The sequence below is a fragment of the Carettochelys insculpta genome, chromosome 2 (genome assembly GCF_033958435.1).
Source record: "Carettochelys insculpta isolate YL-2023 chromosome 2, ASM3395843v1, whole genome shotgun sequence".
In the NCBI taxonomy this organism is placed as follows: Eukaryota; Metazoa; Chordata; order Testudines; family Carettochelyidae; genus Carettochelys; species Carettochelys insculpta.
Genome location: NC_134138.1, coordinates 175,349,035 through 175,421,123, shown reverse-complemented (window position 1 = coordinate 175,421,123; position 72,089 = coordinate 175,349,035).

Below are 72,089 nucleotides of genomic sequence, written 5' to 3'. Positions count from 1 at the left end.
CCGGACCACAGTGGAGGCCGATACCTCAACCGGAAGGGCTACCATTCAGTCATCCTGCAGGCCTTGGTGGACAGCCGGGGACGGTTCCAGGACATTTACGTGGGCTGGCCTGGCAGCACCCACGACGCCCGGGTGTTCTGCAACTCGGGCCTGTGCCGCCGGCTGGAGGCTGGGACCTACATCCCCCAGCGGGACATCCCTCTGGGGGACACCACCATGCCCTTCTGCATCATCGCGGATGCGGCCTACCCCCTCCGGCTGTGGCTCATGCGCCCCTACACGGGCCACCTCTCCGCCAGCCAGGAGCGCTTCAACGGGCGCCTGAACCGTGCGCGCCAGGTGGTGGAGCGCTCATTTGGCCGCCTCAAGGGACGATGGCGATGTCTCCTCACCCGCCTGGATGCCAGCCCCAACAACATCCCCCAGATTGTGGGTGCCTGCTGCGCCCTGCACAACCTCGTGGAGAGCGAGGGGGAGAGCTTTCTTCAGGGCTGGGCCGCCGAGGCCGGCAGGGCACACCTCCAGCCACCTGCTGCCCCCAGTCGGCAGGTGTACCCAGAGGGGACCCGGGTCCGGGAGGCCCTGCGGGCCCACTTTGACAACCAGGCCGCGGGGTGAACTGTGCCCAGGCCCCCTACTGCCCACCCCTTCCTCCCCCACACTCCTGCCCCAACACCCACACCATGGAGCACCCCACCGCCCCCCCACCCACTTGTCCAGGAGAAATGACAGCACGAACTTGTGGGTGAACATAAATGTTTTTTTTGTCCTCACGAATTTTTTTTTTTTTTTAAATAAAAAAATATATATATGTGAGACAGAAACCAAAAAGGAGGGACAAACATTCAACAAAACCAAGATGGGCACAAATAAAACTATGTACAACAATAAAAATGAAAGCACTGTGCACCATCAAAAGAAAAACAAAAAGCAGGGAGGAGAACGGGGAGAACTATGTACGGGGGGACGGGGCAAACAGGGGAAACACCCACACCACCCACCCAGTCCCCAAAGTCTGTCCAACAAGAGGGGGGGGCCACGTCCCGGGCCCCTCGCCCCTACAGCCCAGCAGTGGGCGTGCCCGGCCGGGAGCTCCGCCGGGCCTGCAGTCTGGTGTGCGGCTGGGTGGGAGCGGGCTCCACCTGAAGGTAGCGGCGCCGGCGAGTCGCGGGTGGCTCCCGGAGTCCCTCGGCGCGGTGGCCCTCACGGGAAGGTGGTGGGGCAACGGCGGACGGCCCGGCGATGGCTGGAGCAGCCGGTGGTGGGGCTGCAGGAGCGGGCATGGCGGGCGGTGGCGCGGCCGGCGCAGCACGGGGGGCCAGGGAATCAATCAGCCGATTGATGGTATCCAGAAAGGCCCCCCATGCCTCTCTGCGCCAGGCCAGCGCCTGCTCCTGCAGCCGGAGGTGCTGCTCCGAGACCTCCAGCTGCCGGCGGTGGATGGCCAGCAGCTGGGGGTCTGTGGCCGCCGCCGGTAGCAGGCGCGGGGTCCGCCGTCTGGCCTTCCGCGGGGCCGGTCGTTCCTCGGCCGAGGGGCTGGCCTGGAGCGAGGGTCCCGGAGGGGTCTCCGGGACGACCGATGCCTCGCCGGCGCTCTCTTCCGGTCCTTCGGATGGTGCAGGTGCAGGTGCAGGACACAGGAGAGGAGGGGGGAAAGAAGAATGGAGACAGGCGTTAGTGTGGGCCCCGAGTCGTGGCCTTTGTCCCCCACACCCTGTGCTGCAGGTTCCCCATCCCCGTCCCCGGGAGATGCTGCTGTGATGGATGGGGTTCAGGGGTCCCCCTGCCCTGCAGCCCGTCCCCTGGTGGGAGCGACTCTCACTTCACCCCGCAGGGTCTGAGAGCTGGAGAGGTTTCTTAGGCCACAGATGGCCACTTTCTGCCAGGAGTGACAGCACCAGCTGTCGGAAGAGACAGTCCTTCCAACCCGTCGTGGGGAGAAGACCCCAAGGGGGGCCCCTCTGGGATGCAGCTTTCCCCCTCCTCTGGCTGGCTGCCTTCCAGCTCTCCCTTCCCCTAGCCTCTACCTGTGGCCCCCGCCCTCATCCCCCAATTCCAAGCCAGCTCGGCTCCTCCCTCCTGTTTGTTCAGGGCAGAGGTGTCACCTGCCAGCTGTAGCGCCAGGATCCTCCTTTGGCCCTGGGAGCTCCTCGGCTCGGGTGGCTCATATGTAGCCTGAGTCTCCCTTTGGCACTCCCCCCACTCCATCGCATGCTGCTGCTGCGGGGTGTCCAACCCCCTCCGCCCGGGGGCCCCTTGAGGTTCCGCTCCCCCCTGGCCCGGGGATGAGGCATGGCACTGTCATGCAGGGTGGCAGGGGGCAGGGGCTGATGGCTGCAGTGCTGTGAGGGCCATGGCCCTGGTGTCCTTGGGGCCATGGCCATGTGAGCGTGTGGGGGGCCCTGGACACATCTCTGTTCCCCCCGCCCCTCAAGCCCCGGGGTGTCCACCAGAGAGGGGTACCTACCTGTGGGTCCGCTCCCACAGTCCGGAGATCCCCGGGGGTCGGAGGCCCTGCTGCTGCTCCGGGATGGCAGGAGGAGGATCTGCAGGCTGGAATCGGTGGAGGAGGAGCCCCCCTCCTCCTCCTCCTCCTCCTCCTGCCGCGATGTCCCGGGGATGGCCTCCGGGGGGGGCCTCCGGGGTGCGGGGCTTACCTCCGGGGCGGAGCCCGGCTGCAGGGCCTGCTCGGGCTCGTCAGCCGAGGTGTCAAGGGTGGCCGGAGGGGAGGAGGTGTGCCGGGAGCCCAGGATGTCCCTGAGCTCCCTGTAAAAGGGGCAAGTGACGGGGGCGGCCCCAGATCGGCTGGCCGCATCCCGGGCCCGGGCATAACCCTGCCGCAGCTCCTTCACCTTACTCCGGACATGGTCCGGAGTGCGGGCAGGGTGACCCCGGGCAGCCAGACCATCGGCCAGCCGAGCGAACGCATCCGCATTCCGCCTCTTGCTCCCCATTACCTGGAGCACCTCCTCCTCGCTCCAGAGCCCCAGCAGGTCCCGCATCTCGGCCTCCGTCCAAGAGGGGCCCCGCTGCCGCTTCCCAGACTGCGTGGCCCTCTGGCTGCCCTGGCTGCTGTGGCTCCTCTTGGGGGGGGTCCCCTGGGGGCGCTGGGGGGGCTGCTGGGCAGCCATGGCTGCTGTCAGGGGCTGAGGGCTGTGCAGGCTCGCCGCCGCGTGTGCAGGCAGGAGCCTGCACGTTGCCTCAGCCTCCTGCAGTCAGGGCGGGGGAGGGGACCTTTAAGGGGCCGCTCCACGCGGCCACCAGTGAGCTGAGGGGCTGGAGAGAGCGTCTCTCAACCCCCCAGCTGATGGCCGCCATGGAGGACCCGTCAATTTCGACGTTGCGGGACGCGGCTCGTCTACACTGTCCCTACTTCGACGTTGAACGTCAAAGTAGGGCGCTATTCCTATCTCCTCATGAGGTTAGCGACTTCGACGTCTCGCCGCCTAACGTCGAAGTTAAGTTCGAAATAGCGCCCGACGCGTGTAGACGTGACGGGCGCTATTTCGAAGTTAGTGCCGCTACTTCGAAGTAGCGTGCACGTGTAGACGCAGCTCTAAGGTGTTTAGCCAGCATTTTCACGTGGAGTCTTTCAAGCATAAATTGCCTGTGCACAGATACATCCAGTGCCCCAGGTGCTGCCTCAGAAGACAGCTGAAACAGCAGTGTTGGAGAAGCTGTGTGTGTTGGTGTTGAAGCATGAGTACTGGGAAGGCTCCCCAAGGTATTGCTGATTTCACAAAAGGGCACAGGGAAACAGAAGAATGCAGAGCTGCACCCTGTCTAGGTTTCTTACACAACTCAACCTGCCTACTTCAGGCTCCATCCTTATACCAGCTTCCCCAACCTCTTGCATATCCCTGCCACCAAGTTCTCCACACTCCCATCTGCAACACATACACTCCTCATGTTCCCAGTGCCCAGCTCAACCCTTCATGCCCTCGTCTATGGCTGCCTCCTTGTATCCCTATTTTCCCTCTTAACCTGCCTTGAATGTCTCTATATATCCCTCACTTGCCAGAAATGCATGAAGAATAGAGTTAGTGAGTCAGTGATACAAATGGCTGGAAAATTTCAAACAAAATGAGATTTCTTTTAAAAAAGAAATGTAAACATAACATTTCCCTAATTCTCCCCATCCTGCTCAGTAATATACACAATTAAGGCTGGTTAAAAAAAAATCCATCAAAACTGTTTTGACAGAAATTTGGGCTTTCAACTAAATTAATTTTTTTAATGAAAAGTATCTGTTTTCCACTGAAATCATCCTCCATGAGGCACCATTTTCCAGTAAGACTCTATGGCCATGGTTCATCATGGGAGACATATTTTGTCACTTGGATTAGAACTCCCTCAAGACACAACAGTGTCATTTTGAATCAAAATATTTTGATTTTTGGTCAGCTAAAATGTAAACAATTTCTGCAGAAAAAAAATCTTATTTTCTGACCAGCTCTGTACATAATTTTCTAAACAGATATTGAGCAGGCTGGAAAAATATAGACAACCCAGAAAAACACATTTTCAGTAATGCGGCTCTCTGTTTTTCTTTGGGTGCAAAAGGAAATCCAACATTTGAGCTGCTCTTTGCATAGCTCAAAGAACAACTCTTTAATTTTAAAAAATGGTCTTTACTCAAGAGAACTGTGTGGTACAGCTGCCTGTCTATCTTCTAGTGATTAAGCTTTTCTTTGAATGGTATTTGCTCTTTCATCTCCTGTCCACCTGTGATGCTTCCCAATGGTGGGGAGGAAGGATGTTCAGGGTTGTAAAATACCTCATGATCACCTGCCTTTAGTGGGAGAAAACCTTGCCTGTGTCTTAGGTCCCTGACTCCACCAGCCATCAACAACATGAACATCCCCTTATGAGAGTATGCATGTTCTGTTGCTCTTCTACATATAATCAGTAAACACACTCCAACCTCTGAACCCTCTGAGCATTTGCCATATCATTTAATCACCTCCTCCCTTTTATTCCTTCTCTCCCAAAGTGTTGTAGATAACTTCTGATGTTCTTAAGTTACTCCCTTCTAAACCCTTGCTTTTATCTATTGGGCTGTGTCTACACTAGCTCCGCACTTTGAAATGGCCATGAAAATGGCCATTTCGAAGTTTACTAATGAAGCGCTGAAATACATATTCAGTGCTTCATTAACATGCGGGCGGCCGCAGCACTTCGAAATTGACACGCCTCGCAGCCGCGCGGCTTATCCCAACAGGGCTCCTTTTCGAAAGGACCCCGCCTACTTCGAAGTCCCCTTATTCCCATGAGCAGATGGGAATAAGGGGACCTTGAAGCAGGCAGGGTCCTTTCGAAAAGGAGCCCCTTTGGGATGAGCTGCGCGGAGGCAAGGCTCCGCAATTTCGAAGTGCCGCGTCCGCCCGCATGCTAATGAAGCGCTGAATATGTATTTCAGCGCTTCATTAGTAAACTTTGAAATGGCCATTTGCATGGCAATTTCGAAGTTTGGGGCTAGTGTAGACACAGCCTTGGACTCCCAGGCTGGCTCACAGATGAGTTGTACCGGCAGGTACTGGAAAAGGTTTTTTATGTTAGATGACATGCCACCAATACTTTATCATAAAGTTTGCTTTTAGAATTACACAAGCTAGTCAAATTTGGCACATGTCAGAGTTTTATTAAACTCAGGGTTGAATCCAGATTTTAAATCTGACCAGAAAGCATCATGTATACTGGTATACAGAGCATGCTCATCCTGCAGCAGTTTTTCCTGTTATAACATCTGCTTGCAAAACCTCCACAAGATCCAGGCAGGAACCTAAAATAGAAACTAAAATAGAAACTAAAATAGAAACATGTGAGAGAGCAACCAATCAAAGGACATAAGCATTTCAAAGAAGAGATGGCAGCTTCTCGAATGGAACTTCTGTGTGGTTTAATTGCTAAGAATGTGCCTTTCTTCCTGGCTACGTCTAGGCTGCAGGCAAGAAGTTTTGTCGACAGAGCATGCATTCAGACTGCAGATCTCTTGGAAGAGATCTGCTGGTTGGGAGCATTTTGTCAGCATCCCTGTACACCTTGTTTCATGAGGAAAAAGGGATGTCTCGACAGAGAGGGTTTTTTTCTGACATTTGGCCCCACGTGGATGGGCCAAATGTTGGAAAAGCCTCTCTTGGAAACACTGTTGGCAAAAGATACACAAATGTTTTGCACAATTTGCATATCTTTTGCCAACCGTTCTTGGCAGTCTAGACATGGACCCTATTTGCATAAAAGAAATCTAAAGCAAAATTAGTTAGTTATATTGCAACAATACAGTTACAACATTGCATTTTGTCAGATGACTGACAAGATAGACAATGATGTTATGTGCAATAAGGCGGCCTTTCTTGTGTCCTCCCTGCTGCAAAGATATAAAGTTCTACTTCCCTCAAATATAAAACACTGATAGGTATTCCAATGGCAAATTGGAGGAAAGATTAGAAAACATTCTGGTTCTATTCTTTCATTCCCTGCACATCATGCTCATGGCAAATGTATCATTATTCTAGGCAATAAAATCAGCTGATGCTTCCCAAGTTGCTAGCAATCTGAAGCTGGAATTTAAGCATCCAAACATTTTGTGGATGTTCTTATTTCGAGCAAACCTGATGAATAGCTTGTAAATGAAGAAGTGGTTCTGAAATAATGCTTTAATTCGTGTAGCCAAAACGAAAGCCTCAGTTTATTATGCAAAGTCATATAACTGTACAGTAAACCCTTGAGTTATGCAGGAGTTGTGTTCTTGCAGCTTTCCTGCACAACTTTGAATTTCTGCACATGTTGGGGGAGATGGGAGTCAGGCTTCAGCCTGGTTCTCAGCTGCCCTGGGCTTGCAGAAACTGGGAAATTGACCAGCCCACCAGGGCTCATCAGTTTCCTGGCTCCCTGCCTCTGGTGACATGCCTGTGAAATACCACTAACTTTACAAATTGCTCCCAATTTAGCTTAACAAACCTGCAGATAAGCCTTCTCCACAAATGCCTCTTAAAGTACTCCTCACTTGATTAACACTGGATGCTGCTGCTCAGTTGGGGAAAGCTGCTTTTCTCCTAATAACAAAAACACAGCATTACAGGAGTCTCCTTGGCACTTCCAGAACAGCAGGGCTGTGTCTACACGTGCACGCTACTTCGAAGTAGCGGCACTAACTTCGAAATAGCACCCGTTGCGGCTACACGCGTCGGGCGCTATTTCAAAGTTAACTTCGACGTTAGGCGGCGAGACGTCGAAGTCGCTAACCTCATGAGGGGATCGGAATAGCGCCCTACTTCAACGTTCAACGTCGAAGTAGGGACCGTGTAGACGATCCGCGTCCCGCAATGTCGAAATTGTGGGGTCCTCCATGGCAGCCATCAGCTGGGGGGTTGAGAGACGCTGTCTCTCCAGCCCGTGCGGGGCTCTATGGTCACCGTGGGCAGCAGCCTTTAGCCCAGGGCTTCTGGCTGCTGCTGCTGCAGCGGGGGATTCATGCTGCACGCACAGGGTCTGCAACTCGTTGTCGGCTCTGTGTATCTTGTGCTGTTTAGTGCAAGTGTGTCTGGGAGGGGCCCTTTAAGGGAGCGTCTGGCTGTTGAGTCCGCCCTGTGACCCTGTCTGCAGCTGTGCCTGGCACCCTTATTTCGATGTGTGCTACTGTGGCGTGTAGACGTTCCCTCGCTGCGTCTATTTTGATGTGGTGCTGCGCAACGTCGATGTTGAACATCGACGTTGCCAGCCCTGGAGGACGTGTAGACGTTATTCATCGAAATAGGCTACTTCGATGTAGGCTTCACGTGTAGACGTAGCCCAGGAGTGTCAAGGTTTGTTCTGCCACTGTCTGATGCCTGGGACCACAGTGGAATTTCTCACCTGGATTTTGCCATTCTTAGATCGACTGTGCACCCAGATACCCCCCTGAGTTACAGGCTGTAGCCCATCTCTTTTTTACCCAGTCCCTTGTCTCAAACAACACCAACCAATGTGGTCTAATATACCAGGGCTACATCCACACTACAAAATGGCTTCGAAAGGGTGGCTTTTGAAAATGCACTTTGAAAGACAGCCTTTCGAAAAGGAGCATCCACACAGCCAAACAGGGATCGAAAGGTCCAACCTGCTCTTTCAAAAGGCCCAACTACTCTTTTGAAAGAGAACATCCACATGTCCCAGGGCACCCTTTCAAAGTAAATGGCTGGGAAACACCACAGGCAGGGTAGCATGGTGGGCAAGCCCTTCTGGGGCTGTCACCCACCTCTCCTTTAAAGGGCCCCCTCTTCAGGACACTTGGCCTGCACACACTGAGGGCCAGCAAGCCATCCACAGGCAAGCAGAGGGTAACTGTGCAGAAAAGGAACTACGGAGCACGCCATGAACTATGAGCAGGTCCCCTCCCCTGCCACCCATCCAGACTGTGGCCAGTGTGCTGGCCACTGTGCTGGCTGCAGTCCTGAAGTGGCTTTGCGTGGCCACCCTGCTAGCCACCATCTGGGATGCTGTCCTCAGGGCGCAATGCCCTCAGCCAGTCCCCTGGGCCATCCACTGCTTGTGGGACTGCCCCAAAAGCAGGAACTAGTGGGACTGGCTGGTGCTGAAGGACTGGGGTGATGACTGGTGGCTGCAGAGCTTCAGGGTGACCAAGGGGACATTCCTGGAGCTGTGCAAGTGGCTCACCCCAATGCTCCAGCACCATGACACCCACATGAGGCCAGTGCTCCCCCTGCAGAAGAGGGTGACCATTGCCCTATGGAAACCGGCCACCCTGGACAGCCACCAATCCATCAGCCAGCAGTTCAGGGTGGGCAGGGCCACCATCAGGGCCATTCTTAATGAGGTAAGCCATGCTCATGTCACACTCCCACCACAAGCAGGGGGGCAGGGGAAAGGGGTCCCCATCAAGGGGCACCATTGGGAAATGTGGAGGTGGCCCCTGGCATGGATGGAGGAGGGAACGAGGCACCCACAGAGGGCAGGGGGAAGGTGTCCCAGGGAGGAATACCTTGTAGGGGATGGGAGCAGGGACAGGGCAGCAAGGACAGGGATGGGCAGGCATGCAGTTCCCCAAACCCAAATCACGAGTTTGTTCTCCTCTCATTCCCTGCAGGTCATCCAGGCCATCGACAAAGTCCTTCTCTGGCAGCTGATACACCTTGGGGACCTTGATGAAGGCCTCAGGGGGTTCAACGAGTTGGGCTTTCCCAATTGCTTTGGGGTACTAGACAGCATCCACTTCACCATCCGGGCTCTGGAGCATAGCAGCAGGGCCTACATAAACCGCAAGGGCTACCAATCCATGGTGCTGCAGGTGATTGTTGAATGCCAAGGGCCAGTTCATGGACAGACATGTGGGCTGGTCCTGCTGTGCCCAGGACACCAGGGTGTTTTGGAACTCTGGGCTGGGCCACCAGATTTGTGACAGGACCTGCATTCCCCCAGCAGGAGCTCCCTGGTGGGGACACCTTAAGGCCTCCCTGCATCATGCCCATGTGAACCCCTCCACCATGTCCAGGGGCCCTGTCAGATCTAGGCTGGGGCTGGGAGCATGGGAAGATAGGGGTTGGGCAGGGCTGCAGCAATCACTGCCTCGCTGGGGTTGGCATGGGGGGTGGGGGCCGGGGGCCTGCCTTCACACAGCCAGCCCTGGCCAGGAGCATGTGTGCCAGCTGGAGGAGGTTGGCTGTGGGGAGGTTGATTGGGATCAGGGCAGTGAGGTCAGGCTCATGGGGGGGACAGCTGTTTTGTGGGGGATGTTGGAAGAGGACCGGGTGATGGGGGAACAGGTGATGGGGGGGGCAGGTGTTGGAGTGGCTTGCGAGGGGGCAGCAGAAGAGGCCAGATGAATGGTCACAGCCTGGGTCATGGCATCCAAGTTGGATGCCACTCTGTTTCAGGCCTGCTGCTCATCACGAGCCACTCCCACAGCATGCTCATGAGGTCCCTCAGTGCCGTGGTGTGTGCAGGGTCCCCCGCACCCTCCTCCCTACCCTGGTAGTACCAGAATACAACTCAGCAGTGGCCCCCTGCTATCCCCGGTTGCAGTACAGGCTGCTCCCCACCAGGTGGTGGGGCTCCCTGGCCTGTGGATGGTGCTTGGCTGGCTACCAGGTGCTGGAGCTGTGGATACAGAAGGGGACAGAAGAACAGGCCATTATGCATGTGCAATGGCCCCTGTGTCTCTGGGCCTCCCTTCTCCATCCTGGCAGCCCTGAGATGTCCAGATTCTGGGGTTCCCCACATGGGTGGCATGGGTGCAGGCTTCCCTCTCCCTGCACCCCATTCTCTCCATGGCTGTACGCCCATTGTGCTGTCTAGGCTGGCTGGTGCTGATTGCCATTCACTGGCCCCTCCAGGTCCTGGGGAGCATGGCCAGTAAGGTTGCACCTGAACCAAGGCTGGTGGCTGGGTGTGTGGGCTGTGGCCACACTGGCACTGAGGGACCTCATGAGCATGCTGTGGGAGTGGCTCATGATGAGCAGCAGGCCTGAAACAGAGTCCCAGGGAACCGGCATGTATGACACCTATTTGAGGGCCCCTTCAGGAACTCGGGTGAGGCACGGATGGAGGGGGCCCAGCTAGATGGCTTGGACAGGATGTCTATGACAAGGGCCTCTTCACTTGAGCCCTCTTCACCACTGATGGTCTCCAAGCACCAGACTATCCACTGGGGCTTGGTGGTGGCTGCCTGTCCTGAGTGGTCCTCACCTTCTGTCCCCAGCCCTGGCTCAGTCTCTGTCTCTGTCTCAACTGTGTCCAGGATGACGGCCAGGGGTGCCGCCTCCTTGGGGCCAAGGAGGTGGTCCAGTTCTTTAAAGCTGGTGAACACTGCCCCTGACCATCTGACCACATCTTGGGCTTTGAAATACCCCAACCAGAGCTCCTTGACCTTCAAACTCACCCGGGCCAGGGTGCAGGTGGTTGGCTTCAGCTGGTGAGGGCCTTTCATAGGTGCTTGAAGGTGGCCTCATTTCTGTGCTGGACCCCTGTCTGGTGCAGGACATCCTCGTCTTCCCAGAGGGATAGGAGGTCCCAGAGTTTGGCCTCAATCGAGGAGGGAGCCTCTCTCTTTGGGGCCTGGCTCGGTGGGGGCTCTCTGCTGTCCTTAGGTGGACCCTAGGGTGATCAGGGCCTGGGGTGCTGACCATGGATCCAGGGAGCATGGCAAGTTACCTAGGGTGTCGCTGGATGCAGAATGCTGGTGAGCAGTGTGGTCTCCCTGCTACCAGCACACTCTCAGCTTCCTGCCTAGGGGTTTGTGGGAGCCTGCATCTTTAAATGTGGGTGGAAGCAGGAGCCATAGAGCTCCACTTGCTCTGTGAGCAGCATTTCCATCCTCCAGCTAATTGGTGCCATGGAGGACTCCCTCTCTCAAAATAGCTGTCCGTGGAGCATCTACACATGCTCTCTTTCAAAAGAGTCTTTTGAAAAGGATCGTTCTTCCCACCACGGGAATGAGGACCGACTTAGACAGAATGGCCCTGTTCTTTCAAAGTTAATTTCAAAAGGACGCGGTGTATGTGTACATGCTCAATGGGGAATTTCAAAAGAAGGGCTTCTTTTGAAGTTAATTTCAAATGTACTTGTTAGTGTAGACATGGCCAAGGAGATTTCTCATCTCCTGGTATGAGAAGAAGAAAGATTCTCAAAGTTATGCTCTATCTTCTTTATCTTTGAGAAGCATGCTGACACTGAACATCCTGCAGGTGCCTGGCTTTATTGTCAATATCAAAAAAGCCCTTGAATCAACGCACCAAATAACTCACTTGGAAGTGGGCAGCTGCCTTGATAGCAAGGATAGATCCATCTCTAGAGAGGTTCCAGAACGATTAGAACCTCCGTGTATTGTTTTGGAACTGCAAGAGGCCTGCTGTTGCACTGAGACTCCAGTGACTAGGCCTCCTAGGATTGTGCATAAAGATCACTTTATGTGATTAACTATGCATGAGGTATCTTTAAGGCTTTATCATAAACGTATGGGAATGCAATTTTGAATAAATGAAGGATCAAATGTGGGTCCCAGTGCAAGTGATCAACTCTTAAAATAGTGATCAGCCCAGAGCAATAACTGCATGTTCTAATGCCTTCCAGAAGCCCTGATCCTCTCAGCTGATGCTAGCCTGGAGCACAGGGAACACACCTAGGCTACGTCTACACGTGAACGCTACATCGAAATAGGCTATTTCGATGAATAACGTCTACACGTCAGGGCTGACAACGTCGATGTTCAACATCGACGTTGCGCAGCATCACATCGAAATAGGCGCTGCGAGGGAACGTCTACACGCCACAGTAGCACACATCGAAATAGGGGTGCCAGGCACAGCTGCAGACAGGGTCACAGGGCGGATTCAACAGCAAACCACTCCCTTACAGGGCCCCTCCCAGACACAGTTGCACTAAACAACACAAGATCCACAGAGCCAACAACTGGTTGCAGACCCTGTGCATGCAGCATGGATCCCCAGCTGCAGCAGCAGCAGCCAGAAGCCCTGGGCTAAGGGCTGCTGCCCACGGTGACCATAGAGCCCCGCAGGGGCTGGAGAGAGAGCGTCTCTCAACCCCTCAGCTGATGGCCCCCATGGAGGACCCCGCAATTTCGATGTTGCGGGACGCACAACGACTACACGTGCCCTACTTCGACGTTGAACGTCGAAGTAGGGCGCTATTCCTATCCCCTCATGGGGTTAGCGGCTTCGACGTCTCGCCACTTAACGTCGATGTTAACATCGAAATAGCGCCCAACACGTGTAGCCATGATGGGCGCTATTTCGAAGTTAGTGCCGCTACTTCGAAGTAGCGTGCACGTGTAGACACAGCTCTAGAATCCCAAGGATCTTAGGGCACCTGAAACCTGAGAGAAAGGACCCATGGCATAAACCTGCTAGCACTTAATGGTTGAGTTTGGGCTACAAAGGTTCCTGTCCAGGCTACAGTGAAACCCCATCCTCACTCAGTCAGATATCACAATCGTGATTGGATAGGTGAACAAGGTATAGGGAATAAGAAGCCCAGCACTACATGCTGAAGCAATGAAAATCATGCAGTGGGCGGCTCATTCTAGCTGCTCATCAGGGAAGTTCACATAAAGGAAAACCTAAAGCAGAGGATGACCCGAGTCAGCAAGTGAGTCAGTAAGACAAAGTTCTGCCTGAATCTGGAAATTTTTGCATTAATCATCCAGTCATTGAGCCTTGCTGCTACTGATCCATTTGTAAACTACATAAATTCAAAGAGACCAAAGTACTTCAACTGGGAAGTGGAACTCAGGTCCAAGGGAACAGATGAACTATCACACAGTGGACGTCAGGCTCCTCCGTGGCTGCATCTACACTACATTCTGCTTTCAGAAGAGAAATGCAAATGTAGCTGATTGGAAACACAAATGAGGTCCTGATTTACATATTGTGCAGCTCATTTGCATAATTACAGCCACATGCTTTCCCAGAAGTGCTGTTTTTGGGAAAAAAACTCCACTTTTGAAAGCACCTTTCTTCCTCATATTTTTCCGGAAGAAGGGTTCTTTCAAAAACGCGGTTTGATTTCCATCCTTCCCTTTAGTATGAAAGGTGGTCCAGAAAATAAAACTAAAACAGGCCACAGGAACATTGATAACCCCACATGGGCTGAGGAGACCTTGGTTGTCAGATCGTCTAGAGCTGAAATGAGTCAATACCACGGCTCCCAAAGAGGTAGAATATCCTCTGTCTTATTTGTCCAGTCCTAATCAGTTGCGTCTAACAGCCTGCCTATTAAAAGGGATGCATTAGTGTCATTGGATCTGTCCTCCAGAGTAAACAGAACACTTATATTTTTTGTGAAGGATATTGATCTTGAAAGCATCATCTACCATGTGGATCAAGATCTGCAGTAGTGCCAGGAATTCTGGCTGCTTGCATATTTTCCAAGAAGGCTTCAACAAAGTTGTCCAACTCAGCACTGCACTATGTGTCAGGTGTCCACCCTTAGTATTGTGATATTTGCAGAATCTGTGTTTCTATAGCACAAAGAGTTAACCAGGTTCCACAGGGAAATTCAGTCAGCCAAGCTTGCCCTGGAAAAATCATGACTTTGTCAACATCAGCATTTTATTTGTTCACCATACTTGCTTTCTGATAGCCACCATGTTGTTCAGCTGACAGTTGGAGCCATAAGTGCAGCAACCATACTGCATGTTTCATGAGAAGGTAGTGTTCATAATGCCAGAATCATTTATCCTGAAGGTGAACTCTTCTTTCCATGCTTCCAAGAGGTGATTCTATCTTTAGTCTGTCAAAACTCAATATGCTACCAATATGAAGTGCTACACCTTTGATGTCAGAGGGACTCTAAAAATGTATCTTAAACACATAGATCCATGTTGCTGGGCAGATTTGACTATGTATTATACATGGCTTCAGAGATTCTGGTTCTATAAGTGGTCATGGCACACTACATATGAACACTGGTGATGTCACAGGTAGAAAGAACTAAATCAAACAGTGCAGGAACTAATGCAAACACAGTGGACATTCATAAGACCACCACCAAGTGCTACAAGATGTTCTTCCAGGAGCCCAGAAATGATTGTGCCCTTTCAGAGAATATTTTCAATGGGAAGGGACAATATCTTTCCCTTTTCTGACTTTTTTTATAACTTTCCTTACCTCTTCACTACTTCAAAGACTTGTGGGGAAATTTCTTACTGATAATATCCTTTCTGCAAGTGACATCTCCCACAAATCTATGCTCTCTGAGTAGCTCATGAGATTAAAGGTCAGGTATTAATAGTAATCATTACCAGATGGCTATCAGTCCTGGTCTAATGCACATTGCTGTTCTTGGAATAACTTTTAGCAGTGATTTTGTGTAAGTTTAAATTTGGGGACCAATGCTTCTGGAAACAAGCAGGAGTTCAGGTGGAGTGTCCAGGCCCCAAAATTCTGATCCACCTCCTTGAGCTGTAGGAAGATGAGAGCAGTGCAAATGTCAAGTATGGTTGGATATGCTGCTAGCAGAAAGTAAATGATCAGTGACAAATTTTCCATTTTCTGTCAAATGCATGAGGTAGAAGTAAAATGGGTTATCATCACCACCGGCAAGAAAGCACATTCAGTGCTCAATTAAACATACAGCTGGCTTTAATATGCAAACACTTTTGATTCCATAAGTTTCCACTGAAAAGATGTTTTCCTGTGATTAGAAACTAACAAAATGCCATGTTTTAGGCTAGATGAATAGTTGAATAACCAAGCTGACACTGGGGAAAATGTCTGTAGCCAATGCCATCTAAAACAACCCAATAATCTCTGCTCTCATGGAATTTGTGCACATTGATTTCCAAGACAGATAAGCTTGCCTCTGGTGTACACTCACCGTGCAGTCATTCAAACCAGTTGGAACTCAAAAACCCTGTACGATTTCTGTTTCCTATATGTTTGATCTTCACAGAATAAGCAAACATAGGTCCCCTAGTTTTTGCTAGTTTATTGCCTTTGTTTTAAGTTTACAGCTTTACATATATGTTTTGATTCAAAGAACATTTTTATTACACTCTTAAAATTCATAGTTTAACAGGAAATAGGTGTTATAACAGGAATTGCATCATAAGTACTTAGGAATTTCATTCTACTTATACTTCTATTCATTATTTTATTTCATTTATTTTTTACAAAATAGGCAGCATTACCAACTTCTTAAAGAGCTATTTCCACTGCCATCCCCTTACCTTCCTAAAGTAGCTAATACTTTCCTAATAAAATGTCTGAAAAAATTAAGTTAAAAAGTCAAGATAATTCAAAACTTGTTTACAAGCCATTCTCCATCAGAGCAGTGTCCTTTACATTCACTAACACATTTTCAAGCATGCAGTGAAAGCTGTAAATGGCAATGACAAACTAAATCTCTGCCTTGAAAAATAACAGGTAAAGTAAGTCTTATTCCGTCCAGTCTTTGCATCAAATATTCTTTTCTGTGGATTGTTAAAGAGTCTCCATTGTTACACTCTGTTGTGAGTTGCTCAACGATCAGAGGCTGCTAAGTAGAATGATATCTGTCCAAAAGACAGGGAAACAACATGTAAACAAGAAGGAGAATGGTGTATTAGGCACCTCAACTTTAGCTAGCAGGCACTTGTGATACTCATGGAAATGAATGAAAACTTTGGGGGCTTGCCTCCTCTAAAAATCAGGCCATTTGTATTAACATGTGTAATATGGATTTTAGCATTTAACATTAAGCACCCACCTTTGACAAATGTTGGTCATAAGCTGTGGGAAGCATGTGAAAAGGCAGCTCCTGCTACACACTAAACCGCAGCATGTGTGCCCCTGTAACCCACAAATGCAGGCTTTGCTTTACTAGCAAAGGCAAGAGAGAGTTGTAGTTTTGTCCTTCCCTCACTCATTGTGAAGCTGCAAGCACTGCTGTAAAAATGATCCTGACATACTCCTCCTCTTTTCTGACTGCAAGGAGCTGATCCATGTCAGTCCACTGCACTTGACTGAAAAAATGGTGGGTCATTCTGACTGTCGCACACTTGCCCTGCTACTCAGTGCCAAACCCAAATGGACGTTCAATTGCGTATTCAATTTAATTTTAACGGATTTGGATTCAAAATGTTGGACAGTGTATGGTTGTTGTTCATAAGTATCTTCTCTCCCAAATTCTAATCTTGTTATTTCATTTTTGCACATCTCCAGGAAGAGGAAAATTGCTAGTTATGGATTCTTATAATGTTAACTATGCTAACAATATAAAATATTCATCAACTCATGTATGGCAAACCTTTTGTTCAGTCACATGAAGGGTTTATAGTAATCCAAGAGCTTGGCATACCCAGTTGCCATCATGTGCTGTCAAAAACACGGATTAGTAATTTTGTTGTGAACTGGAAATGAAACTGAAGGAAGGGGTTATACCATTCCTCCAAAGTCAGCTGATTTCATGTGCTCTTTACTTGTGCGCTATAAGTACCACCTCTAAGTCATTTAGATACTTAGGTCTGTATTGCTTTTTAAGAGAGTTCCAAGAATTGGTAGATAATATAGTACATTGGTGCAGTGCTAGTCTACAGAAACTAAGTCACTCTGCACTGGGCAAGGAAAGATGGAAGGAAGTAGTGAGAGAGGCATCAGACACCAACGGGCACTGAACCCATGGTTGTTGTTGATGATGATGAATATTTATTACTGATTAATATCATTCTTTTATTAAATAAGACAAGGATGTTTCAACAACTCCAAATTATTCAGCAAATACTGTTACAGTTTATTATTTGTATTTCTGTAGTGACTGCAACTCCCCAACCAAGGCCAGTCTGCATATATCTATACCATACTGACAGTGGTGTCTACACTTTTAGTCATTCCCCCTTTTTTTAAGGTTTTTATTTTTAGCTAATAACACCACTTTGGCCTAATAACTCCCTTGTACTCAACACTTGCAGCCCCAGATGAATTGTTTAAGGAACTGCAAGACCAGAAGCTTCTCTCCGGAACATTTTCTAGGTAAAGTATACAAAAAATAACCGAGAAAAAGAGCACAGTTCTTTTAATGAAAACAGAGAGACAGAGTGAGGTAATAGCCTTCATTGGACCATTTCTGCTGGTGAGAGAAACAAACTTTGGAACATACACTAAGTTCTTCTTCAGGTCTGGGAAATGTATGCAGAGTGTCGCAGCAAAATACAAGATTGGAACAGATAGTTTAGCAAAAGTAGTTATTTATATTGTGGCCTGTTAACAACCTACTAGTCAAAGAAGGAAAGAAAGGGCAGGAAATAAGGCAGCTAGGCATGGGGAGATTGTTAGTGGGTTGCAGACTGCACTACTAAACTAGAAATCCAGTCTCTCCAGTCAACCCATGATTTTTATTATCAAGAAAAGTTATGTATGTAAGCTCCCAGGCCAGTTTTTTTGAAAGTGTTCTGCAATTTTTCTTTGAGGATGAGGACTAGTTGTTCAGATGTAGAAAGACTGTTTTGTGCAAAGTGAAAGTAAATAGGCTTATGTAATATGGAATCCAGTAGCAGTGATAGAGGTTGTGTTAAATTCCTGCGGGAAAGACCCAAACTATTAGTCCATATTTAACTGCTTATTCATTCCTCAGCAATTTAGCCCCACTATCTCTATGTTCTTTAGAGATGTTTAGCTAAAACAGATGGGAGAGAATAAAATACATAGCATTTCAATGGAGAAGTGTGATTCAGCTGAATGCTTTCTCCCTGAGATATAAAATGCTGAAATCCATAATCAAATTACAAGGGATCTTTATTTACTGTAGTTTTGAACCAATCATAAGATTAATGGTGACACGAGAGAGCTTTGTGCAGTTGCATCGACACAGCTTGCTACTGTATTCTCGCTCATGTAACCGCTCTAGGTTGACAGCACTCTAAAGCTACGTCCACACATGAAGCCTACATCGAAGTAGCCTATTTCGATGTGGAGACATCGAAATAGGCTATTTCGATGAATAACATCTACACGTCCTCCAGGGCTGGCAATGTCGATGTTCAACATCGACGTTGCGCAGCACCACATCGAAATAGGCGCAGCGAGGGAACATCTACACACGAAATAAGGGTGCCAGGCACAGCTGCAAACAGGGTCACAGGGTGGACTCAACAGCAAGCTGCTCCCTTAAAGGGCCCCTCCCAGACACACTTGCACTAAACAGCACAAGATCCACAGAGCCGACAACTGGTTGCAGACCCTGTGCATGCAGCACGGACCCCCAGCTGCAGCAGCAGCAGCCAGAAGCCCTGGGCTAAGGGCTGCTGCACACGGTGACCATACATCCCCGCAGGGGCTGGAGAGAGAGCGTCTCTCAACCCCTCAGCTGATGGCCGCCATGGAGGACCCCGCAATTTCGATGTTGCAGGACACGCAACGGCTACACTTTCCCTACTTCGACGTTGAACGTTGAAGTAGGGCACTATTCCCATCCCCTCATGGGGTTAGCGACTTCGACGTCTTGCCGCCTAACATCGATGTTAACATCGAAATAGCGCCCAACACGTGTAGCTGTGACGGGCGCTATTTCGAAGTTAGTGCAGCTACTTCGAAGTAGCGTGCACGTGTAGACACAGCTTAAGTCTCCCATTGGCTTAATTACTCTAACCTCCACAAGGGAGGGTAGTTATATTGGCAGAAGCAGCACTCCTTTCAGCACAGCGCTGTCCACACTGATGCTTAAGTCATTAAAAATTATGTCACTTAGGAGGCTGGCCAATTAGCACCCCTTGAATGACATAATTTTTGTCAACTTAAGCTGCCTTTCCAATAACAATAAAAAAATCTTCTATTTTCTGCCACTGTATCCAGTGACATTAAATATGCTGAGTTTTGAAATGTTTAACTATTTGACTTGAATAAAGCTAAACCAGTTTCTGTCAGCTAAGGATATGGATCTACATAATATGGCAGGCACACGTCAGAAGAATTGGATGCAAAGGAACTATGCATCCCCATGAAGTCCCAATGAAGCCAAATAGACTCCACATGGGCATAAAGACCTGTGCTTGGAGCCTGCTTTAATCTTATCATGAATAAGTCTTTGGAGAAACGTTGGAGGTCACAGTGTGGCAATGGAGGCCTGGGTACAGAAGAAGGTAAAATTTAGGTTCTTATCATCCTCCAGATCCTTCCCAGATTTGGAAGCAAGAGAAAACACCAATTAATGTCTGTGTCATCAGACTTGTGTTTCTTTTCCCGATGGTGTATCTCTCCAAACCACTTCCTTTTAAGCACTGGGTTGTAGTTAAACATTATGGCCAAGAATTTCAAGACTATGGAGGAAAGATTTACAAAGGTATTTATTCTCCTAAAACTTAAGATGCATGCCTTGGGTGATATACAAAAGTGTCTATGAGTTAGGCACTTGACTCCCATTCTTTTGCAAAGGGAATTGGGCACTTTACCTGTCTAAATGAGGCTAAGCTCCAGAATCCATATTTAGTAATAAGAATGAGTGACCTGACTTTCATAATTGAAATAAGTAAGGAGATGCAGGGAGCTCAGCATTCTGAACACCAGGGAGTTTATTTAGGTGCTTATAAATGGATTTAAGAGCCTGGCTGTAGGTATGCAAAGGAAAATCCTGGTCCCATTCCATCAGTGGGAGTCCTGCCATTGGCTTCAGTGGAGCCAGGATTTCATCTAGTTTTGAGAATGCTGACCTACATATTTATCTTCACTAAAGCCATCTTTTTATTATTTTTCTTTTGTATGTTTTTCCAATACTCTAAAGCAAGAAATAATCTAAGTGATTTTGCCAATTTTGCTGCTGCTAGCAGAATTTCATGCTAGGCGAAAAACAATGTGACATTGCCTATAAACCCAGCTGGCTTGTATGAAACAAACCAGCCCTACCTTGGAGCATTTTTATATGGCAAATTCTAGCAATTGACTGACAATGTTATATTTGAGTCCAGTCACATTGTTTTACATGGTAATTTATAACATTTACTCATCTGTTTTTCACACGCATCCCAAACATTCTAGGGAAATTATTGTCCATCTGTTCTCTTTGGGGAGAGGTGATCAAGACCTGTGTTTGTATATTCATGATTTGCACTGAAGATCACAGGGTTGCCCTCTGGTGTGAGGATGACATTAAAATGAATCTGCTGCAGGCATTTTTGTATCTTGACTGGAGGATAATAGCAGTCAGAAAGAGAAGACACCATGGCATTTAGAATAACACTTGAGCCTTTTCCATGCTATGATCCAATACTAGCAGCACAAGCCTCAGAGCATGGATTAGGGCTGATGGGCTTTGACTATGGAGTGATAAAATTGCAGTGTGGACCATCAACCTCCAGCTAGAGCCTGGATGCTGAGATCTACCTCCAATGCAATCTCAAAACTCATGGACTAGGGTAGTAGAGATGAAGGCTGGAGTCCGCGGTGGCCACTCAGGCTGACTGAACTGAGATTTCTGAAGATGACTGTGTGCAGCCCTCTATATAACTCAAAGAATAACAGGACTCATATACAGACTGTAGATAAAAATATGTGCAGAGCGTAACAAATTATACTGGGCTTGGCACTGTGCAATCAATTTCATGCCAACAACAAAAGCTGATCTAGGGCAATGTCCTGAAAACCAACACTGTTCACCTGGGGGCCCAAAATGTATTTCAGCAAAATGTATGTCTGCATTTCAGCAAATCTCTTGTGTGTGTTAGCTCAAGAACACCAGATAAAGCCCATACTAACTACCCCAAATGGAGTAGCAGACATAGTGCAATTAGCAAAGACTCTCATTTAAATCTGGCAGATTCAAGAGTTGCATACCTCACAATGTTTCATTAATACCATTTGTTCAAGATTATTGGCAAAGGGGAAAACCCCTTTGTGCTGGCATTTAACAAATTTCTTAGCTATCTCCAGAGCAGTTACAAAAAAGATATGAGCAGGAAACAGGAAAAGAAGAAAAAGTAGGATTAGAACGCCACCTGTTGCCCATTTTGCATGGAATAGAATGTTAGAGTGGCTTTTCGGTGCAAAGATGGCAGCTATACTACCAAGAGCAAGGTCTTACATCATGGCCAGTTGCATAGGATGAAGTAGAAGTCATTTAAATAAACTTCCAGGGGATATTGCTTCCATTTCCTGAGAACACCCAGCATGCTATTCATTGTGCTTACGCATTGAGAGAAGTAACTCTTACCCACTGTTAATTATAACAAACCTCTGCAGACACAGATTCCAGGTACTGGATTAACTTTTGCAATCAATCAAGACATAGTGGAAGGGCCACTTCTTAAAACAAGAAGTGGCCATGTGATGAGAAAACTTCTGAGGTCTTGAGAAAGAACTTAATGATCGATTCTGATAAAAGGCAGAATAAACTTCTTATTTGTTATGTGGCTTTATGTTGTCTTAGTCGTCTCTGTTTCATCAAATGACCAACTTAGTTTAAGGCTCTTGGTTTTGGAAGATAGTATGTTTCATCTGCAATAGCAATTTTTATTATAACACTAATAATTGTTACATTGAACTCTAATTTTAAAAATCTCAAACACAAAATGTTAAGAAAAACTATACGGCAAATTAGGAAGCAATGAAGACTCAGAAAACATCCTTAAACAAAAGAGTAGATAAAAATGCATCAGCTGTATGCACATTTATCCACTTTATACAGATTTATATGCCCAGCATTAAGCCTACAACTTTCAGAATATTGTCATACATATCCAATATAATCATAAACATTTTAATTATTAACTGTAAGTGGTGACATTGGGTGATAAGGGACTATGTTGGAATATGTTAAAATTTATTTTGGAATATATATGCCAATATTTCGTACCTTGTAAAATTAAAGTCAGGGGAAATACATCTATGCTGAGTAGATTACTTTAGACAGGTTTGGTGGATTTAGGTGTCTAATTTTCGTCAGGCCTGTTTGCACATCTTTGTATACGCCAAAGTTAACATATGCAGTTAAAAAAATCTTACAGCTATTTTCTTCTAATTTTTACATATTTTCTGTATGGTGGAGATGACCTCAAGTTATAATGTTTGGTTTAAATCCAGACCCATGTATCTCAAAGTTTGTGGGCTGAAGGCTGTAAGGTCTTGGGGGCGTTAAACTTCCCAGGCATTGTTCAGTCCAAAGCTGTTCTCCAGCTGCTCACCTGAATAACTGCTGAAAAGGGCCAGCAAAGTTGTAGTTCACAAAAGACCTCACCTATGAAGGTCCTGACTGGGGGAAGACATCTAGCTCCAATGACTGGCTGAGACGCTCCACTTAAAGTAGAAAGAAGCACATGAAGTTGTCCAAGCAACTAGAGAAATTCTGTCTGGTTGCTACCGCAGAACCTGTGGACTTGCCTGATTCCTTGAGCCCTGTCTTCCCACACGTCCTTGGTTCCTGCTTTTCTGCATTGCTCCACGTCTATGCTCCTATGCTATACCCTTGATACCAGCTTCATCTTCATTCCCTGGGTGACTGCCAGCTCTGCCTCTGATCTTTGGTATGTCACCTGACTCTCACCTTAGCTCTGGTTTCAGATTTCTGGTTCCAGTCATTAATTTCCCTCAACTGTGTCCCTATGTGGTTTTGTTTAGCTCATTACAGAGGTAGGTGTTAGCTAGAAAGAAGAGCTGGTCAAAAATCAAAATTTCTGTTCAGCAGGAAATTCTGACACTTTGAAATTTCCCTCCATGCTTAACTAGAAAGAATTTCTGATGAAAAAACAAACCCTGGAATATAGAAGTGACTTTACAAAACAAAGTTCAGCATTTTCTGAGAACAGAACAGAAAATTGTTCCATCTGAAAAATGCTGAGTAGTTACTTCTTTGGTTTTGTCTCATGAGTATTTCTAGTGACACAATTTGGCTTCGTCTATATGATAAGAGAAATTCAAATTTATTACTATTGATTTTGTAACACTGGGTTTTATAAAAATTGAATTTGACTATCCTCAGCTCCCCATGTGTTACTCAAAAGTAGATTTATTGCTGCCACTCTTAATTGGCAAATATTGACTGTTGCAGCAGTGCATTGTCGGAACCTATCCCACAGTTCCCTTGTCCCCATAGCATTCTGGCATTTTTGCTTGTATTTGACGTCATCTTCCCACATTGCATTGCCCTCATTCCCCTCCCATGGTAAGCAAACATCCATTTTTCCAGGCAGAAGGAAGGAAAAGTAGGGCTTCAACAAAGATCACCAAATTAACATAAATCTCTATCTTCAATTAAGTGAATTGCTTTTTAAAACCTCTAGCTATCAAAGAGGAAGCCATGCTAGTCTATACACTATCAAAACAAAAAGAAGTCAAGTAGCACTTTAAAGACTAGCAAAATAGTTTATTAGGTGAGCTTTCGTGGGACAGACCCACTTCTTCAGACCATAACCAGACCAGAACAGACTCTGTGTCTTAAATATTGAGTCTGTTCTGGTCTGGCTATGGTCTGAAGAAGTGGGTCTGTCCCACGAAAGCTCACCTAATAAACTATTTTGCTAGCCTTTAAAGTGCTACTTGACTACTTTTTGTTCTAACTATCAAATATTTTATAGAAATCAGCAGGTGTGTGTCTTCTCAATTGGCTCTTCACTGACTGTTCCTCTTCTCTTGATTGCATCAGATCCCTGAAAATAATACAGGGACAAGGAAGAACATGAAGAAAGAGTTGAGAGTAATGTTTTTGAAAAGAGGGTTGCTGAGGGGACGGAATTGGGATTCCCAATCCATTATAAAGCTTCTGTGAGCACTCTGTGTGCTCAACTGACCCTCCACCCACTCTTCCCTGCATGAAGGTGTCCAAAGTTAGAAGAAAGAGGATAGAAAAGGCAAGGAAAAAAAGATTTTTGGCTTCCATCTTTACTACATGATCATTGCCAATATGGGGGTTGGGATTTGCCAAATTTCATTGCCATTGTGGGGCGGTTTGGTATTTGGGAAATTGAATGACCAGTTGACATAGTCCCCAAAAATATTTTTTGGCTGTGGGGGTCAGTAGCTTGAGGGACACTTGAACTGTTCCCCTTTGGTGGCGGCCAGTCCCTGCAATTTGTAACTTCTGGGATAGACTTACCCCCCAGCAGCAGCTAGCTACCAACAGTCCTTATTGGGGTGGAGGGTGAGTTTCAGTGGGGGGCCAGCTGAGGTAGTCCCTTCAGGTAGCTGTAAGCCCCCACAATTTGTAGCCACCACAGGAGATTTCCCCTGGCAGCATCTGCCTCACCCCAGGGACATGGGGAGGATTCAGGGGTGGGTCAGTTGAAGTAGCCCTCCCAGTGCCAGCAAGCCCCTGCAATTTGTAGCCATTGGGGGGAAACCCTGGCAGTAGCAATGCCCCAAAAATATTTTTGGTGTGGGGCCAGTTGAAGCAGCCCACTCCAGATGTCTGCAAGCCCTTGAAAATTTTTCCTCCCCTTGGAGTCCTAATGGTGCACAAGCCTGGACATGATGCTGCCTGGCACCATGGTCAACACCGAATGGCAGGCAAATTCTTATATTGGGTTGGGGGCTAACTGCCTGATGTGGCTGAGTGCAGGAAAGATCCTGACTGCATGGTGCCTGTGGGCTGGTGTGTGTGTGTGTGTGTGCTGAGAAGTTTCTTGGCCTCTTATGCAAGCTTGACCCCCGCAAGAGCCTTGCTGCCATGTGTTGTGGTGCAGCAGTGGCTGACACCAGGCAACGCAGAAAAAAATACCCAGTGCTCAGCTTGCTGAGGTAGAGACAGAACCACAAATTCCATGGTGGGGCTATTTGTAATGGGAAGATGCACTCAAAGTGCTAATATAGCAAAGAAAGAAAGACATTTCTCAGCCTCTCATACAAACATGACCCCATAGCCGTGGGCTTCCTGCTCCTGAATTGAAATTCACGGTCTTCCTGTTACCTAATTGTCGCGCACCAGGAAAGCAACAGCTAGAGTGGAGCACAGCTGGGTATTGTGTGTTACATATGGGACACCTCTGGAAGCTAACAAATTTGATTTTAAGATGTGGTGCTTCTACGCTGGCTCTTATTCAAATTTTTACATTTGAACTTGATGCTACATAGAGCCTGTTCCAACAATATTATGATATTGATATTAGTGCTCCCTAAATTGAGCTAATGATATGTACAGTGAAGAAAGTCAGGTTGTAATATTGTATTGAGCTATCTGCCTTACGCTTGAATTTGTTGCATAGTGTAGACGCAGCCTCAGATTTCAATTAACAGGACTGTCTGGAAAAAAAATAAGATTGTTTATTGTTATTTCTGTATGCATAGAGGAGTTTACAATGAATGTAATAATGGAAAAAGCTATTTATTTAATGGCAGTCATCACAAATTAGTATTTCCTCTCCTTTCATCATTCATTATTAATAGCTCGGTGGTTAAAGCACTGGCCTTGTAAACCCCGGATTGTGAATTCAGTCCTTGAGGGGGCCTTTCCAGGTTCTGGGACAGGTTAGATTTAAAAAAAATCTGTGAAGGATGATGATAGGTCCTTCTGTGAGTGCGAGGGACTGAAATCAATGACCTTTTGAGGTTCCTTCTAGTTCTATGAGATATGTATACGTTAATTGTCTTTCATAAAGAAAAAAAAACTCAGGAAAAATTTGATCAGGAAAATTAAAAAATAATCACACATAAGTAATACCCAGTGCTCAGTTTGCTGAGGTAGAGACAGAACCACAAATTCCATGGTGGGGCTATTTGTGATGGGAAGATGCACTCAAAATGCTAATATAGCAAAGAAAGAAAGACATTTCTCAGCCTCTCATACAAACATAACCCCATAGCCGTGGGCTTCCTGCTCCTGAATTGAAATTCACAGTGTTCCTGTTACCTAATTGTCGCACACCAGGAGAGCAACAGCTAGAGCGGAGCACAGTTGGGTATTGTGTGTTACATATGGGACACCTCTGGAAGCTAATAAACAGATACAACTTTGAATTCTTTACTTGTTTAAGGTCTCGCTCTTAAAACCTCTAAGACGCATCTACATTCGCCCCCTCACCCCCTGTTCCAGAAGGGGCATGGTAATGAGCAGAGTGGAAGAGTCAAATGAGGCACAGATTAAAATACCTCATTCGCGTATTTCTGTGAGATCTCACTTCCGGAAGGGGAACTTCCGGAAGCAAAGTTGCCATGTAGATGGGGCTCCTTCGGAAGGAAATTGGGGAGTGGGTTACAAGCTCTTTTTTAATTTAATTTATATCATTGATAAAGTTATAGGACATTATTTGTTTATATTTATATGTTTCTTTTCCTGAGGACACTAGTGCCATACAGACTAAATAACAACATTGTAGGAGCTCCTTCCATGTGGTTACCTTATTTTATATCAATTGGTGGTGATCAGTTGACTTTCAAAACATCTAACCTGGGTTCATTCACTGCTTGACCACTTCACATTTGCGCCTGTTATAGGAAATAGGTTCTGAAATCTCATAACTTCCAAATAGTCCCTTTTCTGTTCTTTCCAACTGAAAGCTGCAGCTGTTAGATGGTTACACTTCCAAATGATAAAATCAAGTGCCAGAAAAGCTGTCATTCTGTCTTCCAAGTAGCCTTGATATAGTCTTTCCTTTGCATGTCTGCCAAAATGGGTCCAAACTGCTACTTCCATTCCCAATAACTTTAAAAATCTGGACTAAAAACAGTATCTCCTCAAACCACAACTCTCACCCTATCTGTGGTCAACAGTCTCATGAGGTCAATAATAAACAAACAGAAATAAAAAAGGCCTTCCCAAAAATGGTGATTTCTGTTTTCCAATCTTATGTACAACTCTGCCAAGACACAGATCAAGAACTAGGGAGTCATAACTCCAACATGCTTCACATGATAGAAGAGGAAAGTGTGCATACTTCAATATACTAAATCTTAACTGCAGTGTCTGTACAATGGTTTGCTCATACTAATGTTACCTTAGCTGGAAATTACTATGCATTATAATGCTTTAATTACAGAGAGGTAGACTTGTTAGTCTGTGTCTTCCCAAAACAAAAAAAACCATCATGTATAGCACATTAAAGACTAACAAAATAATTTATTAGGTCATGAGCTTTTGTGGGGCAGACCCACTTCAGATCCGGAAATAGAGAAATGGGTCTGCCTCACGAAAGCTCATCACTTAATAAATTACTTTGTTAGTCTTTAAAGTGCTACATGACTGCTTTTTTGTTTTCAGTAATGCTTTAGTCTGTTGTTAAGACTAAATCTAAACAGCAGAAATCTATTCGAAGCATGAAAGACTTGTTATTTAGTTGAACAAGATTTCACACCCTCTTCCCCCTTCATTTAACCAGTCTTGCAAGTGCCAGTGATCTTTTACAAAAGAGATTAGTATCTCATATTCTCTCTCTCTCTCTCTATGTATATATAATTGGTTTGAGTCTGTTATTACTTTCACTGATTTTATATTGATGCACCTTTACTGATTTCATTGGAAAAACTTATAACATTCTGGTGGAAGACAAGTAAGTTATTAGGCTCATTGTGGTTTTTCCTCTTAGGCTATGTCTACACTAGCCAAAAACTTCGAAATGGCCATGCAAATTTGCATGGCTATTTTGAAGTTTACTAATGAAGCGCTGAAATACATATTCAGAGCTTCATTAACATGCGGGCGGCTGCGGCACTTTGAAATTGACACGGCTCGCCGCCGCGCAGCTCGTCCAGACGGGGCTCCTTTTCGAAAGGACCCCGGCTACTTTGAAGTCCCCTTATTCCTATGAGCAGATGGGAATAAGGGAACTTCAAAGTAGGCGGGGTCCTTTAGAAAAGGAGCCCCATCTGGATGAGCTGTGCGGCGGCGAGCCGTGTCAATTTTGAAGTGCCACGGCTGCCCGCATGTTAATGAAGAGCTGAATATGTATTTCAGCGCTTCATTAGTCAACTTTGAAATGGCCATTTCAAAGCTTTTGGCTAGTGTAGACACGGCCTTAGTCTCCCAAATATATATATATATATATATATATATATATATATCTTTATCTAGCATAATATTTGTTATGTTTTTCAAGAGTTTTGCTACAAATTTACCATAGTAATGTGATAATATGAAAGCATGCTATTTTTTCTAGTAGAAAGGTGGTTAAATATTTGTACCCTAATAATCACTAAAAATTGTGTAAAAGCATGAGTTGTCTGGAAAACATATCAAATCCACATGCTGAGCTGCTCCAGCATTTTACAGAGACTATTCAGTTCTAACAAATTTTATAGTCTTGTCAATTATATGCAGGTACAGCCTCTAAGGGATGTTACCTCCCAAGGATGTGGGGAAAGAATGAAATGTTTCTGGTTGACAAACAGAGCTATTTCAAGAGCATCTAGGATGACTCTCAGTCATTCAAACATGGACCCCCAGGTGCAAAGCCCAAGATTCAGCAAGTACATTTTTCTCCCACTATACTCACCATGAAAGGCTCTGTCAAAGTTGCTTAAGAAATATTTCAGTCCTCTTGAGTTGGAAAGGTATTGACAGCAACAAATAACTCTAGGTCTCAAGTACTTGGATGAAGTGGCTGTGCTCTGGGGAGAGATGAATATAATTTCTTGCTGAGCAGGAGATAAGATTTTTTTAAATACTTTTCTTATGTTTGCATGGCTTTGCAATGAATGAATTTTTGTTGCAGATGTTTTACGTGCACCTAATTCCTTCCACCAAATTCTACAGTTTTACAATAACAATAACATTTCCCCAATTTCCCCAATTTTTAAATAATTTCCTTTGTTACTTTGTGAAAAGACCATGAACAGTGAAGCCAACCCGGACAGACTGAAATTGCCTATGTACAAAATGCTGTCAAATATCTAAATAAATTGCAGCAAATGAAGCTTTTACTTTCCTCTAAATTCGTTCATTTAGCTGTAGTAATCTAAGGGACCATTTGGAACAAGGGTAGCAGGAAAAATTTAGAATCAAAAAGTGATTTTTAGCAGACAGTATTTCTTAGGTGTTCTGCAAGGTGTGGTGCATGCTTGGCACTGCAGCCAGCAGTATCAGGATCAGCTAGCTCTTCCCACCCTGGGAGGGTGAAAAGTGAAAAGTTGTAGCCTGCTGATGACCTGTGTCCATACAAGTCAACCCCACCTCCTAGTGGTGCAGAATGGCAGGAGGCAGGTTAATGGGGCTCTGGCCGCCTGGAGAGGGATGGGCTTCACCAGGTTTGAAATCTGCCCAAGACATGCCTCATGACAACTAACATAACTAACTCCATACCGGATTGGTCATTGCCCGGGTTAACAAGGACTGCACATTCCATCGTCCACCAGGATGACTGTGTTAAGTCAGCTACTGGTGAACCAAAAACCTTGCGTGCAAGAAAATACCTAACCATAGGCATATGGAATGTAAGATCACTAAATCAGATGGGTAAACTTAAAGAACTGACCTACGAAATGAAAAACTACACCTGGCATATCCTTGGACTCTGCAAAGTAAGATGGAAAAAATCTGGGGAGCTCAGAACAGATGAAGGCCATTTGTTCTATTACAGTGGAGAAGAAGATAAACACCTTAATGGGGTAGGTTTCCTAATACATAAAGACATCAAGAACTCAGTTCTAGCTTGCTGCCCGATATCTAGCAGGATCATGTCCATACGCTTGAAAGCTTCACCATTCAACATTACCCTCATTCAAGTGTACGCACCGACTACTGACTATGATGATGATTACACGGAAAGTTTCTACAGTCAACTTCAGAATATCATAGATTCAATCCCGAAAAAAGATATTGTAATTGTACAAGGTGACTGGAATGCCAAAATAGGCATGGACGCCATAAACAACTGGCAGAATCTCATTGGGCCCTCCTGTAATGAACTGACTAATGACCGAGGCTTCCGATTATTGGAATTTGCCGGCTACAATAACTTAGTCATAGCAAACACACTGGCAGCCCATAAACCATCAAGATGTTGGACCTGGCACAGCCCCAGTGGACAACATCATAACCAGATAGGTTACATCCTAATTAAAAAGCTTTTCCGGTCTGGTGTGAACGTACACAAGACACATAGCTTCCCGGGAGCAGACATCGGGAGTGATCATAACCTGGTCCTAATGAGTTTTAAGATACGACTGAAAAAGATTTCTAAACCAAAGAACAGTCATATTAAATTTAATCTGGACCAGTTTAAAGACCCAAATACTGTCAATGAGTTCTAACCTATGATAGGAGGGAAATTTGCTCCCCTGCTCACACTTGAGCAAGACCTAGAGGCTACGTCTACACGTGAAGCCTACATCGAAGTAGCCTATTTCGATGAATAGCGTCTACAAGTCCTCCAGGGCCGGCAACGTCGATGTTCAACTTCGACGTTGCGCAGCCCAACATCGAAATAGGCGCAGCGAGGGAACGTCTACACGGCCAAGTAGCACACATCGAAATAGGGATGCCAGGCACAGCTGCAGACAGGGTCACCGGGCGGACTAGCGCTTCCGGGGCAACAGCTAGCCACTCCCTTAAAGGGCCCCTCCCAGACACACTCAGCCTGCACAGCACGCAGTCTGAGGAGCCATAGGCACACAGACCCCGGGCGATGCAGTCATGGACCCCCAGCAGCAGCAGCAGTAGCAGCAGCAGCAGCAGCTAGAGGTCCACCCAGCCCTCCCGGCAGGAGCAGGGCTTGCCCTGCTCCGTGCCATGAGGGAGGCAGCTGAGCACCTCCTTACCCCAGAGGAGGAGATGCCCCCAGGGCAGCAGGGCTCAACCCCTACCCCTGCAGCACCCCGCCCCCCCGCCGCCTCATACGCCAGCAGCTGTGGAGCTACCCCACCAGCACCGACTGGTGGGAGCGGCTGGTGCTTGAGGAGTGGGACGACGACCGCTGGCTCAGGAACTTCAGGATGAGCCGGCAGACATTCCTGGAGCTGTGCCAGTGGCTCACCCCCGCACTCAGGCACCAGGACACCGCCATGCGGCGTGCCCTCACAGTGCAGAAACGGGTCGGCATCGCTGTCTGGAAGCTGGCCACTCCAGACAGCTACCGATCCGTGGGCCAGCAGTTTGGTGTCAGCAAGGCCACCGTCGGGGCTGTCTTCATGGAGGTAAGCAAACCCACGGGGGGAGGGCAGGGCAGGGGAGGGGAGGCCAGGGCAGGGCAGGGGGGCCAGAGGAAGGCAGGGCAGGGCAGGGCAGGGCCACGCACACCCTGCTCACCCCTCATTGATGCTGTCCCATGTGCTTTCTCTGCAGGTTGTGCGTGCCATCAACGCCATGCTCCTGCACAGGCTCGTGAGGCTGGGGGACCCAGATGCCACCATCGCCACCTTTGCCACCCTGGGCTTCCCCAACTGCTTTGGGGCTCTGGATGGGACTCACATCCCCATCCGCGCCCCGCATCACAGTGGAGGACAATACCTCAATCGAAAGGGCTACCATTCTGTCGTCCTCCAGGCCTTGGTGGACAGCCAGGGATGTTTCCAGGACATTTACGTGGGCTGGCCTGGCAGCACCCACGACGCCCGGGTTTTCCGGAACTCGGGCCTGTGCCGCCGGCTGGAGGTGGGGACCTACATCCCCCAGCAGGAGATCCCTCTGGGGGACACCACCATGCCCTTCTGCGTCATCGCAGATGCGGCCTACCCCCTCCAGCCGTGGCTCATGCACCCCTACACGGGCCATCTCTCCGCTAGCCAGGAGCGCCGGAACCACGCGCGCCAGGTGGTGGAGCGCTCATTTGGCCGCCTGAAGGGACGCTGGAGATGTCTCCTGACCCGCCTGGATGCGGGCCCCAACAACATCCCCCAGATTGTGGGTGCCTGCTGCGCCCTGCACAATTTGGTCGAGAGCAAGGGGGAGACCTTTTTCCAGGGCTGGGCTGCGGAGGCCGGCAGGGCACACGTCCAGCCACCTGCTGCCCCCAGTCGGCAGGTGGACCCCGAGGGGACCCGGGTCCGGGAGGCCCTGCGGGCCCACTTCGATGAACAGGCTGCGGGGTGAACTCTGCCCAGGCCCCCTACTGCCCACCCCTTCCTCCCCCACACTCCTGCCCCAACGCCCACACCATGGAGCACCCCACCGCCCCGCCCCCCACTTGTCCTGGACAAATGACAGCACGCACTTGTGGCTGAACGTAAACTTTTTTTTTTATGACTGTAAATAAATATGTGAACCACAAACCAAAAACTATGTACAAACGTTGAACAAAAGCAATATGTACAAAAATAAAACAATACAAAGGAACAACTGTCCGCAGTAATAAAAAGCAAACCAGGGAGGATAAAGGGGAGAACTATTTACATGGGGGGACGGGGCAAACTGGGGGCCGAAAAAAACAGGGTCCAACTATATACAAGGGGGGGGGGGCCACGTCCCGGGCCCCTCGCCCCTATAGCCCGGCACCGGGCATTGGCGGCCGGGAGCCCCGCCGTGCTCACAGCCTGGTCCGTGGCTGGGTGGGAGCGAGCTGGACTGGAAGGTACGGTGGCTGGCGAGTGTCAGGTGGCTCCAGGGGTCCCTCAGCGCTCCGGCCCTCGCCGGTGGGTGGCGGGGCGACGGCGGACGGGACGGCGACGGGTGGAGCAGCTGGTGTTGGGGCTGCAGGAGCAGGCAGGGCGGGCGATGTTGCGGCCGGCGCAGCATGGGGGGGCCAGGTAGTCCACTAGGCAGTTAAATGTGTCCATGTAGGCCCCCCATGCCTCCTGGTGCCAGGCCAGCGCCCGCTCATGCAGCTGGAGGTGCTGCTCCGCCACCTCCAGCTGCCGACGGTGGATGGCCAGCAGCTGGGGGTCCGTCGCCGTTGGTGGTTGGTGGCGCGGGGTCCGCCGTCTAGCCCGCCGTGGGGCCGGTCGGTCCTCGGCCGAGGGGCTGCCCTGGAGTGATGGTCCCGGAGGGCTCTCTGGGACGACTGACGCCTCGCCGGCGCTCTCTTCCAGTCCTTCTGATGGTGCAGGTGCAGGACACAGGAGAGGAGGGGGGGAAGAAGAATGGAGACAGGCGTTAGTGTGGGCCCCGAGCCGTGGTCTTTGTCCCCCCAGCCCTGTGCTGCAGGTTCCCCATCCCCGTCCCCGGGAGATGCTGCTGTGATGGATGGGGTCCAGGGGTCCTCCTGCCCTGCACCCTGTCCCCTGGTGGGAGCGACTCTCACTTCACCCTGCAGGGTCTGAGAGCAGGAGAGGTTTCTTAGGCCACACATGCCCAGTTTCTGCCAGGAGTGACAGCACCAGCTGTCGGAAGAGACAGTCCTTCCAACCCGTCGTGGGGAGAAGACCGCAAGGGGTGCCCCTCTGGGATGCAGCTTTCCCCCTCCTCAGGCTGGCTGCCTTCCAGCTCTCCCTTCCCCTAGCCTCTACCTGTGGGCCCCGCCCTCGCCCCCCAAGTCCAAGCCAGCTCGGCTCCTCCCTCCTGTTTGTTCAGGGCAGAGGTGTCACCTGCCAGCTGTAGCCCCAGGATCCTCCTTTGCTCCTGGGAGCTATTCGGCTCTTGTTGCTCATATGTAGCCTGAGTCTCCCTTTGGCACTCCCCCCACTCCATCACATGCTGCTGCTGTGGGGTGTCCCACCCCCTCCTCCCGGGGGCCCCTTGAGGTTCTGCTCCCCCCTGGCCCGGGGATGGGGCATGGCACTGTCATGTGGGGTGGGGGGGGCAGGGGCTGATGGATGCAGTGCTGTGAGGGCCATGGCCCTGGTGTCCTTGGGGCCATGGCCATGTGAGCATGTGGGGGGCCCTGGACACATATCTCTTACCCCCGCCCCTCAAGCCCAGGGGTGTCCACCAGAGGGGGGTACCTACCTGTCGTTCCGCTCCCACGGTCCAGAGATCCCCGGGGGGCGGAGGCCCTGCTGCTGCTCCAGGATGGCAGGAGGAGGATCTGCAGCCCGGATTCTGCAGAGGAGGAGCCCCCCTCCTCCTCCTCTTCCTCCTCCTGCCGCGATGTCCCGGGGGTGGCCTCCGGGGGGGGCCCCCAGGGTGCGGGGCTTGCCTCCGGGGCGGACTCCGTCTGCAGGGCCTGCTGGGGCTCGTCGGCCGAGGTGTCAAGGGTGGCCGGAGGGGAGGAGGTGTGCCGGGGGCCCAGGATGTCCCTGAGCTCCCTGTAAAAGGGGCAAGTGACGGGGGCGGCCCCAGATCGGCTGGCCGCATCCCAGGCCCGGGAGTAACCCTGCCGCAGCTCCTTGACCTTACTCCTGACATGATCAGGAGTGCGGGCAGGGTGACCCCGGGCAGCCAGGCCGTCGGCCAGCCGAGCAAACACATCCGCATTCCGCCTCTTGCTCCCCATTACCTGGAGCACCTCCTCCTCGCTCCAGAGCCCCAGCAGGTCCCGCAGCTCGGCCTCCGTCCAGGAGGGGCCCCGCTGCCACTTGCCAGCCTGGCTGCCCTGGCTCCCCTTGGGGGGGGTCCCCTGGGGGCGCTGGGGGGGCTGCCGGCCAGCCATCGCAGCTGTGTGGGGCTGAGGGTGGTGCAGGCTGGCCGCGTGTGCAGCCTGCACGTTCCCTCAGCTTCCTGCACAGGAAGGGAGGGGGAGGGGACCTTTAAGGGGCCGCTCCATGTGGCCACCAGTGAGCTGAGGGGCTGGAGAGAGCGTCTCTCAACCCCCCAGCTGATGGCCGCCATGGAGGACCCGGCAATTTCAACGTTGCGGGACGCGGATCGTCTACACGGTCCCTACTTCGACGTTGAACGTCGAAGTAGGGCGCTATTCCGATCCCCTCATGAGGTTACTGACTTCGACGTCTCGCCGCCTAACGTCGAAGTTAACTTCGAAATAGCGCCCAACGCGTGTAGCCGTGACGGGAGCTATTTCGAAGTTAGTGCCGCTACTTCGAAGTAGCGTGCACGTGTAGACACAGCTAGAAACACCAAAAGCTTCGAAAATGTAGTCACAGAAACAGCTACAGAGATACTAGGAACATATCATCCCAAAAAGAAACAATGGATTACAAATGAAATTTTGAACCTTTGTAACCAAAGAAGAGAACTTAAGAAAACAAAAAAATCAGCTGAAGGAGCAACACAATATAGGATAATTAACAACAAAATAAAAACCAGTATGAAAGCAGCAAAAGAAAATTGGATCGAAAACTGCTGTTTAGAGATTGAAGAGAGCCTAAATGCAAACAATAGTAAGAAAGCTTTTAAAACTATTAAAGGATTAACACAGACTATAGAACACAGAATAAGCACCACACAAGACAAAACTGGCAAACTTCCATTATAGATAGATGGACGGAATACTGCTCTGAGCTCTACAACTATAACTCCAATGGAGATCCTAATGTTCTGAAAGTTAACAACCCAACAGAAGAAACAAACTTTTCCATCCTACGGGAGGAAGCTGAAGTAGCCATTAAATCACTAAAGACAGGCAAATCGCCTGGCATAGATAACATCCCATCTGAATGTATAAAAAATGGAGGCAGCCGTATGGTTGACATACTCATGATAATTTGAAACAAAATATGGCAGAGTGGAGAATGGCTAACAACTTGGACTAAATCACTAATTATAACTCTTCCTAAAAAAGGAAACCTACAGTTATGTGAAAATTACAGGAACATCAGGTTAATTAGCCACCCTAGTAAGGTGATGCTGAAAATCATACTGAACAGACTAACACCCAAGGCCGAGAAGGTTATTTCTGAAGAACAATCTGGTTTTCGATCAGGCAGGAGTACCACTGAACAGATTTTCAACCTATCTGTACTCTGTCAGAAATACAATTCACATCAGCAAGACCTGTACCTTGTTTTATTGATTTTAAAAAGGCCTTCAACAGAGTTTGGCATGCAGCACTGTGGGCAACAATGAAGCAATTTAACATCAACAGTAAATCATTGACATAATTAAAATCTATACGAAAAGACCAGTAGTGCAGTATTATTCAATGGTGCTGTTGGTGTCTGGTTCCATACCACTGTAGGAGTACGACAGGGCTGCATACTCTCTTCTACACTGTTTAACATCTTTCTGGAATGTATCATGGTAGATGCTCTAGATGGCCATTCTGGAACCGTAAGTATTGGCGGTCAATCTATAACCCACTTACATTTCGCAGGGGACATTGTTGGACTGGCAGGGAGTGAAAAAGAAGTAGATAACCTTGTTAAATGCCTAGATAAACTTCACCAAATATGGCATGGAAATAAACGCAGAAAAGACAAAACTTATGACCAACAATCCTAGGGGTATATCCTCACAAATATCCATAAAACAACAGAATTTGGAAAAAGTGAAACAATTTAAATACTTACGGTCGATCATCTCTGATACCAGTACAAAACCAGAACTACTCGCCGGAACAGCAATAACAACCGCAGCAATGGCAAAATTAAAACCAATCCGGAAAGACAAAAACATATCCCTAAAGTTAAAAGTAAGGCTCATGCAAGCTCTTGTACACTCTATCTTTTTATATGCTTGTGAGACCTGGACCCTGACAGCAGAACTAGAGCACAAGATCAAGGCACTCAAAATGAGGCTATACCGCAAGCTTCTTAACATCCCCTACACGGCACATACAAGTAATGAAGAGATCAGAAACATCATCAACTCAGCAATAGGACCTCATCACAACCTACTATCCAGAGTCAAAAAGAGCAAACTAAGATGGTATGGACACAGAATGAGATCATCAGGCCTGTCCAAGACCATACTGCAAGGCATAGTCAATGGTAAAAGCAGATGTGGCAGACAGAAAAAGCAATGGATAGACAACATTAAAGAATGGACAGGGATGAGCTTTGCCGCAACTCAAGAATTGGCACATGACCGCCAAAAATGGAGAGACACTATAAAGAACGTTGTCATGAAGGTGCCCCAGCGACCTCGGTCAAGGGGCTGATGATGATGATGATGATGATGATGTCGTTTTAGGTGTGAGTGAAAAGACTGAATTTCACCAGCATGCAATTTCTCTGGATGCTGATATGTGGTTGTGGGTTTGGGGGCTCTAAAGACATGAGGATGAGATCCAAGTAGCAAAGGGAAGGCCAGGCATAGAAACAACAGATTCTAAAGTTCTCCCCAAGGGAGTAAAAACACATCCTTCTTTATTTGCTTTGCTGCTAAGACTACTACATGTCAATAAGCATGTAATGTGAAAACCTGCCTCAGTTGCAGGTATGCAAAATAACTCATGTAACGAACATGTTGAGCACGCCTGCAGGGATCAGCAAAATGCAGCACCCACAGAACTCACCCGGACAGACTGATTACAGCACTGCAGGCAGCATTCCCAGCTGCACCATGCTTGTCAGTTCACGTCTGTCAGGTCTGTGAGCATGGACATTCCTACCCAGCGTTACGACATACTTAACTAGTTGAGACACTTCGTTACATACCTTGATGAAGCTTTAATACAGATGAGCAAGCATATTTACTTTTTCCCTTGCCTCTCCCTGGGGCTAGGTCTTACCAGCAAGCTACAGAGAGGTACTGGCACTGCCGCTGCAGCGCATTCAAAATAGAATACATGAAATCAGGAAGTATTTTAACATTTTTTGTCATGGGGGAAGTTATTCTTAAAATTTTCTCAATTTGGTTGGCTTTATATTTATAAAAGGGACCATTCCATGGCCTTTAGTTTGCATGCATATTAAAAAAGAAAACAAATCAAGGAATAATTAAATAAGAGTGCATAGTCAGATCATACTGCATCCACAAGAGCTGCTTGGAAGAATTAAGTGTGTCCCAATGATCACAATGTCTCAGAGGAGAGACAGCTGTTCTCCTCCATGGGATCTTCCAGGGGTACCTCTCAGTCTCGCGTTGCAGTCTCTAATTGACAGCAGTGGGAAAAAGTCATATTTGCCATGCTTTTTCCCTATGTGTGTCTTCCAATTTCTCATACACACAACTCCATTTGTAGGATTTGAGGGATGGAACAGCAGAATTTCTAGATTCCCACCCTCACCATAGTTCCAAAAGTCCAATGAATACAGCCACACATTACTAAGCAAAATGAGAAGAGGACAAAAAAAATGGGCAACTTCTCTAGATGTCTTTGTGTGAAATCCTGTCTCCTCTGAAGTCAATGGGAGTCTTGACAGATTTAATCCTTGATATAGAACAGTGGTCTCAACCTGCTGGCAGATGCAGATGAAGGTATTGAGAGTGAAGATGAAGTAAATGGGGACTTGTTCTAAGTTCATGAGCCTTTCATAAAACAGAGAGCAACTCTGCAAAACATGGGGCCCATTGTGTGTAGGTTGGTAAAAAAATAACTATATGCAAAAATTATTGTATTAGTAAAATAATAATCTTTAGATTAAGTAAAGGTGGGTCCATCCAGCTCTGCTTTGCATCTGGCTTAATTTACAGGGCATGGGAGGAAAAGTGTGATGAGAACATGGATTTGGTTAAACAAGAACCATCTGTTATTTTATCGCAAAATGTGCCACCATGATCTTTGAGGTACAAGTTTAGTGACATTTCTTACCAACTGTTTTCATGCACTTTTGTTTTTCCTGGTTTCATACAGCTCTGAAGAATGTGAGAAAGGCAGTCCTTGCAGGTGGCCTGAAAAGAGAAGATACTACCAGTGTCACATGTTTATGTTTAACAGAAAAGTTTAGAGCATGAGCTTTCGTGAGTTAACTCACTTCTTCAGATGCTGGTCCTGGAAATTCCTGGCCTTGCAGATTTCCAGGACCAGCATCTGAAGAAGTGAGTTAACTCACGAAAGTTCATGCTCTAAACTCTTCTGTTAGTCTATAAGGTGCCACAGGACCCTTCGTTGCTGCTACAGATCCAGACTAACACAGTTACCCCTCTGATGTTTATGTTTGAGATTTTTGCTAAGGTTTCCACTCCTTTCTGTTTAAATTTCTCATTCAATGAGAGACCAGAGACAAGGATTTGCCTGATCAAGACTGTTGTAATCAGGGATGAAAAAGCCTGCTCTGAATCTGATGAAAATTTAGTCAAAACTGGCATGTTTTTACAAAATATTTCACTTAAAAATCCTAAAATTTTTTCTCCAGTCCATAAGTCAAACTTCGAATTTGTAAGATAATTTGGAGACAAGTTTATGCAACTTCTATTGAAAAAGGTCAGCAATTCTAAATGTGAAAACAGAAAAGTCTTGCAACTCTCAAACTTAGTTAATGCCATTCAAACTTTGATTGACTTAGGTAACTTGAATTTTAGCAGAAACAATCAACAAAAGGGATGAAAAGCTAAATTAAGTTTGGCAAGTGACAGTTTTCAAATACAGTAAACCCTCGATTTAACAGACTAATGGAGGGAAGAGGTGTCTGTTAATGCTGAAAGTCCACTATAGCTGAATGGTTGTACTGTATGATGATGCAGTGACCTTCCCAACCCATCACTCACTCCTGTTCTGTGCCCCCTTTCTTCCCTTCCCCGCTTCTGCCCCATTCTTCCCCTCACACCTCCACTTCCCTCTCCCAATTACCAGGAAAGGAGATGAATACCACCCTGGCTTCTTCCGCCTCCCACAGCTCAGAGCACTGCGGTTCTTCCAGCCCCCGGCTCTGAGGCACCCACACAAAGGTAGAGCATGGTCACCCCACCTAACAGCAGGCTGCAGCCGCCACCGCCATCACTACTGCTCAGTGCCATTGCAGGCAGTGGTGGCTGGGTGCCAGCATACTCCACGCATGCAGGGCTGTGGGAGGAGAGCTCCTGCACCCCACTGCAACCTACCCCCAGCTCCTCTGGTCCTGGAGAACCCAGCCACTGCAGTGGCCCCTCCAGCCCCAGGGGCAGCTCTAGTGAGTCTCCAGCACTTATGTAGTGGGGAGCAGAGGGGCTATCAGACAGCATCCATTACTTCTGAAGTCCCTTATATCAGGTTCCATTAAATCGAGAGTTTACTGTACATAAAGAATCTGCTTCATAGCCTCAGGGCTCTGCTGAGCATGTTGTGTCCTTACATATACCTTCTTACTGTTACCTTGCATCACCTTCTGCACAGTCAAGCGTAGTGTCTTGGTTATTTGGTTTTCTCAGAACACTGACACAATGCAACATCTAGAAGGTTTGGTTGTCTGTGTATTTAGGAGCTAGCTAGCTAGATATCAGATAGCTTGGTGAGCAGGTGAAGAGGCAGCCTTTTTATCATTTTAAAGAAGACTCAGAAATATTTTGCATATAGAAGTCGTTTTTTCTCCCTTAGAACAGTCTTAGGGGAACTACTCTATTATAGTTTACCAGTGAGGTTTATCCTGATACTGCCATATCTGAAGCTGCATTCACAGCTCTTATTTCTGATACTACTACACACTCTTCAATGATGAAACAATGACCACAACTATACTCTGCAGTAAGGGCAGGGAGTAATTTATTCTTAATAAAAGTGCTCAGGTTCCATGAAGAGAAGAATACTCTATATCCTTGTTACTTCATACATATTAAAATGAGGAAATCAATTTCAACAGCCAAACAAGTGGAAGCATTCATGCCTGGGTTCTTAAACTTTCTATGTTGCTCTATGGCAAGAAAGAAGTATTACAGAAAATAAAAACACCAAAAAGAACAACTGGAATATGTTTACTATACTATCCTAATTTGTATATTGTATCGCAAAAGATTTTCATGGCCGACTCTGTATTTTTCTCGATTTATACGTGTGTTTAGAACAAAAGATAAAGAACAAAAGAATAAATATCTTTCCTTATGAAGAAAAACATATTTGTGGCTAAAAGATTAGCACCAACTGTCAAAAACAGATTATGTTCATATAAAATAAATCTAATTATATAAATGATTCCAGGTCAGCATGACTTAGGTTATCTGAGACAGCTTTGACTTGGATACACGTATTTCATTTTTTACTGAAAAGGTCAGCAGTGATCCAAAGACTAACATAGGGAACATCTGTATAAATGGGATAGGATCTGAGGCTAAAATAAAGAAAAAATAAATTAATAATTATTTAGACAAACAAAGATACTTAAGGAAATGACTGAAGAAATTGCTGTTAGCAATTATTTTTTGAGAATTTGTGAATGATGGGAGAGATTCCAGAAGACTAGAAAGGGGTAAATGTAATGTATTAGATAACAAAGGCTGTGGCCACACTACAGCCAAAATTTAAAATGCACACTTTCGAAAATTACTATTCAAAAGCTTGCATTTTGAAATAGAGAGGCAACACGCAAAAAGCGATTGAGCCATCGATCCGCTCTTTCGAAAGACTCCTCTGTCCTTTCAAAAAAGAATGATTATACAGCCCAGAGCTTTTTTTTGAAAGAATGGAGCAGGAAATGACATGGATGGGGTTGCATGGTGGACAAGCCCTTCTGGGGGCCTCAGCCAGCCACTTCCTTAAAGGTCCCCTCCCAAACACCCTCCCTGCACACACACTGAGGACTGCCAAGCTGTCTGCAGCACATGCAAAGAGCAGAGCGGAGCATAGCTTAGCCAATACACAAACACCCCGCTTGGATCACCAGCAGCTCCCCACTGGAGCTCCAGGCTGTGGCCAGCTTGCTAGCTATTTAACTCCTGGCCTTCCAGCAGTGGCTCCAGATGGCTAGCTGCCTCTCTGCTTTCCTGAGGTGCCCTCCCTCATGCTGCAAGGTGCGTGCCCCCATGTCTGACAGCACCTGTGGTGGTATCCCATCATCAGCGAGTGGTGGGACCAGCTCATCATGGGGGAGTGAGACAATGAACAGTGGCTCCAGAATTTTAGAATGACCAAGGCCACGTTCATGGATCTCTGCCACTGGCTCAATCCCCCCGCTCCCCCCGCAGCACCAGGACACAAGGATATGGCCTGCGTTCCCCCACCAGAAGACGGTGGCCATTGCCCTGTGGAAGTCAGACACCCCCGACAGCAACCACTCAGTCAGGCACCAATTTGGAGTGGGCAAGGCCACTGTCGGAGTCATTCTCCTTGAAGTAACCCGGCCTGGGTCATACATCCACCACAGTGGGGGAGCAGAGGGGACAGTGGAAGGCCCTGGGAGGAGACAGGGAGGAGGCTCCAGGAGGGGATGGAGAGGGCCCAGGAGGGGACAGGGCATCCTGGAGCACCACACCATGTGCTCAGGGCTGAATTTGCCCTCCATCCCATGCAGGTTGTTCGGGCCGATAAACACCATCCTCCTGTGCTGGGTCATCCCTGTCAGGAACCTCGATGCTGCCATCGCAGGCTTTGCTGACCTGGGGTTTAACTGTTTTGGGGCATTTGATGGGACCCATATGGCCACCTGGGTCCCACACACCAGCACTGGAGGATAAATAAACCAGAAGGGGTACCATTCCGTGGTGCTCCAGGCCCTTCTTGATGTCAATAAGACAAAAGATATCATACTTCCCCTATATAAAACTATGGTACGCCCACATCTCGAGTACTGCGTGCAGATGTGGTCTCCTCACCTCAAAAAAGATATATTGGCATTAGAAAAGGTTCAGAAAAGGGCGACTAAGATGATTAGGGGCTTGGAAAGGGTCCCATTTGGGGAGAGGCTAGAGAGACTGGGACTTTTCAGTTTGGAAAAGAGGCGATTGAGGGGCGATATGATAGAGGTATATAAAATCATGAATGGTGTGGAGAAAGTGAATATAGAAAAATTATTTACCTTTTCCCATAATACAAGAACTAGGGGACACCAAATGAAATTGATGGGTAGTAGGTTCAAAACTAATAAAAGGAAATTTTTCTTCACACAGCGCACAGTCAACCTGTGGAACTCCTTGCCCGAGGAGGCTGTGAAGGCCAGGACTCTATTAGGGTTTAAAAAAGAGCTTGATAAATTTTTGCAGGTCAGGTCCATAAATGGCTATTAGCCAGGGATAAAGTATGGTGCCCTAGCCTTCATAACAAGGGCAGGAGATGGATGGCAGGAGATAAATCACTTGTCTTCTGTTCTCCTTCTCTGGGGCACCTGGCATTGGCCACCGTCGGCAGATGGGATGCTGGGCTTGATGGACCTTTGGTCTGACCCAGTATGGCCATTCTTATGTTCTTATGTTCTTATGTTCAATGAGTGATTTATGGACATTTGCGAAGGCTGGACGGGCAAGGACCACAATGCCCACATACTTTAAAACTCCTGGCTCAGTTGACGCATGACGGAGGGCAACTACCTGCCCTTAGTAGAGCTCCCAATCAGTGATACGACAACGCCCCCCCACGTTGTGGCTGATGCAGACTTCCCACTGCAGGCCTGGCTTATGCACTAATACATGGGCCACACTGACCCCCAGACAGGACCTGTTTAACACATGCCTCAACCAGGCCTGCAACACGGTTGACCAGGTGTTTGGTCACCTGATGGGGCACTTCATTAGTAAACTCCTAACACCCAACTTACCATCCTCCCTTCGAAGGAGAGTGGTAGTGTAGACACAGCCTTAGTCTCTTTTCCCCCCAACTGATTTCTCTTTGTCAAAAAGGATGTTTTGAAGTTGGCAGGGTCCTTTCGAAAAGGACTCCCCTCTGGACAAGCCATGTGGGAGCGAAACGTGGCAATTTTGAAGAGCCGGCTGGTGGCATGCTAATGTGGTGCTGAATATGCATTTCAGTGCCTCGTTAGTAATCTTCAAAATGGCTATTTGCATGGCCATTTCGAAGTTTTGTGCCAGGGCAGACGTAACCAAACAGTCTTCTAGTTCTATTCTGGTTATTACCAACATGTTTTCAGAAATCATAAAATGGCTACAAAGAATTGATTGACAAATAATTCTTCCAAGAATAGACCACAAATTTGAAAAATCAGTTGAATAACTTTGTCTTCTGCAGTTCTCTATTAGGTGAGACAGACTGGTGGTTACACTCAGTGGAAGAACTCATGGACCATATCTAATTGCAATAAATATACCTTGTTCATTCAACAAAGCAACAATATTAAATTAACATTCCATATAAATATAGTTTATAAAGTGTCTGTGTCTGCAAATGCATTTAGTAGTTAGGGTTTTTTTTGTTTGTTTGTTTTCTACTCCTTTCCCAGTATGCACTCTTATGTTTTATTCAGAATGCTACCAATGTCTCAAATTATTTCAATACTTTAATTTGATATTTAGGCTAATCCATGGAAAGGCTCAACTGAAACTTAATTAGTTTCTTCAGAAAAGTACAAATTTCACTGGCAAGTGAAGCATACGGCATTACGTGGTGTGAAGATTAAGAATGGTGAAACAGGGGATGCTTATATTTTTCTCAATAAGTGAGGATTTATTTGATTTTATCTATTTATCTATTATCTATGTTATTGGTTGTGAATTGTCCTGTCTCATTCTGATGATAAAACTCAGCTGCATATTGAACTTTTGATCTGGAGTCCAGAATAAGATTTCAAAATTGGTTCAAAATATTGCTTTCGTTTAGTTGGTATGACTGCAATGGAGTGGGAGGGACTGGGTCCTCTTAAATCCGTGCCTTCAGACTGTGGAAGTTCAACCACAGAAACACATGTCAGGATGTCAAGTACTCCAACAACTGTGCTACTAAACTGAGCTCTGACACCAGGACATGAAACAGATTCGTGTTTGCCATTGATCCTTCCGTGGTTAATGAGAGGTAGAACCCACTGATTTATGTGGTGAATAAAAGCTGATGGAAAATACACCTTTATCACATACCTTATGTTTGACTGCCAAATGAAAATCTTGGGAGTACCATGCTGAAACATCCTTTACCTGGAATTCTATTAATTGTCTTAGGGTAAGCAAAGATATAACAATCATTCTAAGATGTCTATTTCATAAAAAAAGTTCCATGAATTAGCCTAAATACCAAATTAAATTATTGAAATAATTTAGGAATAAGGGGATTTTGAAGTTGGTGGGGTCCTTTCAAAAAGAAGCGGCACGGCTGCGAGCCGCGTCAATTTCCAAATGCCGCAGCTGCCAGCATTCTAATGAGGCGCTGAATATGTATTTCAGCGCTTCATTAGTAAACTTCGAAATGGCCATTTACATGCTGAAACATGGCCATTTCAAAGTTTTGGGCTCGTGTAGACATAGCCCTTGTGAATCATATGATACACATCTTACTTTGCCAAACTCTTCTAGTGCCATAATTGATATGCTTGAGCAAGACTTTGAGGCTGGATTCACGAACATCTCAGGTCTACATTTTACATGTGGCAGATCTCTAATTTCACAGCTACAACCTGTTTGCCGCAGATTGCAAGTAATGCTGATGGCTAAGGAACAAATATGTCCCATTTAAACTAATTGATGTTATTTCTATGCACCCACAGTTTTTTTAAAAAAACTCTTTCTATGAAAGTTTTTTTAAAAAAAACAAGGAAGACAGCATCATGTTATTTTGAAAAAAAGGTTTCAGACAATGTGCTCATTTGAGCTAGTTACTCAGATTGTAATTTGGTTACAGAAAATAAGTGCCTATAATTCAACATTTATAACTCATCACCACTTTGTTAAGCTTTTTTTTTTCCTTTGGCCATAAAGCACATTTTTAAATCAGATATATGTTTTACACAAGATAAATAGTTTGTGTACTTCTTCCAGAATAACTTTAATCATTGCTAACTGTAACAGTAGTCAAAATATTCCATGGAAGAGAATTGGATTACACTTCTGGTGGCCTTAATTCAGCAAAGGATATATGTCTCCAAAATAAAAGCTTGGGACCTCAGCTGTGCTGTAGCAGAATTACTGAGGGTACATCTACATGATCTTTTGGGCATTGATTTTGTGCACCTAGTGTGGACGCATAAAATTCAACTGTCAAGGCTTGACAGTCAACCGTTCACGATAATAAGGAGTAAGAGAGGTCAACAGGAGAGTTTCTCTCATCGAAATCTCTTGGAGAGGACTGCCAGATGTCAATCGTAGATACATCAATTTCAGGTACAGAATTGCTGTAACTAGAATTGTGTATCTAGGATTGGTTTTCCTGAGAGAGAAATTCAGCATTTCCCTTACAAGATATAGGCTACATCTACACGTGCAGCCAACATCGAAATAGCTTATTTCGATGTTTCGACATCGAAATAGTCTATTTCAATGAATAACGTCTACACGTCCTCCAGGGCCAGCAACGTCGATGTTCAACTTCGACGTTGCTCAGCCCAACATCGAAATAGGCACAGCGAGGGAACGTCTACACGTCAAAGTAGCACACATCGAAATAGGGATGCCAGGCACAGCTGCAGACAGGGTCACAGGGCGGACTCAACAGCAAGCCGCTCCCTTAAAGGGCCCCTCTCAGACACAGTTGCACTAAACAACACAAGATCCACAGAGCTGACAACTGGTTGCAGACCCTGTGCCTGCAGCATAGATCCCCAGCTGCCGCAGCAGCAGCCAGAAGACCTGGGCTAAGGGCTGCTGCCCACGGTGACCATAGAGCCCTGCAGGGGCTGGAGAGAGAGCATCTCTCAACCCCCCAGCTGATGGCCACCATGGAGGACCCGGCAATTTCGACGTTGCGGGACGCGGATCGTCTACATGGTCCCTACTTCGACGTTCAACGTCGAAGTAGGGCGCTATTCCTATCTCCTCATGAGGTTAGCGACTTCGACGTCTCGCCGCCTAACGTCGAAGTTAACTTCGAAATAGCGCCCGACGTGTGTAGACGCGATGGGCGCTATTTCGAAGTTGGTGCCGCTACTTCGAAGTAGCGTGCACGTGTAGACGCAGCTATGATGACATAACTCACCATTTAAAAAATAAAGGATTTACAAATATTAGTGTTAATGATGTGATCAGCTTAAAAAGGGAAGCCACTGTAGCAGAAATTAGATCTTGGCAGGTAAGCAAATGAGAAATCCGTTTTCATATGCCATATTTTAAAGCACAATGGCTTTAGCAAATTATTTTCAGGCACTTTATCTTTAAAATATTTAAGGTCACAGCAGATACTGTGCTACATGGGATTAAGGAAACAAACACAAAGGCATAATGGAAATTCTTAGTCAAAAAATACTTAACAGAAATCAGCTGTTGTAAGTTAGCACAAATCCACTGAAGTCAACAGAGATACATGAATTTATACCAGCTCAAGATCTGGCCCCTGAAATTTTAAATAAGATCAGATTTAGGATATGACTGATTAAGAAAATATATAAATGAGCAAAAAGTACCATTACAAAAAAAGTACCTTAAGTACCATTACAATTGACAAATTATGACAAAATTAACAGAACGATTCTCCAGGCCTGAGGTATTTTTCCCAGACTATCCAAATACATAAATTCTCTCAGCATTTAAAACCATTGTTAGTGATTTTACTTCTTTGGAACCTTGGTATTTTATCCATAATTTTTAATCTTTTAATAATATCCCAGTTTTAAGGCTCCAGTGGAGCCATAAAACTGCTAACTTGTCTTTTCCATAAACCTTCACTGTGCTTTTCAGTTTGGATTCTTGCTGCTCATCAGAGTCCAACCAGACATGAAGCTGATTGCAAATGTAAGCAACTGGCAAGTGTCTTAAGTTATCCATAAATCAACAGTTTGTGTAAGTGGAGGCCCATTTTGCGATCCAGTCTCTGGACCACAGCGGGGGCACCTACATAAACAGGAAGGGGTACCACTCAGTGGTACTCCAGGCCCTGGTGGATGCGAGGGGCCGTTTCCTGGATGTGCTTGTGGGGTGGCCGGGCAGGGCCCACGATGCCCGGGTGTTCTGGAATTTGTGGCTGGGATGCTGGATGCAGGAGGGCATGCATGTACCCCTGCGGGAGCTCCAGCTCTGGGACATCACGATGCCCCCCTGCATCGTGACCGATGCTGGGTACCCGCTGCACCCGTGGCTCATGCGGCCCCATACCAGTCACATCGTGCTGGCCAAGGCCATCTTTAATGGTCACCTCAACCATGGCGGGGCACAGTCGAGCTGGTGTTTGGGAAGCTGAAGGGGTGGTTTTGCTGCCTCTTCACTAGGCTGGATGTCAGACTCCCGAATGTCCCCACGGTCATTGCCGCCTGCTGTACCCTCCACAACTTTGTGGAGGGCTGCCGGGACCCCTTCATGCAGGGCTGGGCCACAGACTGGGGGGCCGGCTGCGAGCAGCTGCCTGCTGCCCTGTGCTGTGAGGTACAGCAGGATGGGGTCAGGGTCCAGGATGCCCTGTGCTGGGCCTTCACACAGGGCCAGCGCTGACCGCCCCCCCGCCACACACCACACCACCCTGCACCCCTCACCCCCCCACCCCCAGGAAGCACCAGGGACATGGGCTAGGGTAGGAATGGGAATCTTTAATGAGGGAAATAAAGTAACATAAAATACTGAATGGAATGTGAAAACCTCGTGTGCACAGTGGGACTGGTTGGCAGTGGGAAGTTGGGGGCTCGGGTGGGGGACTGGACTGGAGGGGGGGCTGGGATGGGGGACTGAACTGGGAGGGGGCTTGGGTGGGGGATTGGACTGGAGAGGAAGGCTGGGATGGGGGTTGGGTCAGTTGGTTTGAGGCATGGGGGCCGGGAGCCATGTCGGCCATGGCCGCCCCTACCACCCCAGGACCGGGCTCCCTTGCAGGGCTGTGATGGGGCTGGGACCACAGAGAGGTAGGGCTGGGGTGGGGGTGCCACAGGCTCTGCCCCCGCAGGGTATGTAGGAGGGGCCACTGGAGCTGGGCCAGGAGTGCCCGCCTCCATCAGCAGCGCCAGGCCAGCTCAAGGCACTCAGCTGGCAACAGTTCCGCCACATGTGGAGTGGCAGCTGGAGGGGCAGCAGCAGGACAGGCTGTTGAAGGGGCGGGAGGTTGGGCGAGGAGGCCAGCCAAGGCCTGGAAAATAGCATCCATGCTGTTGGCCGGCCTCACCCCCACATCCCGCTCCATCGCCAGCCATTCCCACAGCACCCTGGTCAGCTCCTGCATGACTGCCCGGTTGATGGCTCCTTCCTCATCCCTCCACCACCGTCTCCGAGGGGCCCACCCACACGCATGGGGGGAATGCGGGCTGGGGCGATGGGGCGGCCTCCCAGCCTTCTCCAACCACAGCCTGCTCAGGACTGCAGGGATGGCTGGCTGGCGAGGGACCTGTGGAGACAGGAGGGGATGGGGGATGGACTATGAGTGCTGGCTCTCAACCCGGGGCAGGGTGGGGCTGGATCTCCTGCTCCCTTGCCCCCTGCCCCACCTCCCTGCCACCCAATGGCCCGTGGTATCCTGGATGCCCAGGGGTTCCCACTTGGCAAGGATCAGCCCATGCTCCCCCCTTTCCCCACCCTCAGGAGTGTGGACTGTGGGTTTATTCTGGGAAGAGCCCCATCCCCATCCCTTGCAATGTCCCACTCACCCCAAATGTCCCGGCTGTGACCTCCTGGGGCTGGGGTGAGGCCCGGCTGGATGATGCCTGGCTTGGTGTTCCAGAGGGGAGGAAGATGATGAGGGTCCCATCGCTGGAGCCCCTGTCATTGCCCTCAGTCTTAACAGGCCGGTCTCCGCACGGGGGACTGGTGGTGCCAGAGGGGCCCACCTCCTCGCCTCTGTCTGCAGCGGGGGGGATAGCGGTATCCACAAGGTGCTCCAGGCTGGCCACCTCCCTCAGCCCTAGGAGCCTCTGCAGCTCCTGGTACTGGGGGCAGTGCACGGGCCATGCCCCCTATCAGCTGACAATGTCACAGTCCTTGATATATGCCTGGCGCACTCCTTTACTTTGATTTGGATGCTGCTACCAGGGCGGTCAAGGTGTCCTCAGGTGGCAAGACCGATGGCCAGACAGTCAAATGCCTCGGCATTGTGCTGGCGGGTTCTGGTTTGCCACAGGACCTCCTCCTCCCCCCACTGAGCAAGGAGGCCCTTCAGCTCTGCTTCTGTCCAGGGGGGTCCCCTCCTGGCACTGCCCTTGCCTGGGACCCCTCTTCTGCAGCCCCCGGTGGGGGAGGGGGATCCTACCATGCAGCCGTGGTGGGTAGGGGATTCAGAGGCTGGCAGGTGCTTTGAGCAGGGGCAGTCCAGGGCACAGCACATGCTGCCCCTGCTTGTGGCACACCCGCAGCTTCCTGCCTGGGGTTGCCAGGGAGCTGCTTCCTTTAAAGCAGCCGGCAGGGACCATAGAGCCCTGCCTGGGCTGGCCAGACTGTCTCCATCCTCCAGGAGGGGGCCCTCCTTGGAGGACTCCTTACTTCGAAGTAAGGAGTGCAGAGCGTCTACATACATTAACTTCAAAGTTACAGGTCGAAGTAAGCCACTACTCCATTCCTGGGAATGGAGTAGTGACTTTGAAATTAACCTCCCTTACTTTGATGTTAACTTTGAAGTAAAGAAAAGCATGTATAGACACTCTGCAGGCTACTTCGAGGTAGCCCATTACTTCAAAGTTAACTAAGAAGTTAGTTTGTAGTGTAGACACAGCCTCAGAGACAGGATATCCAATTATGGGGAGTGGAGGTGGGAATTAGTGTTCTGATCTGATATACATTTTTGTGTATATTTCCATTTGTTTTTAACCCATCTCTACATTTGGTTTAATGATTGTTGTAGCACATAATGTACCCTTGACACAAAAGAGATGTAATCCTCACGCTGCAGTTACCAAACTATAATGCTACAGCTTGAGAATTGTTTTTCTGAGATAAGTAGGAGGAATATCTGTGCAGTATAGGACCTCTGCAGTTTCCTATGTTCACCCTCATGACACATCACCCTTACTATTCCTGACCTAGACCAGTACCGAAGTTATGGGAAAGGTGGCTACCATAAACAACTTTTATTTCGAGAAAGGTACAAACATTAAAAATAACAATTGCCAGATGCATAGCATAAATGATCCATGAAATGGAACTTACCTGGAATTAAGCAATTATCTCTATACCATTTTTCACTGGGGCTACTATCAACTCGCCTGCAACAATTATAGTGTCCCATTCTACTTTATCAACTTTCTCTCAGATGACGAATATGGAATTCTGCAAGGCCAGCAACTTGGCCAATGCACTATGTAGAAAAAGTTGTTCCCAACCTGTTATGGTTAGCAGTCTCACCCTGAGCTTCTGAGGTAGGAGCTCATCATCATCATCATCATCATCAGTGTGAATGGCCTTAACCTGGTTGTGACATTTCTTGTACAGTATTTGGTCTAAAACTTAAATTACAACAATAAACAATAAAGGCTCTCTGCTCAGCCAACCCTAGGGGAAGATCATGTAAAGTTATTTAAAAGCAAAGCAAAAATGCCTCCTGATGCTACTGGCTCCACCTTTTTGCTTATGTCAGCATGGAGGGAGTCGTGAGGATATAACTTTGCCAACTGCCCACTTGGGTGATTGGAAGGCCAATGTGGTCACCAAGGTCAATCTTTTCCTTATGGAATCACAAACGAAAGGGGGCAGGGATGGAGAGGGGCCAGGGAGTTAGTGTCCATAATGTTCCAGAATCATTCTGCCAGTCATAGTAAAATGGGTACTCCTGGGGCAGGGATCCTCAAATACAAATAGGCTACGTCTACACGTGCACCCAACTTCGAAATAGTTTATTTCGATGTTGCGACATCGAAATAGGCTATTTCGATGAATAACGTCTACACGTCCTCCAGGGCTGGCAACGTCGATGTTCAACTTCGACGTTGCTCAGCCCAACATCGAAATAGGCACAGCGAAGGAACGTCTACACGCCAAAGTAGCACACATCGAAATAAGGGAGCCAGGCACAGCTGCAGACAGGGTCACGGGGCGGACTCAACAGCAAGTCGCTCCCTTAAAGGGCCCCTCCCAGACACACTTTCATTAAACAGTGCAAGATACACAGAGCCAACAACTAGTTGCAGACCCTGTATATGCAGCACGGACCCCCAGCTGCAGCAGCAGCAGCCAGAAGCCCTGGGCTAAGGGCTGCTGCCCACGGTGACCACAGAGCCCCGCAAGGGCTGGAGAGAGAGTATCTCTCAACCCCCCAGCTGATGGCCGCCATGGAGGACCCCGCTATTTCGATGTTGCGGGACGCGGATCGTCTACACGTCCCTACTTCGATGTTGAACGTCGAAGTAGGGCGCTATTCCCATCCGCTCATGGGGTTAGCGACTTCGACGTCTCGCCGCCTAACGTCGATTTCAACTTCGAAATAGCGCACAACACGTGTAGACGTGACGGGCGCTATTTCGAAGTTACTGCCGCTACTTCGAAGTAGCGTGCACGTGTAGACGCAGCCATAATGTTGGAAATTTGCTTACTTAACCGGACTTTAAAGAATTCAAAAATAAAAGTCATCCAGGGGAAGTTTCAAATACAGTATGAGAACAGGTATATAGTTTAACATGTTTGAGTGTCCCATTCCTTCTTAGATTAAAAATCAGAGTTCCATAGTTCATTTGTTGCTTTACACCAACTTCTGTTTACTGTCTGTGTTACACCATAGCTCAATCTCTTTTGGGATAAAAGAGTCATGTTTACAGTCGGATTTATATGCGTGGGTTCTGAGTAGTACTGACAGTCTTTGGTGTGCAGAGGGCCAGGAAAGATGACCTGATGGTCATTTTTGGCCTTAAAGTAGATGACTACAACTAGTGTGTTTCTGTGAAGACAAATAGCTATTCAAAATGTGTTAAGGGCATGACTGTTAATGTGATAAACAGAGTATTATATTTGATTAAAGGAATGCATTTTCTTTTGTGGGAAAAACCATGCAAGATTGACGTGGTGTCAGGAGCCTGTCATTCCTAGCGGATCATGAATTTCTTATGATATATTCCGAGGCCACAGAAACTCTGAATTCTTAAGACTAATTTGGAACTGATGAAACACTTGTCTGAGGAAACACAGACAAGAATCTATCAATAATATTTGTTTCTGAAATGCAGTTTTTGTCTCTTGGGGGAGTTCAAATATGACCTCTGCTTTGACAGTTGATTGGCACCTTGTTTCCTGACCATCAGGATTTCTTCAAAGTGCCTTTCACGTGTAGTTTTATGTGGGGTTTTTTAAAAAGTGTACACTGCACTGAAGATTTCCCAAAATTCCTGGTGTTTATGTCTTCTAATGAATCTCTGTGTAAAAAATGTTATGCAGTGAGAGTTTGGAGCAAACTACAATTTACTGTAGCATGAAAGCATAAAATACTGTCCCAGATGTTGAGATTATACAAATCAAAGCACCTCTTCTGTTGGCTTCTTGAGCTTGCCCCAAAAGGTCAAATATTCCCTGGATACTGTGTCTGGGGGGACAACAATCACAGGTTTGTTGACACTAATAGTATAGGACTTTTAAACTTTTCACTAACTGTGAGAACCTCACCTCATCCCAGCTGACTTTTTAACTTTGCAAGCATGGAACAAATTCCTGCTGCGTGACTGAAATACTGGAGATAAAGTGACATGTATATAGCTTTTGTTGGAATCCTTTCAACTTTCCAGGCTGGGCAAACAAAACTTCATTTTTAAGCAGCAAGTAATACAAGTCTTTCCACCAGTGGGTGTCATGATAACAAACTGAACAATCTGTGACAGTTCTAAGCAATTGGACAACCTGAGAAACTCTCTTGAGCCTTTGACTACAAAATATCTGTTTACCTAAACATTGGCTTCAAAATCCAGCATGGCTTTAAGCTTCTTCAATGCCTTCTTAGGTCAGGTAGGTCATCTCTACTCCAAAGTTTTAGGTTGTTTATGGTTTCACTGATTGCAGTTCTTCACCAGACACTGGTTTTGGAGGTTTACATTATCTCAGTTGTGATCCTTTACCTAAACAGTCTGAGATCTGAGTCTCTCACTGTGAGTAGTCCTCTAGTCAAGCAGCTGTAATCAGATTCCTTTCTGACATCTTCTGCCTGAGTATGCTGGGGTTCATTGACCCTTAGCTGTACATTTGCCTTGTCCAAACCTTGGCTCCTTTTATCCACAAGATAAATCATGGGAAAAGAGCAGGGAGGAAGAAAAGGCTTCGAGTCCAGTCCACTAACAAGGACTCTTGCCCAGGCACAGAGTCTTGTCAAATAAGCAACAGAGAAGTAAACCAAGGAGAGGAAGTGTGTTTAGAAATTTGGTCATCCTTCTTTCCATGCTCAGAGGAGGAGGGCACCCCAGCCAGCAACCCAGCATCTTTAGCCAACATCTTTGAATATTTACCTGTTTCTGAATAATTAATAAGTAATGTATTGTGTAGCATGAAAACGTTTCATTGTAAGTTTAAAAATAAACAATACCTTCCAAATATTCACAATGAAGATGAATGATCTAATTTCATCACGTATTATTCAGATTATATTTAAAGCTCTCTTTTATGATCTAGTAAATAAGGGAATCAATTTAGATTATATATATGTGTACAAACTTCTTGTTTCTCATTCATTAGATAGATATGATCCACAACCTAGCTCATTTTCTGGTATTTTTAGCAAATGTAAAATTGTAGTAGCAATTGGGAATAAAGGAGCTGTTCATATGGAAGATATACAAAATGTAGAATTTAACCAATAGGCAGTTCTTTCCTGATATGTAAATAGTTTAGTTTACAGTGATTGGAAGACAGCAACGATGGGTCCTGTGGCACCTTATAGACTAACAGAAAAGTTTTGAGCATGAGCTTTTGTGAGCACAGACTCACTTCATCAGATGCTGGTCATGTAAATCTGCAGGGCCAGATATAAATAAGCCAGAGCAAGGCTGGGGATAACAAGGTTAGCTGAGTCAGGAAGGGTGAGGTTTACCACCAGCAGTTGATCTGGAGGTGTGAACACCAAGGGAAGGGAAGCTGCTTTTGTATTTAGCCAGCCATTTACAGTCTTTGTTTAAGCCTGAGCTGAGGGTGTCAAATTTGCAGATGAATTGTAGCTCAGCAATTTCTCTTTGGAGTCTGGTCCTGAAATTTTGGAAGAGCATGCTTGGCCTTTGTTAAAATTTAATGGCTTGAATATCCTATCAGTTGATAAGATTCTATTTATACACTTTTTGTAATAGTTATATCTAGGACTAAATAGTTACTACACCAATTTTAAAAAAGCAACCCATGAGACAAGGCTGAATAATTTAGTAACTTAACTTTAGATATGCCAAATGGTTCTAAATTTGTCCCGGTGTCTAAGCCTTCTCAACTAACCTAAATAGCTGCCATCCAGTATCTGTGCAAAGCAAAAAACAAAAATATTTTACAAAAAGTTTTTCAAAAATGATCTTCCAGAAGAACTTCTTTCAAAGGATCACTGTAGTGTAGATATAGACTGGGGGGAGGCAGTGAAGGGCGGCGAATGGGGGAAGTGTTAACACTTAATTTAATAGACACTTGGGCTACATCTACACTACAGCAATCTTTTGAAAGAAGTTCTTCGGGAAGATCTCTTCCAAAAAAACTTGTTTCAAAAGAGTGCATCCATACACAAAAAAGCAGATCAAAAAAGCGATCTGCTCTTTTGATAGAGCTTGTCCACACTGCCCTCACTCTTTTGAAAGAACTGGCTGAGGATCAAAAAGCTGGTGCCATGAAGACTGATCTTGTGAAAAAACAGCCCCCAAGGCATCTACGCATACTTTTTCCAAAATAATATTTTGGAAAAAGGCACTCTTCCATCAGGGAAAGGAAGAGGGCAACCAAAAAAAGTGCTGTGTTCTCTCAGTTTCAGATTAAAACTGAACACTTTGGCTGTGGCCACACTTGGCCAAAACTTCGAAATGGCCATGCTAATGGCCAAATCAAAGAATACTCATGAGGCGCTGAAATGACTATTCAGTGCCCCATTAGCATGCTGCTGGACGCGGCACTTCAAAAGTGCTGCTTTTGAATGCATGTGTCAGCTACATGGGTGTCCTCTTTGAAATGAGTCTGCACATTTCAAGCTGAGAGGAATAAGGGGAATTTGAAATGTGTGGGGTCCTTTCGAAAAGGACCCACATGTAGCCAAGCTACACATGCTCAAAAGCAGCACTTTTGAAGCGCCACATCCGGCAGCATGCTAATGAGGTGCTGAACATTCATTTCACTGCCTCATTGGTATTCTTCTATTTTGCCACTAGCATGGCCATTTCAAAGTTTTGGCCAAGTGTGGCCACAGCCTTTGTGTGTAGATGCTCCATAGGTTTTTTTTGGAAAAGTCCTGTTTTTTTGAAATAACATGCTAGTGTAGACGCAGCCTTGCCATATATAATTTACTTTCCCCTCTTCCCCTCCCTTTGCCCCACCTCCTTCTGTACCATATGGCTGATTTGTCAGTTTTAATTTCATTTTTTCTGTCATATTTTTTGTTGTACTAGTTTACTTTCATCAGAATTTCCAGATCTGAAGCACTGGGTCTGTCCAATGAAAGCTTATCACCTAATGAATTATTTTGTTAGTCTTTAAACTGCTACATGACTGCTTTTTTGTTTAGTGAATGTCAAAGTTAGATTAGTCTGGAAGATAAAGCTATGTCTACACTAGACATAGAAGCTGACTGCAGCTAGGCAATTCGAATTGCATCAATTTTAGCTATGCAATTGGCATAGCTACATTCAGCTAACTTGCCTGTTTTAACTGGGGAAGGTCAATGGGAGAGTTTCTCCCTTCGATCTTTCTTACTCCTTTCATCTCATGAGGAGTACAGAGGTTGACTTTGACCGCAAAGAACTCTATTTCTTGCACCTGCAAAATCAAACCCCAGAATCTGGCCCTGAGCGGGTCAATCTTCCATGGTAGTATATATAAGACCTAAGATAACTAATGTTGCTTTGCACTGAATTTTACAGTGGGAAACGTATATATTCAAGTGTTAAAACTAAAAAAAATGAGAATTTGAAGATGCTCCTTGTAGGAGGGTAGTGAGAACATCACAAGGCTATATGCAGCTGTGAGAGACCCTTCTATTTTATTGGTGTTTTATTCCTTTTCTATTTACTAGTTTGTTATTTAATTAACCCTAAGATTGTTATCTGGTGTCAGAAGTGCTGAATATGAAAGAAACTGAAGGCACTTTGAAATTAAGTCCTGCATTTGCCATTGAAAACAGAGGCAAAGGAAGGCAATAGAGAAGCATGCCGAGTATCAGGCACAGAAGCTCTTGCGGGTTGTTTGTGAGCAGAGTAATAGCTTGACTAATTTAAGAGGGGTGAAAATAGTAAAAAAATGGATGTGTTTGAATTTCCAACCAATCTGCAACTGTCAGGCTATGTTACACAGAACTGGAAAAAACTCAGGTAGAGATTTGAATTGTATTTTGCAGCCATGGGCCTGGTAAATGAATAAATGAAATGGTAAAATGAATTCAGCTTTCTGTATGTTGTTTGGGAGGAAGATTTGGATACTTATTACAACTTTAAGTTTGAAGAAAATGAAAGCATGAAGTTAAGTAAAATACTAAAAGCCTGAGGAACAGTGCATACCAGAAAGGAATGCAACCTCTGACAGAGTATTTTTTACATGCCTGCAAAAATACTAATGACATGATAGAGCAATACGTCACAGAATTAGGGAAACTCAGCAAAACCTGTGACTTTGGAGCATCTCAGGTCAGACAGAGAATCATTTGGGACATTAAGGCAATGCGTTAAGTCAGAGACTGACTGCTCTGTGAAGGAGACAACTTTAGAAAAATGCTCTCCACATATGCAGGGCAAAAGGAATTGTAAAAACAAGAACCCAAGAGCTGAATTCATCAGAAGAGTAGCATGGCTCCCTCTCTGTTACTACTCATCAGAAGCGGTTATCCATGTACTAAGTACAAAAGAATACATCCAGCATATGTTAAATCAAACAATGGACCCACTCACTACGAAAACTGAGGGTGAAAGATTGGGTATAGACAGTCATATGGAAGGTATGGCTCCTGGTATGTACCCAAGCAGTACCCTGCACTTGGAAAACTCATAAATGTGGGAAAAATAAACAAAGGTAGAAAACCCAAGGGCATTCAGTTAAGGGCAATCTTACTGGAGAATTTTTCATAGACGTATTGATATGTAGGAAGCCTAAGGAGAGGGACTGGATAATGCCTATGACAGTGAATGGAACACATATTCTGCTGAAACTGGACACAGGAGCTCTGCTTAATATTCTATCTGACCAAGATTATGAGAGATTAAAAATAAAGTCACAATTGAGACCAACAAAAATAAAAGTACTTGGTTATTCTGGAACAGATATACTAGTGAAGAAGAGGTGACTTGCTAGCATCAGCCATAAAAACACCATATAAAGCGTCCTATTTATTGCAGTGTCCAAAATGTTGAATCAATTTTAGGCCTAGTCAGATAAGAGAAACTCCATCCGGTAAAATAGGTATTCCCACAAAAGGATCATGCCACACATGGCTATGAGGCAGTCTTTCAGGGATACGGTGGCTCATTTTATGGGTTGGATTGCTTATAGGGTGAACATACAATCTGAATAAAAAAACAAGTGCCTCTAGTTATCTATGTGGATAGGAAGGGGCCAGTTCTACTCTGGGGTAAATCCAAGGCTTACAAAGATGGAAGCAATGAAAATAATACAAAAATCTGGGGCGACACCAGAATGCGTGAGCTCCCTCGTTATCATGGAGAAAAGTAACTGCCATCTATGAAAAAATGAGAGCATTTCAAACTATCAGCCAAAGAAGAGATTATGATTTACTTCACATATGTTCAATATGTCAACAAACTGGATGCATCCCTAATTTAGGGCAGCCAAAACTAACTGAAGACAGCTCAAAATTATGCACACAATACCCCAAATGGGATATACAGGTTCTTATGCTTACCTTTTGGCACAGCTTCTGCACCAGAAGTGTATCATAATACCATACGTATGATCTATGAACGTATTACTTGTGTCGACACATCAATGGATGACATCATAATTTGAGGCTCAATAAAAGAGAAGCATATTTGTGGTTCAAGAAGTACTATTAAAGAACAGCTGCAATCAATGTCTTCTGCAGACCAGAAGACATTTTGACATAACGAAGTATCTACAAGTAATTCCAGAAAGTTGCACCACATTGGCAACTGGGGTGGATTCTGGGATTTCCCATCTGATGATTCTTTATCATCAACACACAAAGAAGAAACCATCAAGGAACAAGAGAACAATTCAGATTCTAACGTAAGGCTGATACTGAGAAGATTGGTTTGGGAGATTAAGGCTGTGTCTAGACTAGCCCCCAGTTTTGAAGAGGGCGTGGTAATTAGGGTGTTGGGAGATTACTAATGAAGTGCTGCCACACATATGCAGCACATCATTAGGCTAAATCTCCCCTGTGGCAACTTTGAAGTGTGAAACTTCAAAGTTCTGGCTTGCGTGTAGCCACGGGTCAGCAGTGGGTACTTCGAAGTGCCCACACAACTTCAAAGCTCCTTTACTCCTCCTCAGTCTCTCCTGTTGGAGACATTCCCTTTTGTATGAATAAGTAATTATTTACTAGACCAGACTAAGTGTGAGTTGGACTCAATAGCTTAGTTAAGACTTTCAATTGGAGTGTCTGAGACCTTAGTTAAAATCCCACTGAGGAAACAAGGGACAATCTCCCAGATGAGTACACTAATCAGTTAGTTATTCTGATGTAATGGTATTTATCCTTCCTGCTTTTATTGTGGAAAATATGGGTTTGAAAGGACTTGTTTTTTCTCCTTCATACAAATGTATGGCTACGTCTACACGTGAAGCCAACATCGAAATAGGCTATTTCGATGAATAACGTCTACATGTCCTCCAGGGCTGGCAACGTCGATGTTCAACTTCGACGTTGCGTGGCACCATATCGAAATAGGCGCTGCGAGGGTATGTCTACACGCCAAAGTAGCACACTTCGAAATAAGGGTGCCAGGCACAGCTGCAGACAGGGTCACAGGGTGGACTCAACAGCAAGCCGCTCCCTTAAAGGGCCCCTCCCAGACACAGTTGCACTAAACAACACAAGATACACAGAGCCGACAACTGGTTGCAGACCCTGTGCCTGCAGCATGGATCCCCAGCTGCCGCAGCAGCAGCCAGAAGCCCTGGGCTAAGGGCTGCTGCCCACGGTGACCATAGAGCCCCGCAGGGGCTGGAGAGAGAGCATCTCTCAACCCCCCAGCTGATGGCCGCCATGGAGGACCCGGCAATTTTGACGTTGCGGGATGCGGATCGTCTACACAGTCCCTACTTCGACGTTGAACGTCGAAGTAGGGCGCTATTCCGATCCCCTCATGAGGTTAGCAACTTCGACGTCTCGCCGCCTAACGTCGAAGTTAGATTCGAAATAGCGCCCGACGCGTGTAGCCGCGACGGGTGCTATTTCGAAGTTAGTGCCGCTACTTCGAAGTAGCGTGCACGTGTAGACACAGCTTATATGTCAAATTCTTGAAATTTTTCTCAAAATGGATTTCTTGTTTTCTGGCCAGCTGTAGCACTCAATACAATTCTTTTATCAAAAAAGCTTGGTTGGCTGTGTCTACACTACAAACTTACTTCAAAGTAAGCTGCTACTAAGTAGCATTCCTGGGAATGGAGTAGTGGCTTACTTTGAAGTTTAACTTTGAAGTCAAGTGTGTGTAGATACTCTGCACTCCTTACGTCAAAGTAAGCAGTCTACTAAGGTGGCGGCCTTCCCTGGAGAATGGAGACCCTCTGGCCTGCCCAGCCAGGGCTCTGTGGTCCCTGCCAGCTGTCTTAAAGGAAGCAGCTCCTCAGCAACCCCAGACAGGAAGCTGAGACCATGTCACAAGCAGGGGCAGCATGAGATCCCACTTATACTGCCCCTGTTTGAAGCATCAGCCTGTGTCTGCAGCGCCTGGCCACCATGGTGGCACGCTAGGACCACTCTGCCCCCCCAGGGGCCCTGGATGAGGAGTGTGAGGGGTCACAGCACCCAGGCAAGGGCCATGCCAGGAGGGGACCTGCCTGGACTGAGGACGAGCTCCTCCTCACTCTGTGGCGGGAGGAAGAAGTCTTTAAACAAACTGGCACCTGGAAGAGGAATGCAGAGGCCTTCGACCAGCTGGCCAGTGGGCTTGCCGCCCAAGGCCATCCCGACCGCACTGGCAGCAGTGTGTGGATAAAAGTCAAAGAACTCTGCCAGACCTACATCAAGTCCTGTGATGCTGCCAGGTAGTCACGGGCACAGACTGTCCACAGACCCCACTACCAGAGCTGCACAGGCTCTTGGGGCAGAGGGAAGTGTCCAACCCAGAGCATGTGGTGGACACTGCCACGCCCCCTACCCCCTGCAGACAGCGAGGATGAGGCGGGCCCCTCCAGCACCTCTAGCCCCCCACATGGGGACAGCCAACTGTGACTAAGGGTGATGATGAGGGCTACAGCAATGGGACCTTCACCATCACCCTCCCCTCTGGGACACCCAGTCAAGCCTCTCCTGAGCCCCAGGATGTTGCAGCCAGTATATACAGGATGAGCAGGATGTCACCCGGGATGGGGATGGGGCCTACTGGAACAGCCCCACAGCCCACACACCTGGGGATGGGGCAAGGGGAGGGAACACAGGCTGATCCTCACTTGGCAGCAGGGGAGATGGTTGGGGGCAAGCAGAACGAGGGCCCAAGCCCCCCTGGGGCTGGGACCCAGCACTTACGGGTTGTACCCTGTCCCTTCCTGTCTCCACAGGTCCATCATCAGGAAGGTGCTGCAGCCCACTGGAGCAGGCTGCAACTGCAGCCACAGGGGACCAGGTGGCAACTTCATGGCCCCCACCTGTATTCCCCCACAGCTGCAGCAGGGCCTCCCACAGATGGTGCTGGAAGGAGGAGGAGGTGGCTGCCAACCAGGCAGTTGCAAGGGAGATGACCGGGGTGTTCCGGGACTGGCTGGCAATGGATCAGGATGCATAGATGCAGCTGGCCAGCAGCCTGGATGCCATGTCCCGGGCCTTGGCCACCCACCCACCCCCTCACCAGCCCGGCCCGCAGCAGCCCCTCTGGCAGCTGCGCCCCTCCTGGTAGACCTGTCACCATCTGCCCACCTGGAGCTGGCTTGGTGGCTGCTGGCTGAGAGGGGTGCACCTGGCCCAGCCCCAGCATCCCCCACTACAAAGCCTGAGGAGGCTGAGCCCGCAGCACCCCCCACCCCAGCCCTACCTGCCTGTGGTCCCAGCCCTGTTGCAGCCCTGCAGGGGGTCCCAGACCTGGAGCAGTCGGGGCAGCCATGGTCGACGTGGCTCCCAGGCCCCCACACCCCTGGATGACTGAACCTTCCCCTACCTAGCCCCACCCCCAGTTCATTTGCCTCACCTAGCTCCCCACCTCCCTCCTGTGGACTGCTTCCCCTGAGCACAGTAAATAGTTTCACATATTGTTCTGTTTGATTTTGCAAAACATGTTTATTCCCCGGATACTAAAGTTTGACCCTAACCCCCATCCTCAGTGCTTGGTGGGAGGGTGGTGGTGGGGGGAGCATGAGAGATGGGGGAGTGGAGCTACCGGTGTTGTGGTGTGTGGCTGGGAGGGTCAGGGCAGGCCCTGTGTGTAGGCCTGGCACAAGGCCTTCTGGACCCTGACCCCATCCCTCTGTGGCTTGTGGCATGGGACAGCAGGTGGCTGCTCATACCCAGCCCCCAGGTCCCCAGCCCAGCCGTGATAGAAGGGTTCCTGTCTTCTCTCCACAAGATTGTGGAGGGCACAGCAGGCAGCTATGACTGAGGGGACAGTCAGGAGGCTGACATCCAGTCTGGTGAGGAGGAGGCAGCGAAACCTCCCCTTCAGCCTCCCAAATGCTCACTTCACTGTGCCTCTGGCATGGTTGAGGCAACCATTAAAGGTGTCTTAGGTGGGTGTGGTGCATCCAGTATAGGGCTGCATGAGCCATGGGTGCACTGGATATGCAAGTGGGAGCTCCTGTGGTAGGAACATATGTGCCCTCCTGTATCTGGCATCCCAGCCATGGATTCTGGACTGAGCAGGCATCATGGGCCCTGCCTGACCACCCCACACACACGTCCAGGAAACAGCCCCTCATGTACACCAGGGCCTGGAGTATCACCAAGTGGTATCCCTACCTGTAAATGTAGGCACCTCCGCTGTGGTCTGGAGCCCAGATCACCACATGCATCTAGAGCTCCAAAACCATTTGGGAAGCCCAGGTCTGTGAACCTGGTGAGGGCAGCACCCAGGTCCCCCAGTGTCACATCTCTTGGCATTAGCACCCTGTTGATGACTCAGACAACCTGTAGGGGGTAAGGAAGATATGTCCATGAATGCCATACCAGGAGGCATCTCACCACGGGCCCCCTGTCCCCTGCCTGGTAGCCCTCTCCCCAGGGTGGGTCCATGGTGGGGCCCAGCCTTACCTCAATCATCACCGCTCTGACAGCGGCTTTGCCAATGCCAAATTGGTGACTGATGGACCAGAGGCTGTCGGGGCTGGCCAGCCTGTTCCACACTGGGAGCGCTGGCTGCATCCATGCGTCTCAGTGCTGGAGGACTGGGGGAGCCACTGGCAGAGGTCTTCAAATGTCTGGTGGATCGTTCTGAAGTTCCCCAGACCCCACTTGTTAACCCAGTCATCCAGTACCAGCCGGTCTTACCACTTGCTGATGATGACAAAGGCCCACCAGCGCTGGATTGGGGCGGCCCAGGGGAGGGGCAGCAGCGCCGTGGCCAGGGCCTGAAGGCTGGGTCCCAGGTGGGTGACCCGGCCAAGCCACTGGAAGATGAGGGCAACCAGTGTGGCTTGCAGGCTGGCCATGGTGGAGCGGACCTAGTCCTTGGGTAGGATAGGAATGGGCATGTTGCTCGGCTGTTCTCCCCAGCATGTGTTCTATTGCTGTCCACAGTCTGGCAGCCTTGAGCATGTGCAGAGTGGGGTGTTGGGAGGGGCCCTTTAAGAGGTCAGCTGGCTGCAAGCCTGGAAGGGCTTGCTGGCCAAGAGACCCCATGCCTGCATCATATCATGGCCCCTTACTTCAAAGTAGAGGCTAATTGTGTGTAGACGCTTAACTTCGAAGTAGGGGAAGCCTACTTCAAAGTAAGGGAGAGAGCATTTTATATGTAGGTGCTCTACTTCGAAGTTATTTTGTAGTGTAGACACACCCGCTATGTTTCCCAATTTGTACTGTCCTCCATACTGTAGTCCAGATTCCCTCATTTCAGTAGCGTACTGAAGCACTACTGGACAAAATCCATAATGAAGTCAGCTGCAGAGAAGAGAACCATTTTTTTTCTATTTAGTTTTATTCATAACAGACAAGTACTGTGAAAAAGTGACGTGTGCTAGCCTGATTAATAAACTGATTTATTATGGAAAGAAGTGGGTGTTGGTCAGAAAATGGAGATAAAAGTAGCATATAAAATAAGATATCTTTGATATTCACGTGTGGCATCACAAAGTAAATCTTCATTCAGTTTGTGAACTTACCCGCTATAACAAGAATGCTGCCTTGAGCTTGGCAAACGTAATTGCAATGAAATCAACACAATGAACTTCTGTCGAGCAATCCAAGGAACATTTTGTTTTCATTCCACTTGCTTTTCTCTTATTCTCTCTTGTCAAGAAGACTGTCATGTGGACATGTGTTTTTGGATGTTCCCAGATTTTATTTTGCTAATGGGATGGATGTGTGGTTTCTAGAAAAAGGACGCGCAGATGCTTTTCAGATGTTTCTCTTGCAATGCTAAAAATAAATAAATAAATACAAGTTAAGGGTCATGTGTTTTGCTCTTGCTTCTCTTATTTCTTTTGTAAAATATCAGAGTATACACTGCAGCAATTTTTTGCTAAAATGAAAATTTATTTTATGATATATTTAATTTAATAGATAGTAGGATAGTCATCTCATAAATTTGAAGTGGGCACATTTACCCAAAGACAAAATGAAAGACCAGTTCTTCTAAGAGATATATAGAAAATAGGTCAGTAAAACAGTATACAGGAAAAATGAGCTTTTTTCCATTTATACTTATTACACCAAAAACACTCCCCACAAACTTCCAAAAGATGGCCAATACACATTTGAATAAGAAGTGCTGCCTTGTATTTGTATTAGTCTATGAAAGGGAATATTAGCTAACAGAATGGCATTTCCAGCTCCTTAGAAAGATCGTTTGATAGAATATAAGAGGAAATGACAAAGAACCAAATTTTGCCTTTAGTCACACTAGTGTAAACCCAGAGTAAACTGATTTCAGTGGTTAGTCTGCTTTTATAGCTGTGTACCCAGAGTATAGCAGGATAGATATAGCAGGATAAATACCTCAATCCTATTTTGGTAAAGTCAAAACAGAATGAGATTAAATATTTTAGGGGAAGCCTATGTCTTTATTTCTGAAATAACTGTAATGACTTATCCTGTGTTACCACTGAAATAAAGCTCACAAAATCATTCGTATTTTCTGCCAGTGTCCAGATCTTTATGAAACCAGCTTTTCATCAAAACAAGCAGTAGCAAAGCAATTGACAAGTTTAAAATACAGTGTTCTCATTGTTTTCAATGTCTTGTTAGGGACATTTGTATCCTATCAGCATGTCTGCAAAAGATAAAACATGAAACATAATAAAGACTTTCCCATGTTTATATATTTCTCAGCTTTAATTACCACAATGACCTCCTGTCTGATAAAAGTATCAACACACAAGAACAGATGAACCTCAGCTGTATTCTCAGCTGGGAATCATGTCTTGCTTGTACTGAAGGCCATTAAAACCTCAGCAGCATTATTTTTTCTTGTGTGACAGTGTTTAATGTAAAGTCTTGAGCCAGAATCTGCCACAAAAATATAAAGCCACAACTCTTTGCTGCAATCATACCTTTTTTGTTTCTGCTTTTCATTATCATGAACTCATGGACATTTTACTCCTATAAAGGCTCACCTAGTCAATATTAAGATAGAGTACTTAGGTACTTACACATGAAATTGACGCAACCAGTGCAGCGGGATCATGAGTTTAGGGATTGCAGATGTTTTTATGGAAGCCCCTGTGCATGACGTCATATGATTAGTGAGAATCGAGCTGCCATTTTTAAAAAGTTTCTTGCCCTCATGGTTGCAGAGAAAATCATCAAAGCATGAACCCCAGAGTTTCCAAACCTGACAGGCAAATAAAAAGAATCCACAAAATACTATATGTAAAAGCTCTCAGAAATTTTAAAGTGAATGTCATGATCTTTTGGGACCCAGTTCATGTTTTGCTATGTCTGGGGCTGATGATATTATGAATGTGAAGTGAGGAAAAGAAATTTTAAATCTGTATCCAGCCAATAAAACTTACAGTACCTAGGAGCACAGCTTAAATGACACAGAAAGGAAAATGTCTAACACTATATTAAATATCCCTCAGTCTTCCTTATTTGATCATTGTCCCTGTACTGCTACCTCATACTAAAAGATTCATACACCAGTGACTCCTCCAAGCCATTTGCCTGATCATAGCTGCGTCTACACGTGCACGCTACTTCGAAGTAGCGGCACCAACTTCGAAATAGTGCCCGTCGCGTCTACACGCGTCGGGCGCTATTTCGAAGTTAACTTCGATGTTAGGCGGCGAGACGTCGAAGTCGCTAACCTCAAGAGGAGATAGGAATAGCGCCCTACTTCGACGTTGAACGTCGAAGTAGGGACCGTGTAGACGATCCACGTCCCGCAACGTCGAAATTGCTGGGTCCTCCATGGTGGCCATCAGCTGGGGGGTTGAGAGATGCTCTCTCTCCAGCCCCTGCGGGGCTCTATGGTCACCGTGGGCAGCAGCCCTTAGCCCAGGGCTTCTGGCTGCTTCTGCGGCAGCTGGGGATCTATGCTGCAGGCACAGGGTCTGCAACCAGTTGTCAGCTCTGTGGATCTTGTGTTGTTTAGTGCAACTGTGTCTGGGAGGGGCCCTTTAAGGGAGCGGCTTGCTGTTGAGTCCGCCCTGTGACCCTGTCTGCAGCTGTGCCTGGCATCCCTATTTCGATGTGTGCTACTTTGACGTATAGACGTTCCCTCGCTGCGCCTATTTCGATGTTGGGCTGAGCAACGTCGAAGTTGAACATCGACGTTGCCGGCCCTGGAAGACGTGTAGACGTTATTCATCGAAATAGCCTATTTCGATGTCGCAACATCGAAATAAACTATTTCGATGTTGGCTGCACGTGTAGACGTAGCCCATAAGAGTTTTATACATTCAGTCAGGGAACCAATATAAATCACTTATCAAAACTAAGTAACTAATCAACATAGCTGAAATGTTGAGCATTCAACACTTGTTGCAAATTGTTTAAAATATACCACCCTTAGTGGAGACAGTGCGGAAGCCCAAATTAAAGTATATCAACTCCAGGTACTCCAAGTATATTAAATTAAATATTATTATATTAAATTAAAGTATACCGATTCCAGCAACTCCAATTGGCATAGCTGGAATCGCATGCCTTTATTTGACTTTCTGCTGTAGTGTAGACTTGCCCTAAAAGAGAAATGCCAGCAACTCAAGAGGCTTTGACATAGTTACAATTTTTTAAATAAAAGCATGCAATTTTGGTTAAACAAACCAGAAAATATCTATCAAACTTGCAATAATTTTATGAATAAAGCTCCTGTGAATCAATATACCTGTCCTGAGTCACTTGTTGAATTATATGTGACACAATACAATTTTGTGTCAATCATTATGTCCTGATGGGAACAGACATATTCTCCCTCAGTATAAAAGTGGTGTCAATTGGCATGATTTTGCTTTGTCTTGTGCCAGACAGCCATATACCGCCATACAAAGTGGGCACAGGTGGGTGTAAAATGCTAATGGTCTATGTAGCCTTTTATTCTCATTTTGGATGGGTATAAACAACTTCACAAAATGAGGTCAGACTATTTTCTCTGGTGGTGGGATGGCTTTTAGAATGAGCCATAAGAAAAATACTGTTGTTAAACATGTGGGTACACTGAGATCTTATCATGCTAGGAACTAATACATGACCATAGACAGATTGTGATGAACTTGAATTAGCTAATAGTGGAAAAGAAGCCATATCTTTGTTAATGTAACAGTTTCCAGTACAGTTCTTGTAGTTTTGTTGAAAAAACAAGCAGTCCTGTAATACCTTAAAAACTAATAAAATTACTTATAAGTTAATGAGCTTTGCTGAACATTCTTTGAGTAAATATTTGGTTATACAGTGCCATTCAGTCAAATGACCTGACAGTGTATAGTATATAGAAACAAGGGTGGCCACTTTTACATTTATAGTTCCATCTGCATTGCTACTCTACCGAGTGTACCTGCATTTGGTTCTACAGAATGTATGTGACGGAGTGCTTACTGATGATCATATTCCGTCCTAAGTTCACCACATTTACAACCAATATTTGGTGGCTTAATTGTACTGTGATTACTCAGTAATACATTCACATTACAAATTAGTTTTTGTTAATATGTAATTATTCCTTTGAAACTTTTAAGGGATTTAGCAGAATGATAATAGAAATTCTAGCATTTTTTGCTGAGAAACATTACAGAAAGCAGGATGGGGTATAGAACCTTGATCCTACCCCATGACTGGACTGCTGTGTAAGAACATAGTAGATAATAGGGCTTGGTATGGGCACAGAAATCCACCCACACAAATTCCACTTTGTGCAGAACCCCTGTCTAAATTAGCTAGAGCAACCCCATCCTAAATTGAAGAGAGACTTCTTATCTGTCTGCAGAATTAAAGTAAGAGCAATAGATGAATTTAGAATAAAGAAAAGAAGGCATGTGTTCATTTGGCCGATGAAATTTTGAATTTACCATTAACACATGTATAAATAGTCATACAAAATGTACGCTATTCCACCTGTTCCTCCATATCTTTATGTAGTACAGCTTATCTGGAAAACCAAAAGATGTACGTGAAATAAGATCAAGGCTTTGTGCCTAAAAAGTCTGAGCATACAAAGTTGAGGGCAGTGCCAGGTATTGTCTTGTGACCTTTCTATTAATGGGAGGTGTCTGCCAGAAGAACCAGGTTCAGTTCCTAGGGGATTCTGTCAATTACAAAAATGTTATATACAAAGGCAAAATCAGCATGGAAAACAGTGCTTTCTTCTCTTAGTTCCTTTCTATCTTCCCACAAGCAAAATTTGTTTCCTCGTTTTGATAAAGATTTCCTCTGTGGCTAACATTTCATTTCACCTCTTTCCCCCTGCCTCCGCAAAAAAAAAAAAAAAATCCTGGAACATGCTATTTACTCTCCCAGCTTTGACTTCTGCTTCAGCTCGGACCTGAAGTCCAACAAAAATAGTTTCCAACCACTGCACTTCAAGAGTGACAACCTTCTCTTTCCTCTCTATATTTCCTTAATTATCATTACTTCTGTGTGCCTAGTGATTCCTCATTATCTCCTTGCTATCTTTTGGCTTATTGATGTTCCTCAGGGTTCTGTTCTTGATCCTCTTTTTCTTTTTTTACTGTCTATCTTTCAGTGACCTATCTCCTCCTTCCCTGACTTTACTTAACACTTCTGATTTCCAAATCTACCTCAATACCTATTAGTCTTGCATCTCAAACTGCTCATTAGAGATCTCTTCTTCTGGCCTACATCTACACTAGCCCCTTCCTTTTGGAAAGGACATGGTAAAGAGTGAGTTTGGAGGATGCTAATGAGCTACTTCCATGAATATGCAGTGCCTCATTAGCATAATGGCAGCCGCATGCGAGTTGGTTTTAGTAAGAATGGGCTTTTGAAGTCTGGGAGGTCCTTTAGAAAAGCCCCTGTCTACATGGGTGGTGAGCAATTCAAAAGCGGCAGTTTCAAAGTGCTTGTGGCTGCCATTATTCTAATGAGGAGCTGCATATTCATGGGGGCACCTCATTAGCATCTTCCCAACTCACTCATTATTATGCCCCTTCTGAACGCAGGGGGCTAGTGTAGACGTAGCCCCTGACTTTTCATTAATTCTCTCTCCTCCTCCTCCCTCATCCTTTCAGTTTCCTAGTCCTGCTATTTTTTTCTCCTTTCACCTACATACACTCTCTCACAGTAAGTTCTGTCACATTTGCCTCTTCCTATCTTCATAGCTCACTATTTCCTGACTGTCTTCCCTATCCTAGTATCTTCCTTGCACTACTTACTGCAACCTTCTCCTTTCTGGACTCCCTTAATCTCCGTGTTCCCCTCATGTCCATCCACAGTGCCCCTGCTAAAATCATCTTCCCCACCAAGTTTATAACCATATTGACTCATCTTTGAATCTTCCCATTATCCAACTCCTATCTTCTCAGCACCACATAGATCTCCCTACTATATCTGCTTTTTTAAAAAAATTCCCCGTAAGCATCTACCACACCTATCACTTCCCCATCCTCATCTCATTTCCTCCCATTCTAAAGTTTGTCTGTCATGTCTCCCTCTCTGCTTGTTTGCCAAGTAACCCAATTTTCCTTCTAAAAATACACATCTGCAGAAAAGTTCTGTTTCACTCAGAACAGTGCTGTAAAAAGTGGATAAATGTGCAGCACGATATAATGTGTTTGTACACACACTGCAGTTTGTAATGCTGAATGTGTATTAACACAAACTATATACTTTAAACCATCTGTTTCTCATCACCACTTTTTCTGACAGCCCACAGAATATAATCTGATGCTCATGCTAAGAAAAACCTACAGACCTTGATAGCTGTATCTCATCTGTATTACTTATAATTATATACAATTAATTACTTATAATTAAGGATACATGAAGTAAACCAAACTTTGTACTCTTAAAAACTAAGAAAATGTGCGTTTTGATATGCAGATGTTTATTGTTTTCTATTTTTTGCTACTCAATGCTTTGGAAAAAGTTTTATTTTTTCCTTACAAAAATCATACACAGGACCATTTTATGTAAATAAAGCCTTTGGAACGCTTATAAGGGGAACTGGTTCCAGATTAATAAATCACTAAGAAAAGTTAAAAGTTCTTTTTTTATTATTTATTAATCATCTTTGTTGCCTTTTTAAAAAGAAAATCCAACCAAGTAATTTATTACCACTGCTTGTGACCCTTCTGGGATAAGTTTGTATTTTTGAGTCAAATAAGCATTCAACATTTTAGATGTTTATTTATACTACCAGAATCTTTTTTAGAAAATTAGATTGAAAATCCTGCAAGGGCAGGAAGTTATGTCAATTTTTTTGTACTTCTTGTTTCCATCCTGGATGCAAATAGCACAAGAACAGCAGTTTATCACTAGATTTTGGCAATTCCCTTTTCAGGCAGGCCAAAACTAGGAAATGTTGAGTCATGAACCAAAAGAAACCCTGACTAAAACATAGGCTTTTCCATACCAAACCTGTTCATTATCCCATAAACTACATTACTGATCTCTAGAATCAGCTTTTGCTCAGTGATTGAGAAATAGAAAAAAATTCTCATACTGAATCTAGACATCTGTGCAACACGGTATCATATACTGAGGATGAAGCTGCCTAGATCAATTAACATTTTATTAATGAATGCAATAGGCAGTAGGGAAATGGTCTGGCCAAAAGGGAAGAAAGACTCACTAAACCAACTTGAATGTTAGTTGTCAAACCAGAACTGAAAATGAGCCTGAGGAAAAAAAAAGACTAATTTTCAAGATGAAATGTATTAAGGTCTATACAGGGTCCAGGCTTTGGTAATATTTTGCATGCTTGCTGATTGGAAAAGGGAGGAAATAAATGGATTATAATCTGGCTTTGGTTCAGAAAAAAATCATAAAGGTCTGTGCACTGGTGAAAGGAAGCTTAGTTTGTTTCCAAAATAAGAAACATAAGGTCATCCATATTTTATTAATATGATTATAAAGATTAGTTTGAGCTGAAGAAGATCCAGTTTGAAACCAAACTGACCCATCAATTTAGAGAAACTCCATTGATGAGTTTAGCATCATTTTCTCTTATATTGCCTGAAGGTGGTTCATGAGTTTCTTAGAATTCTTATTCTTTATCAGAAAACCTTATTTGTCGGTGTGTGCAGGTTCTACGCAGACTCATGAGCATCAGCCTAGTATCAGAAAAGTTCCACTGGTCTCACCGAGATGTTATTGAACCTGA